Here is a 72,089-nt window from a genome sequence, read left to right on the forward strand (position 1 = left end):
GATTAATGAGATATTGCAACTGATTTTAGCATCGGATAAAAAAATCTACCACTATTGCCGCAAAAAAAAAAAAAATTCCACTCTTAGTTGCCTCCGTAACTATTTTTTTTCACTCTTAGTTGTCCTCCACAAAAAATTTCTACTCCTGATTGCTCCCACATAGGCAAAATCCCAGTTTCTTCCCTATTTTTGCCCCATTGTTATGCCAACCAAACCTTTTTTCCTCATACTTGGCTTGAATCACCATTTTCCATATAGTTCCCCTTTCTTCCCCAAATCTACTTGCCCAAAATAACATTGTTTGTCACTCTCAATCTTCTAATCCTCAAGCCTTCATTTGTTTTCGGAGTGCAAATCAAATTCCAATTCACCAAATGGTACTTCCTTTTCCTATCCTTATCATTCCATAATTTTTTTTTTCATGAGTCTCTTCAATTTGACTTCCACGGACCTTGGTATAAAGAATAAGGAAAGAAAATATATCGAAAAACTATTTAGCGAACTTTTGATCAACATCACCTTCCCCCGTTAAAAATGTATCTAGCCTTCCACGTATAGCCTTCCACGTACTTAACATCTTCTCTAGCTTCTCGACTACCTCCCCCTAAATGCTCTTGCTACAATAAGAGGCCCCTAAAGGAAGGAAGACCTAAATAGGAAGAAGGAAGAACATTATTGGTACACCCAAGAATTGTCGCCAAAATATTAAGATTAGGAACATCATCCATTTCGTATAACTTGTTCATTTGTTAATTGATATGCAAACCAATAATTGCCTCAAAACAACCTAATAGAACTCTCAAAACTCTCACATGGTATCTTGAATGGTCAAAAATTACTAAGGTATCATCTGCAAATTAGAGGTGAGAAATCAATGGCCCCTGATTATTTACTCTAAACCTTGAAAACTTCTTTAAGTCTACCGCTCCATTAAAAAGTCTACCCAATACCTCAGTCATAATGGCAAACAAGAATAGATACAAAGGATCCCCCTATCTCAAGCCCATTGGATCCTTGAAAAATCGGTCAGACTTCCATTAATCAAAATTGAGTAGGATACTGTTGTGATACACTTCATTATCCAACTTGTGGCGTCCTGCCAAACTCTAACACAAAACCCCATGCTAGATCGCAAGGCATAAGGTGACACCTCAAAATTTCGGCATGGTCTCCTCTATTTATGTTAGCATTCCAAGGCGTTTAACCTGCACCTAATAAACGACATACATAATCCTACATATATACATACAAAATATAATACAAGCGAAAGCTTATATACATCTAATGACATACGATAGATCAGAGTATGGAAGGATAAATAAAACACAGGATTATACAAAACTCTTCACTCTAACAAAAGTCCTAACGCTTAGTACAAAATCCATAATACTACCTAGACAAACTAACACCACTAGAGGGGTATAGACCCAATACTCACTAGGTAATGGACTCTGGTCATCTATCTGACCTATCAGATAGTCTTCACTCATGTTCTACACCTGCCTCGCAAAGCTCCGGATCTGAAACTAAAAAATGGAGAAGGAAAGGGTGAGTAATAATAGTTATCCAGTAGGCAAGCAAACAATTTCTGCCAAAAACATTTCCTAATATGAACAAATAAACATACTGAATCATTTTAAAATATGCAAAGATTTATAAAAAAAACTACGATTAACTAGTACATAGAGCCAGGGATAAGCAATTAAACATTTTAAAACTCACATTACATCAATCAACAATACCCACTATAACATTTTCTTTTTATACAAATCTAGTTGACCAAATGGAAACATTAAATATACATTTCATTTTATATATCAAAATAAGGCAACAGATACATAATACACAATGGTGGAGTAATAGAATTAGAGAGTTGGGATTCACGACTAGATCACTCCCAGTAGGGACATTATATTTCATAATAAAGTATTAGTTCCTGATTTTGTGGCTGGTTGCTGTTTACCACACTTGCGGGATCATTTATCCGACTCAGGCTGACCGTTTGACGTGATCGTAAGCAATAAGTCTCTTTTCAATGTGTCATAACGTTCGACTACTATAGATTGTTAGTGATCACTAACTAATCATCTTCGTCTATGCCTATCAAACGTGCATGTGATTTCCAAATATACAAATCATTCGTATACGACCACCTTTACATTATAAGTTCACTGGTAAAGATATAGATGAATAAAATAGTACACTACTCCGGATGATATGACGCACTATCCCTTCAAGTATTCACAAACTCTTTAACAGCTCACAACATAGCTATATATATATATTATATATATATATGTATTATTTTCATTTGAAAATAAAAAAAATTAATAATATAAGGTTGAGAATAGATATTTAGTTTCCTACCATACAACTATGGTCACCCAGCCTAAAATAAATAATAGAACGGAAAAGTAAACAGCGCCTCGCATTAATAGAAAGTAAATAAATATGCAACTAGTAACATTATCCCTGGATATCCGTTCACCAACCTACACACAATACGACAGTGTAAAATGCAGACATCACCCCTCGGGTGTGACTCTAACATTTTACCGTTTCATACCCTTTTTCCTGATTTTTACAATTTTCAATCTCTCAAGAAAAATATCAACTTTCTGATATTCATCAACTCAATAGAAGTTCATTGAATATTAAATCATTTTTTCAACTATGAAAGTCATTTTTATCAATAACATTGAAAAAGTACAAAACTTTGATCAAAACGGGGTTCGAACGGTGCACAGGACCCAATTGACGGAAATAACTTGGTGAAATATCCTACCCACGTATAATTTGTTATAAAATACAATTAAACATATCAAATATGCAAGTTCTGGCGTGAATTTGAAATAATCAATTGAATTCTATATTTTTGGACACACATCACAAATTTTTGGTAAAATCTTAAATGCAATTTTCACAACTTACGATTACTAATAGAAATTGAAAGTTCTTTACAATCTCTACGCGAAGGAATTGAAGTGCGTGCGCGAAAAATGGGACGATCGACATGAAAATCGAAGTGAAACGAACTTCAAGGTGACTGATTTTTGAATTTGACTCGGTGATTTCGAAGATCTCGACATCATCATCCTTTCTCCCTTTTACGACAGATAACGATTTTATCTCGAAACAGATGAAATTCGAGGTCGAAGTTACGAAACTCCTGTACATATATACGACTAATTTTTGACGATACGAGATGAAAAATGCGAGAAAACGGAAGGAACTTGAGTGGATTTTGTAGAGAATGAGGCTGCGGACGTTTCTCTCTTCTACGTCGGCGGTCAAAGACGGACCATCGCCACGAATCAGAGTTTGAAAATTTGGAAGAAAACCAATTTAAAAAAAAAAAAACTCGTTGGCTGGTTTTTGGATGACTTTGAAAGATGAATAGTGAATTTTTTTTTAAAATTTATTTATATAAATTTTTGGGATGAAATCGGTATTTTACCAATTGTTTCGTTTGACGATAACTTGACCGTCCGGGCTCCAAAAGTAACGAGTGAATACTCTATTTTGTCTAATTTTTTGTTTCGGATCTAATGGTGTGATCTATTTCTATAAATTATGTATCTAGAAAAAATTTACTTTTTTGGCCCGATGTGACCCAAATTTGTCGTTGTTTTCGTTTTTAACGATAATTCGACTTTCTGTGCTCCAAAAATGATAAATAAATAGTTCTTGTTCAATAATTTTTTTGTTATGAATCCAATGGTATGATCGAATCTTAACAATTCTTTCTTTAGCAGAAAGTCATTATTTTAGCCTTATCTGACTCGATAACCGAGGATTTTGTAACTTTTTTTTTCGGACTCGCATTTGAGCGTGCTTACAAGTTAAAGTATATTTTTCGATCATTTTAAATTCAATGGTGAGGTCAGATTCCATTAAAAATTATCAGAAAATCCTAAATTTTTACCCCTAAGTCTTACTTTCAGAATTTTTCTCAAAATTTCTCTATTTATTTTTTCTCGAGATACGAATCGAAAACTCGGGGTTTTACACAACTAATTCACTTTGGGCTAAACCCCAACATACCCATCATGTACTCCAAAAAAACCCAACATACATGATAATTTTCCAAAAAACTTACTACTTCTGTGAATTCCAGTCGAAGAATTTAACTTTAGTGAAGAAGAGTTTTCCTTAGAATTTAATGAAACTCCCACCCATTTCTCTACTTTCGAGCAACCCCCTGGCTGATTTTTGTTTTTTTTTTTTTTCATTTTTGGTCACCTCCAACCACTTAGGGTTTGGATTTTGGGAAGGTAGATTTTCTTCTAGACTCAACATTTATTCTTCCCTAGTGAGAAAGGTATTCAACATTTGTTTTTTTTCCTAGTGCAATTTGATTGTCTTTTTTTTTTTTTTTTTTTGTGGTTGGTTGATTTTTGCAATCAAAATTTTCTTTATGATTTCTTGTTAAAATAAAAATTTGACAATAATTTTAACATATTCAACCTCATCAAAGAAATTATTGAAATTACAAGTATACCCACAATACTTGCTACATTAACATTCATATGAATTTACAAAAAACGTCTTAATCAAAACACATAACATCCTTTGATAGACAAAATTCATTAAAATTGAGAGAGTAGATCCTCTGTAATTCCAATTTCCTATAGTAAAATTTCCACAGTCAAGATAGAGTAACTTTGAAAACCATTAACACCACAATCCTCTTGATTTCGTAGCATAGATCAGATTTTAAGAAGAACAATTCAAAAAAATAATAATAATAACCAAGATAAAAATAATAATAATAACCAAGATAAAGGCTTGAAACTAAACCCCAAGGGGTTGGCCTAGTGGCAAGTCGAGCCTTGATAAGCTCCTTGGGAAGGGTAGGTCAAGTGTTTGAAACCCCACGAAGTTATGAATTCCTTGGGGCCTCCCTGTAGTAAGATTGACCCTCGACTCAACTAGTTGCACATAGGCCTTTCTAAGGGGACAATGCATGTGACTGTGGGATTAGTCTCACCCGAAGGGTGAGGATACCCACCATAAGACAAAAAAAAAAGGCTTGAAAACCGAAGTATAAATGGTGTATATTTGTTATTTTGACCATGTGAAAAGATCTCAACCATTTAAATTCACTACATGCAACTACATGGAAATGGTACGCCAAATGATCCGCTCCTGAAAATTAGAGGATAGAAATCCATAGTTTTTTTTTTTCTTATGGTGGTCGGTTGGAATTTTTTAACTTGATTCTTTCTAGTTTTCAAATATTTGCTCTGCTTCCTTTTGTATTCCTGATGGTATGCTCCAGAGAATAGAACCCATTTGGAATAATATCCTTTGGAAAGGTCTGTCACTTGAGCGATCCATTCACCTCTTCTCTTGAAAAAATGCTTGTACTCCTTTGGATAATAGAAAAAGTAAGAAAGTAGATTTGATTAAACATTTTAGGTCCATCTTTGAAAATAAAAGCATTTTGGCGAATTGGATGTGGAAAGCGTATATTCAATGGATTTTTGGAGTTGTTAGACATCTCTTCTTGGAAAATTCAAAATCTGTGGTTGGAAATGGCCATTGGAGTGATCCATGGAACTCCTTTAATCTCTAATTGTGGAAGTAGAATATTGACTTTTTTTAAAAGTCATTCAGAAGCCGAGATAAGTGACTTTGCCGAGGGAAGTAATTGGAAGCTCCCGGTTGCTTATAATGAAGAGTTGAAGAAGCTTCAACTTTGATAAGAAATCAATCTATCCCAAAGGGTATTTAATTTGGAAGATTGAGTAATATAGAAACTAACTTCAAGTTGTAAGTTTTCAACAAAAAGTTGTTATTTATCATTGATTGGTGAGAGAAGGAATGTGGATTGGAAGAATGTTGTTTGGCATTGGAAGAGATTTCCTATATTTTCCTTTATGAATGAATTGTCTAGCAGAACATAAGAAGTTAACAACCATTAAAAATATTCAAAAAAATGAGTTTTCAATTAGTTTCTCATCGCAATCTTTGTTTCAAAGATTTTGGAAATAAATGACCATGCATCTTTTATTTGAATGCCCTTTTAATAGTTGGTTGCGGAGAAAGGACCTGAAAAAAAATTGGAATTAGTAAGGTGGGTGTGGGTTTGATTTTGAGTCAGATTTCCAAATTAAATTATTTTTGATATGTTATGCCTTTGCTTTTGTCCATTAATATATCATATTTAGTAGGAGCGGAACAAAATGATTTTTGAATGAACTTCTTATCAACATATGTAAACAAAAGGAAGACTTCTTACCAACATAGGTATATTATAGTGGAGTTTTACAACTCTTGTTACGAAGGCTCATGAGCACACGGAATGAAGAAACTGCATGCACATTGGTGTATCTCAATTGAAATAACTCCCAAGGACATAATCAACATAATGCAACAACCCTGTCAATATTTCTTCTTGTTCTTTGTATTTAATTTTTTAATTTAAATTTTCTTTTATATGTATTTAAATCCTGAGTCAAATTTCAACCCCTCGTACAAATCATTTACTAAGATTTCTTAAGAATTTAAATAATTCACGCAAAATGACACATAACATATGTAACAATGTATTTCATAAAAAATTTATGCCAAGTGAAAAACAAAAAAATGTAAATAGTACATGGATTTGGATCTGCCTAATAAATGGGTTTTCCAAAGGCAGTTGAGCTCTCATCTACAAATGTTAAGTGAAAACCGCGTAAATGATAGCATGGAAGTTACCGACGTTTCCATGCTGTACCCCCCGCAGCCCAGAGAGGGGACATCCCACGGCCTTTTCTTTAAGACTTATGTTGTTGTCATCCTCAAGATGACATCTTCCTCAAGTCTACACCGTCCGATGATGTATCAGAACCTTTTTCTTTTATTAGGCTGTAACTTTCCAACCATATCATTTAAATTAGAGCAGACTTCGCTAAATCCCCTCCTTGAAAGTAAAATTAACATATTTGCCACTCACCCTTCCCCCCAACTGCCTATTTAAAATCTCTCTTTCACTCAAAATATCTATGTCAAATCTCAAAAGAATGCGTGAAAATATCTCATCAAGAAAACAAAATAAATTATAAAAGGGAATTTGTGTTTGATTATCATTCAAATAAAATGTGAAAAACAAGATCTAGAATTTTATGATTCGATCAAATACATTATGTAACATGAATTATTGTTGTAATCATAAAATAAAATCACTTACCCAATCCCAAGAGGATGGCTCAATGGAATTTTTAGATCCAATAAGTAGTGAGAGTCTATAGTTTGTGAGTTCAATATCCAGTATGAACAATATTTCCTCGAGGCCACCCACGAGAGCACACCCTAACTAACTCGATGAGTGTGATATGCGGGCATTGCACGTGTCCAAGGGAGGGGCTTATATGCCCTGACTCTTTTGATACCCTTAATCGGACGTAATTTCAAACAACTCTCATCATAAATAAATAAAATCACTTACCCAGATATCCGAATAACAATTTTTAAAAGACCAACACATAGGAATGAAAGTGGCTATCACATACATAGAATGCAATCTACTAAAATTTAGTCCATTATAAAAGATTAGGAGATCACGATAGTCATAAAGTTCAAAGTTCGTAGTTCTAGCGCAACATGAAAAAGGCCATCTTCGACAACCCAAGGCGTCAAAATTTTGATTATTGCTTTTTTTTTTTTTTCGACCGGTCAAAATCTTAAAATTAATGTAGGATTAGAGAAATTTGACGATTCTAAGCCATCAAATTAGGGAACATAAAAAATTTCGACCGTCATAGGTTGTCGAAATTCGATTTTTGAATTTCGTGGGCTTTGGTTTGTCGAATTTTTCTATCAAATTTTCCAATTTTCATGAAGTGTAGGGAGTATCACAATCCCAAGTATTAAAAAAAAAAAAAAAAATTCCTTTAAAATTGTCTTAAGTTTTCTAATTACACCTCATGATATTTAAACAACAATTCAATCCGGTTTAGAAGTAAAATTTGTGTAGAGGCCAAATAAAATTTTCAATTAGTAAGAGGGCCTCCAATGTTTTTGATTAAAAACATCCACTAAGAAATTAAATATACAGTTAGTTGTAATCTAGAGTGGTGTCCCGTTCCTTTAAGAACATGCGGTGTCTACATGACACATTTTGGTTGGAGATTAAACATATGGCTCTAATAAATGATATATACACCATAGTTGATCCTGATTAGTAAATGTATTATGTTTTTCCTATTTATTTTATTTTATTTTATTTTTTATTTTATTATTATTATTACTATTATTATTATTATTATTATTATTATTATTTTTTTTTTTTTTGCCTATCATGTAATTTTTAAAGTTCAAACAACCGACCAAGAAAAAACGAAGGAGTTAAAGACTCCCAATGGCATATTGGTTATTCTTTTGAAAAACAAGGGGAAATTAAGAGATTGAGCACTATATATCAACCCCTCTCGTTGCTCCCACATCATCACTTACACACTCACACTTTGAGAAAGTTTGTAATAGTAAGTAAAAATGGTTCTAATCACAGAAGAGATCAGGGCCAAGGCTGAGATGTTTTATGGAGATGAGGAAGGTAAAGAGAAAACTCAGATCTTGCTGAAAGAAGTTGGATTACCCAATGGTCTCCTCCCTTTACAAAACATAATTGAATGTGGTTATGTTAAGGAAACTGGGTTTGTATGGCTCAAACAAAAGAAGAAAATTGAGCACAAGTTTGAAAAGATTGGGAAGTTAGTCTCTTATGGTACTGAGGTCACTGCCTATGCTGAGAAGCTTAAGATTAAGAAACTGACAGGTGTCAAGGCCAAGGAGCTCTTAGTTTGGATCGCTATTGGCGAAATTTTCGTCAATGATCCCCTCTCCCCCTCCGACAAGATTACTTTCAAGTCGGCTACTGGCGGTATTACGAGGACATTCCCAACCTCTGTGTTTCAGATTGAGATACCCAATCAAGTCAAGGAAGTCAAGGAGGTCAAGGAAGCCAAGGAAGTCAAAGAGGTCGAAGAAGTCAAGGCATGAATTTAATGGTAGTTTGTACTTGGTTAATGGTTTGATCATAGATGGTCTCATTACATTTTTATATGTTTGATCACCAGTTTTAGTTCTATAAGAATAAATCAATTTCTAGATACATGGTTGTTATCGTAATTTAATTTTCAGTTTTATGTTTGATATCTTGGTATGTTCCCATGTGAGATTACCTTGGAATAGTGATACCAACTCATTGAGGTAGAAAGGCTCATCAATGTTCACTGAATTTAATTTAGTTGGGGAAAAACCTCTTGAATGTCACCAACTAGCATTAATTAGATATACCTTTATGTTTCGTTTCCTTCACTAGTAATTTCTAACTACATAACGAAAATAATCCCTCTTGGGGGCAATATTGTCAGTTATGGAAAACTTTTGCTGTTTAATTGAATCATTTATTTATCCTCTTAAGTGGTTAATTCATAGTTCCATTATTGAATTTTTCTTTCCCTCGTACTCCATTTTGTACAAAATAGATTTTCATGTGGCCTTTGATTTCTTGATATTGTTTTATATAATACCGGTTCAAATGAGGTATATTGATATTTTTATTTTTGGGGGTATGGGGTCCGTGTACACTTTTTTAAGTGAATATATGGGTCATTTGATTCTGGACAAAGTGGAAAAGAATAATAAATTCGTTTAGTCAACTTCACATACTGGGGATAGAGCGTTGATGATGATGATGACGAGTTTTACTAGGTATGGTAAATGGGAGGTCAAAGGAAGTCTTTGATAGTTTAGGTTTATTATCTTGTCTTCGATTTATGATTATGGCTATAAATTCTAGTTTGACTCCTTAGTCCTAACTTCCTCAAGCAAGTTTGATCGTTTGTTCTGGATGAATCGTCAATGCTACCTACAATTGCAATTTGACGATTTATGTAAAATTATTGCTACCTACAATGGCATAAAATTACATACATTTATCTTTGATGGTTATCTTTTTATACTTGAGGAGTCTTGGTTGTAACAATTATTTTTCTTGTTATATATCCTATTTGAGAGTTCAACCCAAGTCCTTATTGAAACTTCTTTTTCATAAAATTTACAAAATGTCAAGTCGTGTGTATCCCTGATTAGGTATGCGATCCTTTTAGATCAACTTTTATTAGATCAATCTACACGAGCTAAATGATTATGATGCGTGTAGGGGATTTCCCTTATTTTTTGGGAAATAATGTCCACCCACTTTTCACTCGGGACTTCATATCCCTCACTCATCTAAGAGAATGTCCCCATTTGCTCAAGTATATAGATCCGTTTTCTTGTAGCTCACATGATTGTGCTTTAGTTGGGATGATCCGGCCCAACCATAGTCTCTGATTTGGTCCCATTTTCTCTCTTCCCCACAATAAATATTACAACGCTAAATTGACTCAAAGAAAGTCACTCGAAATTCACTAGTTAACGTGACATGTGCACAAAATCATAGATCTTTTTCTTTGTATACACAAGGAAAAACATTTATCGTTCCGTAAACACATCTACGTCATCTCGAGTGAATTTCAAGTGGCCTTTTTCGAGTCAATTTATCGTTAGTCTTGTATAAATAGAGATAAACAATGGTTTTCTGCCGCACCCCTTTGACATAATCCCCCTGACATGGAATGTGTTAGAACCATGGATCTTTTTCCTCGGGATATAAAACTATACATATTTATGGGGATGTGAATTTCTGTATCCCGAGGAAAAAGATATGTTATTCTAACCCATGCCACGTCAGGGAACGTATGGGGGGCGTATGTCGGAGGCGTTGTCAGAAAATCAGATTGAAGTTAACAAATAATCTCTTCGCCAAGGCTGGTAAGAGAGTGCCATAAACGCATCTACAACCATCAAACATTTCTCAGTGGAGCCGTGAACGGTAGGTGAAGCTTTTATTCCCAAAACAAGTAACTGGACTACCGGAGTAGTTGGTATTGTTTGCAGTCATTATGAGTTTCTCCTCCTAACGGCCAAAATTCCTAGTAGACCATTTTACTCTTAAGATATTTAGACATACCTCCCTCCATTTAGAAAAATAGGGTCGCCTCCCATGACTTTGACTCTGCAATTTGACCAGAACAACAAAAATTAGACCCTTCCCTCCACCCCACCCCAAATTATTTCTACTTCAAATTAATCCCTCATGCCAGCAACCACCATCATGAGCTAGACAAACACCCCTCCATTTAGAAAAATAGGATAGCCTCCCCTTGACTTTGACTAAGTGATTTGAATGGAAGAACAATATTAACCTCCCCCATCTCTCATGCCATGGAAAAATCTTTGAACCGGCTATCCCACTTCAGAATTTCGGTAGAACCCTCTCCGATGAATTACACATGGTGTTTCCAAGGATGTATCCCAAATACTAAAAAAAAAATTAAGGCCGTGAAATAAATACAAAATGCCACATGTCATGTTACGAAGACGGTTCCTCCAAAATTTTGAAGCGGTCCAGCCGCATCAAGGTTGGACTCCTCATGCCAGCTACCACGATCATTAGCTACACATACCTCCCTCCATTTAGAAAAAATAGGATTGTGTCCCCTTGACTTTGACTAAGCAATTTGACCAGAATAACAAAATTAACCCCCCACACCAAAATTATTTCTATTTCAAATCCATCTAATGCCAGCAACCACACCATCATTAGCCACAGGCCTACCACCATCAGCTTGTTTGTGTTCCAGACATACCCTCTCTCCTTTTTCTGCTATTTTAGACAGCTTACTTGAAAATGATGAGCTATTTTGAAGATCGAAAGAATGAAAGCATCAACATTGTTTATGAAGCCTTGAATCTTGTATGAAAACCCAGATCAACATTAATTGGCCAACATGCCACATGAATGAAGGTGGGAAGTCAAAAAACAAAAAAAACAAAAAACAAAGAATAAGAACCCTTGCTCAAATGAAGTAAAAAATTCTGAAATAGTTAATTGAGTCATCACGGCAGCCAGTATGTAAATTGCAAAACATAATTACGAGGGTCTTCTTTGCAGAAATTGGTTAAGTATGGCTCCAAAACCAAAACAAGTTTGTATGCGCTATGCTCTAACAAAAGGATGTATGTCAAATTCAAAATTCCGATGCATGCAGCAAGATTAGCCAACTATTCCCCAAAGTCTTAAAACCTATAGAAACTAAAAGTTCATTTTCAAATGGAGAAACACGGCTCGGATGCAGCAACATTGCAGTATATTTTGTCCAAAACTTCACAGTTTGTTCATAGATCATACATCTTCAAAGCCTGAAAAGGTTGGTTCAAAGTTTGTGAGGAAGAATATTTACAAAGCTCCGGTGAATAAAAAACACCATAAAGAGAAGTGAACTTCAGAATTTTAAATTTTAAAGAGTTGTACCTGGCCTGACCCATTTTCCATCGATCCAGTCATGATGAAGCCTCAAATTACATTGGTCAAATTCAAGTTCCTCCACTGATTCTCTGAAGTAGACCATGTACCTTGAGCCACGAAGAACTCTGGAAATCACACCAACCCACCAACAATCGTTGTGAAGAGCATCAACTTCATTGAGTACTTTGAAACTATCAACTGGAGTGTCAGGAGGTGAAGGCCTGATGTGCAAAGCATCTACCACTTCTTTCAAAAGCTCAGTCCCATCATCTGTCTTAAAGGTCTGGTACTCCACCAGGAACCAGTCCTCCCCAACTGCTTCGATAAATTTTGCAGTAAACCAAGCACCAAGGAAACCTTCTTCATCGCTGTTGACCTCTACCAATGTCCCCTTACTAAACTTCAATTGCAATTCAGATACCTTTTTGTTCTGATCCGTCTCCAACTCAGATGACGTACTCTGCAACACAAGATTTCAGAAACTAAGAAAGGAAATGAGACCAAGATATGGGCTTTCAATTGGAACAATGGAAACTATCAAACGTCAATGTTTCAAATGTTTTGCATGCACGTTTTACTGAAAATTAAATTTTCACCAATAGTTATGACTCTTTCAATATATTATGGAATAGACTGCATATTCTAAGTTATGGAATTACCGAAGATTCTAAAATGTGCTGCATTATGGTACAAACTTACAAAGATATTAACATGTATGTCAGTGTTCGAGCAGATATAAGGAGTCCAACATGGGACCTACCAGAAGCCAATAACGCAGATACATCTTGGCAAGCATTAAATATAAGTAAAAAAGGCATTTATGATAAATATAAGGAATACATGAAATTTGAAAGTATGATACACCATAGGACTATTTAGTAACTTAATGCATATAAAAAGATTCTATGAGGGAGGGAAGACTATCAAACCACTATAGTTGTGTCGTTTAACAGCTTAGTAATATATGGAAGATGGAACACACTAGCCCTTTTAGAAATCCTTTTTTTTAAGAAAAAAAATTTCAAGTGCAAAGGTGTCCATTTCAGTCAGCCTAGAAATGGAAATATTTTTATAAGAATAAATACAATCTTCATAGAAATGGACAATTTATGGAAATATTTTCTCCCAAAATCTTGCATTTTGAAACTAAAATTGATTATTTCGGTCAAAATCCATTCTTTGTATAAATATTGAGCAAAATGATAGTAATTTCCACCAAAATATATGAGAAAAGAAACTAAATTTTGATTTGGAGATATGGAAATATATCAATTTAATACATAGTTCAAGGTCACATTGTCATTTATGTCAAGATTTGTCTTAGAGCATATTGACAAGTGTATCCATGCCAATACTTCTTGACATGGTCAAAATGGAATTAGTAATGCACTTGTTGGATAAGTATAACATGTACGGATTAACATGCATGCTAAGATTATCTTCATTTGCTTACAATAAGTGTGGAGCAACAAATAAGAGGTTGTAATATTACAATACCAAATTACACCATGACTGTACCTCAAGCATCTAATATAATGAGTACGCATCATAATGTCCAAATTTAAAGAATTTTGACGAAAATTAGTTATACCCCAGTGTTTTCAAACTGATAACCTTGATTTTGCTCTTTCATGAGAGACTAAGAGTGATTGAAAGGCCCTTGTCTTCAACCTAAAGATTCTCTCCTTCAACCATCAAACCTCAAGAACAAGAACAGGTTTTGGGTGAGGTTGAAGATAATAGGTTTTCGCAAAGAAAATTCAGAGTTTTCTGCCAAGGAGCTTGAAGAGGATCAATAGGTTAAAAGAATTGATCTTATAGGTTGAAGACAATGGTTTTTTGGAAAAAAAATCAAGGGCTTGTGTCATGATATTGAAGAGGACACTTTGGCATTTTATGTTCGCCTAATGCAATATCAAAGTCAAGGGTTTTGCCACCAATTTGAAAACATGAGGTATTACAATATGCACCAAAATTGGGAGGGTTGCCTCTAAATTACCCTGTTCTAGGGTCATTGTTAAGCCTTTCAGAGTGGAATTGATGTGGCAATATAACAGCAATAAATAAATATAAAAAACAAAAAAAAAAAAAAAACCAAAAAGAGATGATGTAACATAACTACAGATAAAGTGGCTAAAGCCACGCAAATAGCGGGGAAAAAAAAAAAAGACAATGAAAACTATAGTAGTAAAATTAGCCATAATTTTTGCAAATTCTATCAATTTATGACAAAGTGAAGTTAGCTGTATTATAGTCAAATCTTACTCTTCAGAATAACAGAATAAAAGCTTGAAAACCCGAGAAAATTTTAAGGACATTTTTGTCCTCTATATATATATATATATTTCTTTGAAGGCTCTTATATGAAAAATGACTATTTTATTACGGGTTTTGAGTGAAAAACAACTTTGAGGTGTTAAGATCAAAATCAAATACCTTTGGACTTTTTTTTCATTGAAATGTTTCTTTCATACACAATAAGGAATAGTAGTATTGGACATGTGAATGCATCACATTTACGAATCTATGACATAGTTATACAAGATTTAAATGGAATATCTTGGAATTTAAGTCTAAGAATTGGGGCAACTAAAATCCTATATCAATAACTTTTCCCAACATTATGGAAAATTATCCAAGTTTTCCTAACCTGGCGATATTTTATGAAGATTTCCATTTCAAATAAAACTTTCTCGAATTAATTCCAAATAATAACTTAGCAATGTTTATAAAAAAGCCAAAGTTTAGTACCATAAATTGGATATCAAAACCACCAATTATAGGAACAAAGGGGAGAAACAAAATAAATGAAGTCATAAATGATGTTGGACACACAAAGAGTTGGGAATCTTAAAGTATGAGAGATGACCCTGATTACCACGTAAATAAGTTAATACTTGCCACTGGTTGAGATCACAAAGTTTTGCCATGCTACTCATTGAAATTGACCATACACAGACAACGGTTTTACATTGTTGTTGCCTGCTTGATCAATTTGGCAGGTGGCACAATGCCAAAATGCTTCAGCGAGTCTGGTATACTATTATCACCTACTCGTCAACACCCACTGGGGTGTGTGCCAAGCTATTGATGCTTGACAAAGTCTTTCCTCATGACCTACAAAGCTGAGTCTTGTTTAAACACCTTGCTTTGGCTACAATTTACCAATTTATCTAGGGATGAAGTGCCCCAGTAGTGTTGTTCTAGGCATCCAAAGATGTTTGGCAAAGTTAGTGGCTTTGTCAAAGAGGGCTATGTGGTGACCTTTCATGTCAACTGGCTTTGTACAAAGTTGTCATCTACATGGACCCTCGTACACATCTAATATCTTTGCATTAATTTCCTTAGCTCAAGTTATCTAAAAAGATATAGCAAAGAAAGTAGGGATAAAAGTCAGCCTTTTGTCCACAACTAACAAGTGTTACCTCAAGATAAGTATCACCCAAGGCCAGCCAACCAAGTTAGGATAAATAATTCCAAAGCTAAATTCAAGCAACATGTCCATGAAGATCCCAAAGGATTCTTTCAATGAATAAATGATTTCTAATAAATTAAGAATTAGAGAGTTACTGAAAAAAGAACTAACACTGAGAAGTCTAAGGAGGAAACTAGCCCAAATTTAAGGCAAACTTATGGAAACATTATGCATGGATATAAATAATATGTAAGAGCTGAAGGTAAGTACAGAAGAAGAGACAATGAACACTTACTCTTCTGATTCTCAAGAGCCAGTTTTTTAACTTGAGTTCAAAGTGCACTTGGCAGGTACCCCACAGAGGTGAGGACCAAGGGAAGAAAAAAGGTTGGCGAAGCAGTAGTTTGTGGCCTAAATTTCAAGGAGTGAGTAAACCAAAAACTTCATCCCACGATCATTCAATCTGTTTAATACTTCTTTCATTTGGTTTTGTTATTTTAGATTACACCATTTTTTTGCTTTCCCTTCATAACAGATTAAAAAACAGTTATCTAACAGCAACAAAGCCAAAATATATATATAATAATAAATGACAATTTACAATCCACCTTTGAAAAAAATATAATAATAACAGACAACAGAAATTGCAAGAAATGGAAGAAACAGTGCATCCCAAGCGTTCTATAATTCATGTCAAGATATTTGGTACTTCTTGCATTTGGTTTAACTGTTATAAATACCCTTTATTTCAATTTCTTTATTAAAGGTGAACAAAATTATCTAACACAAATTCAGTAAACTAAGTAAAGACATTTATAATTCAACATAAAAGAAACCAATAAAATTAAAAAATCAAACAGAGAAAAACCACTTTGCAAACTATACCTTCTGCTTCTGCTTCTTCTCCGTGAGCGGAACCCAAGAACCATCGACCCATTCCCTATGAAGCCGAAGCTCTGATTTTCCGCAATTAATCACCTCCTTTGTACGCTTGAAACATACCGAATACTTCGAATTCTTAAGAACTTTCTTTACCACTCCTTCCCACCAGCCATAGTTACGAAACGCGTCGACTTCATCGCTTAGTACGAAACTGTGATCCGCCTCCCGAGGTGGTTGAGGCCTGACATTATTTGATTCGACGAACTCTTTCAATGGCTTCGATCCCTTCTTGTTTTCCTTTAAGCTCTGGTACTCAACGTAGATCTTTTTATTCTTCAAATTTAATCGATGGATTTTCGCAGCGTACCATGCACTGTTGAAGCTCTCATCGTCCCTGCAAACCTCAACTTCCATTCCCTTGGTAAAATGCGAATTTTCCATTATTCCTGAAACCCTAGATTTTAGGGCAATATTGTGTCTGAAAACCAGAGAGAGAGACTGTGTTCTTGAACTTCTGTAACTTGGCGGGAGAATTCAGAATCCGTAACGTTCGAGATGATGATTTTAGAAACTTAAAATGCCCATCTTTAGTCTTTTAAATAACGAAAATGGGATGTTAGTCCGGTCTGAATTCTGAAATATGCTCATGCTTCATGCTTCATGTTAGAGCTGTAGATGGATCGGATCAGATCCGAAATCCAATCCTTTATATAACTTTGTGTCCAGAATACAGATTGAGGATTTGGAACGTGATAAAATCCAATCTGATATTTTGAATCAATCATGTCTCGATCTAATAGGGAATTAGGGTTCCCATTTGAAAAAATATGAGAGTACATAAATTATATCATATACTAGAGTTTGCTCAACACGACGATCCTCTTTGGGATTAAAGGGGTAGAAAAAAATAGACAATAGAATTATAAGGATATTATTGAAAAAGATGTAAAATGATAATGATAAGAATAATGATTTTCTAACACCCTTCCTATGATATACACTCCCTGATGTAACATGTGCTAGAATCATAAATCTTTTTCGTCAAGATATATAGATTCACAACTACACATACTTATGAGTATGTACAATTATGTATCCTGAGGACAAAACTATTATTATAACCCATACCACATTAGGATGTGTGTGTCAAAGGGGATGTCAAAAAATCACTGACTTTAAATATAATAAAATTAGAAAGGTATTATTGAAAATGAAGAGAAGTGGAAAGTGAAAGTTAAAGGGGGGTATTATTGAAAAGAGATAAAAGAAATATGACTATAAAATTGAACGGATTTTCTTGAAAAGAGAAGAGAGAAAAAAAAAAAGTAAATAAAATTGACATCATTCCTCGGAATTCACGAGATAAAATTAGAGGTATTATTGAAAAGAAGTAAAAGAAATATGACAATAAAGTAGAAAACATTTTCTTGAAAAGCAAAGGGAGAGAAAGGAAATAAAGTTGAAATTACATCTCTAGATTCACGAGAATATTAAATTTTAGTCTTATTTGGAAAAGAATCATTATGCTTAATTGTATTAGAAGATGGCAGGTCCAAACACTTATGTATCAAAAGGGCTTATTTGTAATTTAAAATATTAGTAAAGAGTTTTTGAATATTACATAATAATAAGAATATTTTGATAATTTTAAAATTTAACAACACTGATTCTAGGATGATGTGGTGCAACTTTCTTATTTTTGACTAAAATGACCATAATTATAAATATAAAGGTAGGGGTAATTGTGGGATCCAAAACTTGGTGAGGAATCATTTCTACTCCGCGAGTCCAATCCATTATCCATACATAGATTTTAAACTTTGGAAAGAAAATCATTACATTTTATTGTATAGATTTTGTTTAAATATAATAAATTTATTTATATTTTGTGCATTAAATAGGGTTTCATCCAATTTGGATCGATCCAATTGTTGTTGGATACCAATATTGAGATCCAATAAATACCAAACTAGAGCACCAACTAATCCTCGAGGCATATCTAGTCCTATCCCACGCACCAGGTAATTTTTGGTATAAATATGTCGGGAGATTTGTAGGGCCACGGTCTTGGCCATCTCACCAATTTTTAGGGGTTTTCATCATGAGAAATTTAGTGTTTTTTATTTTGGATTGATAAAGATTTTCATCATCACGAATCTGATAGGACCCTCATAAGCCATATCTGCATTTGAGACACGTGTCTATTTTCAAGGACAACAGACTGTATTTATGGTCTAGTCCATGGGTCATACTATATTTTATTTTTAAAATTACCTTTGATGTGATGATCAAGATCTCCAGCAAAAGCTTACCTTCTCTACCCATTTCTCATATTCTATCCCATGTATATGATATCAAGACTCATCAGTCCTTTGTTTTACAAATCCAACAGCCAATTAAAAATCCACTATTCCCTCTTCCACACCCATAACTTCTTAAAAAAGATTAACAAATCCAACATTTCCCCACCCCAACCCCCTCTAATTCTAGCAAAAAAATCTCCCCTAAAGTTAGTGGAACATCCTCTAAATCTAGAGCACCCAATTTTATCTAAACTAGAGACATGTCAAGATGTTACCCAATTCAACCAAATCCATGGCCTAATCATCACCACAGGCATGTTTCATAATGTCTTTGCAGCAAGCCGCCTCATTGTAATCAGTTCCTTCTCTTTAGACCCTCCAAACATCCCCTTAGCATATCTCTTGTTTTCACAAATTCAAAAACCTGATGTTTACTCATACAACATTGTAATTAAGGCCTCTTCGTTAACTTCAAAACCCCATAATTCTCTCTGTTTCTATAACAAAATGCTACACCAAGGTCTCAACCCCAATGAGTACACATTTTGCTTTCTACTTACTTCATGTGCCCATGGTTTGGCACTCCAAGAGGGGAAACAAATCCATTCCCATTTTATCAAACATGGGTTCGACATCGGTGTCTACGCTTGTACATCTCTCATACACATGTATAGCGAATGTGGTGACCTAAAGGAAGCTATTCGAGCATTCGATGAAATGCATCACAGAAGTGATGTCTCATGGGGTGCGATGATTGACACGTATATTAGTCATGGTCTTTTAATGGATGGGCTGAGATTGTTTGCAGAGATGAGGAGTTTAGGGGTTGAAGCTAGTAACGCAACACTGGTTAAGGTCTTGTGTGCTTGTGCTAAGGTACAAAATTTGGTTTTGGGTAGGATGGTTCATGGGTATGTTGAAGTTAGGGGCTTGGAACTCAATGTGACCCTTGGGACAAGCCTTGTTGATATGTACTCGAAGTGTGGTGCCATAGAGATAGCCATGGGTGTGTTCTCTATGATGCCAATAAAGAGTGTGGCATCGTGGAATTGTATGATAAGTGGTTTGGCAATGAATGGCCAAGGAGATTCCGCCATCAACTTGTTTGGTGAGATGCGGGCACTACGTGTGGAGCCTAATGGAGCAACTTTTGTTGGGCTCTTGCACTCTTGTAGTCATGCAGGGTTAGTGGATGATGGACTAACATACTTCTCGGATATGAGCAAAGTTTATGGGGTTGATCCAAATGTTAAGCACTATGGGTGCCTGGTTGACTTATTTGGGCGAGCAGGGCGGGTAGAGGAGGCCCTTGAGGTTATCAGAACAATGCCCATGAATCCCGACATTGTGATATGGGGAGCATTGCTCGGTTTATGCAGAACCCATGGCCTTGCAAAGCTAGGAGAGCTTGTCGGAGCACAGATCATGAAATTACAACCTCATTACATAACTGGATGCACGAGTCTTTCGGATATGTACGCCATTGCTGGAAGATGGGATGATGTGGTTCGAGTAAGAAGGATGATGTTGGACATGGATATTGTAAAGGAACCTGGGCTTAGCTCCATTTCTAATTAAATTCATTTAGAAATGACATGCAATTATTATTTCTCAGAAATAGAGTTCATGTTGCTGACCCCATGCAATATCCCGACTAGATCATTGAATTAGATGGAGTCAATATTGATTCAAATACAGAACTTACTGTCAGTTATCAAATCAATATGGTGGGTAAGGTTACATAGGAAACCAAAGAAAGAGTGTTGCAAGTTTTCATTACGGAGGCCAAAACAAAGATGGTTTTTATATGTAATGGTGATTTCTTGTTGATCCTCAGTTTGTGTAGATGCGCCACTCAACTGTATCGAACTTGGTGACAAGGAACTGTAAACTGAGCGAAACTCCTCATATTGACATCTTTCTAGTACTCAAATTCTGTCATGGATAAAGAAGTTTCACTAACCAATCTATTTACACAAGTTACAACAAACTGCAAGTGTTTTCTTTCATTCAGACCTGGGATCCATACATGAATATGGGTAGAATACTTGAATTCTAACTACTTATCAAAGACACCCAAGAGCATCAAATGAAATTCAACATCTTTCTTTTACTGTTTTACATTAGATACTTGCAATGTCGGCACATAGACATAACATCATGCATGGGAATCCTATGTGCCTAGATCAACTTTGACTGACACATAACAATGAAAAAAATAGTAATGTGGGCAGTCATGAGTTGAGCCCCTGCTCTGCTCTCCCCTCCACTGGAGTAGAATAACAATTAACGCAGGCATTGTTTTCTTGATGGACCCAATAATAGTTTTCGTTAAACCTGGATCGCCGTGGTACTTCTAATGGAACATAATAGAAACAGATGAAACACATTTAACATATTTTTGGTACAAAGTACAAAGTTCACCTTATAAATAAATAAAAATGAAAAAGAGACCACGGTGTGGTTGCTTAAGAACTTTAGAAGCCAAACTTTCAGATAAAATTACCATGTGAATAGATCTCAAGGACACAACTTCATCCGGATCTGATTGAGTTTTGGATAGTATATATTCAGGACTAATTGGTTTAATGTTGAATATATCCTGATCCAATCTAAACCTGAATCATTTGCAGTCCTTTATATCCAATTTCTTTTGTGCCCATTGTTAAATATCTCAACTTATATCAATAATTGCAATTCTCCTAACATAAAGCTTGCCTGTCTTACATTCTATTAGCGTTTATAAACAAAAGGTATACAAAATAAACACTGGGTAATCGGTTAAAACCAGTTTTCCCTCCACATGATGTGCCCAAAAGCCTTATTAAAACTGGGTGCTGATGTCGGTCGGGCTAGCCCTACTCTATTATGCTTTACAAAAGATGTATGAATGGTTGTCTTATTGACTACATGGCATGACAATTATACCCATTGTCATGGTCATATTGTAACCAAGTTTTTGGATTCTTTATGCCCTACAAGGTGATCCACCATTCCTTTAGAGGTCCCTATCTATTTGTCCCTAAGCAAATCTTGATCGTTTGGTAGATTGTTGGATTACAGCTTCCCGACAAGACCTGTAAACCAATTCCACCCACCCCTTCTAAGATTGGATTGAAGGTATATATACTATGGCCTGAAAAAGTAAATTCCTACATTTACATGTATAATAGCACAATAATGCCACACTGGTTTTGATTTTTGCCTCCCGATTCCTAGCTTCCCATTATGTTGATCAAAGAACATAGTAACTTACATATCTCTAAATACTAATGTCTAAGTTTTCATGGGAAGCTAATATCCTCGACAACCATGTTTCTTTCATAAATATTTCTTAAAAAGTGAGGTTTTTGTCTATAAAAGAAAATGGGTTTTAGTTATTTTTAAGATTGATATTTACAAAAATATCATTCAATAATAACTATAACCAAACCCATTGCTTTTATGAATCAGAAGAAGAAAAATATGATCACTTTTTAAGAGGCTTAGGATGAAAAATGATTGAGAAAGAATTCACTCAGTTATTGTTGTTGTCGTCGTCATCTTAGTGTTGTTGTCGTCGTCATCTTAGTATATATTTTTCCTTTTGTTTGGGGTGTCTTTTCGCAAAAATTAATAGTCAAACCTTTTCCTGATAAGTTTTAGTGTGAAGGTAAGGCGTAGATGATGTCAGATATGTGTTATGGCATTTTCCACACAGACTTTACCACCTCAACAAGGTGGCAACTTCTTCTAATTCATGTTGCAACTTGCAACATAAACTAATGATTGCCATGAAAGAGATTTTATATATTTCAAGATCACCATTATTTCCTTCTAATAGTAGAAAAATGGTAGGCGAGACAAAAATAATTACAATAACAAATGTAAATTGAGATAAAGAGAATACAACATAGAATTTATATGGTTTGACGAGGAGACTATATAGTACATCGATGGACGATGATGAGATTCTTCCATTAATTCCATGATAAATAAGATTAAAATATTTCAATCTCTCTCCCTCTCATCAACAAAACTTTTACCTCCCTTGTGCAAATTTTGAAACGAGCTAACTATGAATTTATGGCATGTACAAGGATGAATTGCCCCTAGGGGAAAAGTCATCCACGGCGTCATTTTTGGTGTATAATTCATTCTACCCTTATGAAACCATTTAAAAAAATAATAAAAATAAAAATACAAGACGTCATAAACATGACAGTAATATATTTTTATCCTAACATCCATGAAAACCCTATCCTAGTGATGTAAGAGCTATGTCAATTGGCCAAGATTTCAATGAAAACACTCATTTAATGTGACAAAGTGACAATAAAGTAAGACTTGAAGAATCTATGTTCTGATTTTGCTAACAATTTGTTAGTCTAAGGGAGTCATTGAGTACCCATTTGACAGTAAGTACACCACACCGTATCAATTAGCAGATTAATTTTCATTGGGATGAAAAAAACATACAAATGAATTATTTGGTTTTTTTAAGTTAAATTAATATTATTTTAAAGCACAATTAAATATATAGAGATGTAGGGTAGGAGGGATCCTTTAATGGGGTCAGAATGCACCTCAAGTCTCGCTAATTAGGCTGATGAAGGGGACTGGCAAGTGAAAAAGAAGAAAAGATTTCTTTCTTTATTTTAATTCTCTTTTGAGTCGTGCTGGGGTGACACAAACGGAGACACAGGAGTGACACAATGAGATAGTGTTGTGAACATTACTGTAGATGCTTTTCCACAAGATACGAGTAAAAACATCTACAGTTATGTACGCACCACCACTCGATTTGTGTCACCTTTGTGTCTCTGTTTATGTCATTCCAGCATTTTCCTTCTCTTTTTAGGCTGCCTACACCCATTGAAGCTAGTTTTATTTTTATTGGGAAAGCAGCCCTAAATTTAAGGGTTCAACAACATTTTTTTTATACTTAAGCGTGGTAGAATGTGAGATTAAAGTGCACTAAATCTTCTACCTCCACATGTTACTAACATTAATATAATCCTTAATCTCAAAGTTAATTAAGTTCTTAATCTCAATGTGTTTTTTATGAAAAACTCTAGCTTGACTAAGGCTTTTGGGTGCATCACGCGGAAGGAAAATCCGTGATCTAACCATAGTCAGGCTAACCGCCCTACTCTCTCTCTCTATTTTTTTTTTTTATACTAGTAATCTCAACCATAATCAACAATTCTCCAAATAATTTGTAATTTATACACGAATTCCCCGAATAATATAATAATCGATCAAATGGTCTTCCAATTCAACTCCTTGAAAAAAAAGATCATAACTTTTGACTTTTGTGAATTACTCATGATTTATATGGTTTTTAAATTAAAAATGTTACGCAAAAAGGGATAAAAATACATGAACTCTTATATATATAATTTTCTTTCTATCACAATCTCAAGTGGTATTAGGGTAGTGTGTTATTTATTTTGTCCTCACACTTTACAGCTTCATCCCTAGATGATTGTCTACCATTACTAATTTATGCCCCTTATTACCAACTAGGAGGATAGTTTAATTTGTCTCTTCTTTCTCATCTTTTTGTAGTAAAAAAATCCTACTGAGCTAAAGTTAGAGTTTATGTGCCAATTTATAAAATTATGTTAATAGGTGTGATTATCTCTAAGAAAAACTCTCTTACCTTTCAAATTTTACTATGTGGACAACATTTAAAGTTGCACATGACAAAAGGATAAATAGATTGACATATATGATGTTAAAAGGACATGATGACTCACTATGTGAAAAAGGAGGTAACTTCGACACTAAGATTTGTCAAATTTACTTGGGAGTCGTCACTATTCAAAGAGTTTGAATATGAATGGACATCACAAAAATATTTTAAATTTCTATTTTATTGTCTTGTAATGACTTACATATCTAAAAGATAAGAGGAAAAAATTTACCCAAAAAACTAATGTAAGAAGATTCGATTGAGGGAAAAAGAAGGTGTTACGCACCTCGTCTCTCCCATCCAAAGATAGTTACCTATATTGGCTCATGTTGAGATTAGAAAAATCTTTTTTGGGTTTTAAAAATAGAGGGAATTGTAAAAAGAATTTAGGAAAAATCGGCTATAGTCTAATTTTAGAAAACTAAGAAATAAAATTAATGAACAAGCAAAAATAGAAAATGTAGTGTGTTGAAATTTTTTTTGAGCCTAAGATTTTGGTAAAAATCCACATGAATTTCACCATCTTAGATCCTAGAGCTCTTTTAGAAGGTTATGCGTTCACTTGGAAACATTTTTTATTGGTTTAACTTTTAGGAAGCATCCATGATTTGGCCACCACTATAAGAGGACTAGTGACCATTATGCATGTTTTTGTGCTCTTTTAATATTGATTTTGTTGGCCAAATGAATTTAGATATGAACCGACAGAGATCTACACCTCTGTTTATAGCTTTTTAAGAGTATGATGTGTGCAAATGTGTATACATGGATGGTTTTACAAAGAGAAGATTATGTTTATAAGGTTTTACTCTCTAACTCTTAAACCATTGAAAATAAGAATAAATTACAACTAAGAAATTAGAATTGCATAACAAAGGAAATGACCTAAACTATTTTATCATAAACTAAATGCTCTTAAGGAGCTTATTGAGGGCATATAGTGGGATTACCTCTCAATGTGGAATTACTCTCTACTCCCAAGCCTCAAACTAAAGAAAAAAAAAAATTTACATTGATAAAAATAAGGAAAGTTTAAAAGTTAAGTTGTTCGAATGTAAAGATGAGGGATGAGGTAGAAGTGGGGATAAAATGGGATTATTAATAAAGGAAAGCTAAAATTTAAACCTACCCCCCACATTAGTTTCTTCTTCTTCTTTCTTTTTCTTCATCTTGATTTAGGCTTCTTGAGTGGGTGAGATGAGATTTGGGCAGAGTTTTGGGAGGTTAAAGGGCTTTGAAGAGAGTGTTGGACAAAATTTGCAATCACATGAGCTCTTTCTATTTACATTGGATGGGTCTCATATTTATAGGATTTTTTAAAACTCTTAAGAATAGTTTGATCTTAAATCCTAGACTTCTTATTATTCACAAGAAAACCCTATAGAATGACACATAATACCCCTCATCACCTAGGCCTTGACGGTCTTTAACACCTCTATGGGTCTGACCAATCTTGATGATCAAAGGATAGATTGGTAAAAACTCACTAGTTTTTAGAAAATTTTAAATGATGGATAGAAATGTCTTAAGACCTTGACTTTGAATCAAACATAAGAGAATTATGCTAGATGACATGTAATTAGGTATTAGGTTTTTAGACTTTCTAGACATTCTACATAGCTAGGCTTCTAACAACCTAAGGCTAAAAGAGTCTTTGCACAATAATTCTAGAGCATTTATAAGGTTGGGCAAACTTGTCATAAAGCATGGAATTTGGTTAAATTACCTTAAATCAAAGGAATTCTAATAGGATTAATGGGTACAAGTGTAGCTAATCCTCTCTTAGGCTAAACAAGGTTGGGTTAGGATAGTAATTACATTCATGTGGAGATCAATCTTGACCAAGAATCTTTGTTAGAAGATCTTGAAAAATTACTTAATAATCAAGGTGAGGGAATTATTAGAGAATTAATGCAAAGATAAAAGAGTAAAATGATGAGGTTTCTTGAGGGAAAAGTCATTAAGGAAGGTGATTAGGAAGTCATTTCCCTTAAAAAAAATCCAAGCACACATGGGTTTGTAACTACCCAATAGACTTGGCCTAAATTGAGTTTTGGCTTGGGCAAAATTAAGCCTGACCGAAACTAAGATTCATACTATGCAAATATTAACCCTAGTTGAAAAGCTAAAAAAATGGTATAGCCGAAGGTAAGGTTCGGACATACCAAAAACTCCCTTTGACGTAGATGAGATTATTCCAAGCTTAAATATGACCTGGTTAAAGGTAAGGTTCGGCCAAGCTTACAATTTCCTCTGAAAATAACCTGCGAGTCATGTGACTACTTGATTGATGGCCTTGAAGTCTTATGAAATATACCTTGTGTCAAACTCATTTTTGAAAGATTTTTAATGCTCTCGAACTTGACTTAAGCAAAAATGGGATGTCTACAATACTCTAATTAAACTTATAATAATATTTCAATCCCCACCTTCTCCAAATATAAAATAAGTATAACAATAACAATAAGAAAAAGAAATTAAAAGAAAGGTAGTTTAAATATACTCTTAAGAATCTTGAAGAAAATCAAAATTTTAAATTATTTTATTGATCCCTGGATATAAGTACAATATGTACTAGGAAACTTTTTTTTTTGTCCTTCTCTCTCAGTTGTATGTTTGAAGGAATGCCTAAAATTTCATTTGAGACAAGAAAAGCCCTAAACCCAAAAACACTAGCCTTGAGCCCCTTTCGACGAATGGTTGATATATGAGAGAATATACCTTGGGATTCTCAATAAATGGATCTCAAGAAAAGTATCCTAATCACTACTTCACTAGAAAAAATTTATTGATCTCATGGAAAGATGTGATTTTCTTCACATCCCAGCTGTATGAAACTTAGTTTGAGGTTAGAAATGTTATTAACTGTAAAGTTAAGATAAACTCTTGATGCACTACTAAATTGTGCTAAATCTAGGGCACATCCTTAAGTGCATTCAAACTCATTTGATAATAACCTATCAATGGTGCCAACCTGTGCACACAAAACCCCATCATCGAAACTATGATGTTGGTCTAAAGGTGGAAATAACAGTGTGCAGCCAACAAATTAAAAAAAAAAAAAAAAAACTATTGGTCACCTTTGCTGACTCGAAAATCATAATAACTATGAAATTTATATTAATAAGTAAGCAAATAAATTTACATTCATAATTAATAAAAATGAAAAAAGAGGTGGAAAATGTAGAAAACGTGGAAAAAAATAAAGTTAAAAAATAAACAAACAAAAGGTGTAAAAAAAAAAAGTCAGCGATGTTGTGCAAAGTAAATTTGCTAGTTGTACTTCACCACCCAAAGTATACGATTCTGAACCCCGAGATTTCATTTAAATATTCCCCCATCTTTCCCAAATATTCTCTCAGCCTCTCTCTCTCTCCCCCATGTTAAATATCCACATCACCAACATCAATCTCTTCAAAGTTCGAAGTTCAAACCCAAATCTCTCTCTCTCTCTCTCTCTCACACACACACACACACAAAGAAAAAGTTATGGTGGTGCCCTCTCTTACCCCAATTGGTGCCGAAACAATCAGAACCATTGGTGTTCCGATCATTGATCTATCATGCAAGAGGTCCCATGTATCAGAGCTTATTGTAAAAGCCTGTGAAGAATATGGTTTCTTCAAGGTTATTAATCATGGTATCTCTAAGGAGATAATTGCAAAAATGGAGAAAGTTGGTCTTGATTTCTTTGTCAAATCAGCTTCTGAGAAACAAAAAGCTGGTCCTCCTAATCCTCTTGGTTATGGAATCAAGAACATTGGTTTCAATGGAGATAAGGGTGAAGTTGAGTATCTTCTCCTTCACACCAATCCTCAATCCATTTCTCACATATCCAAATCTATTTCCAAAGAACCAATAAAATTCAGGTAAGATCACAGTTTATTAAATTCTTATATATACTTCATTTTCATGTTCTCTCTATTTCTCCCTTAGACACACATTATATTGATATATTCTTTTCTATGTTTTTGCAACTAATTTGGTTAAATTAAATTAATGTAGTGGTTTTTTACAATGTACTTTATACTTTCTAGATTGTTAGAGGTACAATAATGAAAAAATACTTTATAAATTGTTAGAGGTACAATAATGATGACTATAAAATATAAATTTAGTGTTGGTTGGAGGGTTGTGTCTATAGGTTGAAAACTATACATTATATCTCTTATTGTTGGATCATAGGTTATGGAATGTATGGCGACATTTTTAATTTTGGAATAAGTATGTAACTATGGACTTACTTCCTCTCTCTCTCTCTCTCTCTCTCTCTCTCTATCTATACATATATATATATATATATATGTATAAAGGCTTCAGTGCAGTTCTTCGTAATCAAGATTTTAGATTTGATTTAAAATAATGTTGTAAACTTGTTTTGCTTGAAAGTCTTCCTCTCTCAATGAAACCCATTTTTAATTCCTTCTATAATTGTCCATTGTTCCAAGTTAATAACGAATTCAACATGAGACATTAAGGCTGGCTGTCAAACCTTTTTTATCCAGATTTGGGCAAACAATAAAAGGTCATCCTTATCAAATCTAAATAGATGATGAAGGTATCAGCTGTTTGGTTACCTCTTGATGTCCATTTATTTTTCTTTTTAAGAAATAAAGTTGGGATTAAATTCATTTACATGAACTAGCAATTCCAAACCTAAAATAAATTTCTATCTAAACAATTGAAAATTTGTTATACATGTAAACTAAAATTAGATGTTATACAGCTAACAAGGTATCCAAAACAATCTCCTAAATTTTTCATTAAAATTTATTTGTTAACAAAAAAAATAATATTTAAACTCTTGTTTTAGTTGATATTATTGCAAAAATAGTGCAACAACAAAGCCTTACCCCCAAAGATTCAAGGTTGGTTAGAAAAATCATATGTTAACCTATTCATTTTATCCAGAGCCAAGTCTTTTATTATTGAAAATGAATTTGTTTCCGATTTTCTTATCTTTCTCTATATTTTCAAATCTTCTTCTCGTTATTTTAATTTCTTTAATTTGAATTAGGATTAGAATCGATCTTCGTTAAACTTGCTCAAACCATCTCAATTTATTGTATTTATACCTTGTGAGTGTATATGTTTTTTTTTTTTTTTTCATTTTCTTTATTAATTTTAGTTAGAATTAGAATGACTTACATAAACCATTAAAGCATTTTCTTCACTTTCCAGTTGTATTAGATAATTTTTATTTATTTTTAATTTTTAATTTTTGTTTTCAATTTTAGTCCTATTACATGCCCCTTTATGATTAATATTTTAAAGGAAAATTGTCCCCCACCCCCATCGTCCAATCAATTAATAAAAATAATAAATATAAACAGAATGTGGGCCCGTGGGGTTGATTCTCATCATGCCAAAAATGAAAACTAAAAAATACGAGACAAAATTTTTGTATGTCGCACTGCTGCTGGACAGCAAAAAGATGCCTCGTAGCAATCAATGTTGTCCTCCTTTTGATTCACACTAGTGGGCCACATGAGTTGACAATTAGACGGCGTTGATGCTGGGAGGCCCACTTTTGCTGGCTCAAGCATATCATGATGAGTTGCTACCAACTAACCTACTTCTTGCTGGCACAGCTGCGCTGTGAATGATTACGTACAAGCAGTTAGACATCTTGCATGTGAGATACTAGATCTGATAGCAGAGTCTTTGTGGGCCCACGACAAGTCTGTCTTCAGTAACTTAATCAGGGACGTTGAAACTGACTCACTCATCAGGCTCAATTACTATCCTTCTTTCAAGGACTGGGATACATCTACATCACTTCTTGATGATCGTCACAAACATCAAAACGACAGGAGAATTGGATTTGGTGAGCATTCTGACCCTCAGATGTTGACAGTCTTGCAATCCAACGATGTAGGAGGCTTGGAGATTTTGCTGAAGAATGGGGTGTGGGTCCCAATCACTCCTGATCCTACGACCATGTGTGTTAATGTGGGGGACGCGTTGCAGGTTAGTATTTTATGACCATGACCACTCGACCTATCACCTACCTAAGGTGGTGGTTGTGTTTGTGTGTACAAGTAATTAAAGATTAAATGGGTCCCACACTCCTACTCCCTCCCATGCGTAGGCATTCAATTTGATGCTCATTTTGTTGGGACCATATCCGGTGGGTCATTGTCGTGGGGGGGCTCATCTGATTTTTAAACGGAAAAATACTAAAGTGACTTCTTACAACACTGCTACACCGAGCTGATGAGGAGTTGTGCACAGAATCATAGATGTTTTTCCTTAAGATAAGAGTGAAAACATAAATATGGTGGAATGCATGTCAATTTAATGTCGAATGCAGTGTTGTAAGAAGTTTTAACTATGGATATAAAAAGGTCATGGGGCTTAACTCAAGTGTCATGACACATCCGTGAGTGGTGAAAAATATACACTCAAATAGAAAGTCTTTCCAACATTACGCTTTTTAAACCAATGGCTCCTAATGATTTTATTTATTTTGTTTCTTAAAAAGGGTTGGTTTTTGTTTTTTGGTAATTGGGTATAATTGAGAGAGAATAACATTAGAAAGTGGTAAAACCATTTTCCGTGGGGTGGCGTGGGACAAACTTCTTCTCACTCCCAAGGAGAAAATCACTTTAATTTAGAATATGGATTTTCCAAAAAATGTAAAACATACACGTAATTGTTTTTTCTAGGAATAATCTTTCTCTTGTTCCTAGCTAGATGGTGAAGTAATCTTATAAACAAGTTTGAAAGGAATATTATGTTTTATTTGAAGAGTAAAGTGTGGCCCTTCAAAGAATTTATATGTATCATGCCTTTTGATTAATACAATTTTGTTACCACCTGAGTGGTGAAGTAGTGGTTCAATGACTTGAGTGTATTTCCCAAGGTTGTGGGATTGAATCTCCCGATCCATGACATTACCCAATATGCTAACTTGTTTATGGTGGCAGGATGTATTTGTAGGAGTTAATCCCACTTTTAAAGGCAGTGGGGATATCTTGTCGCATAAAAACAATTGATACAAACTTATTGAATGAGTACTACTACAATTGGTCCCACTTCTAAAGTGGGTGGGTATACCCTGTCGCATAAAAAAACAAATTAGTATAATCTTATTAAGTGAAATACAAATATAATTGAAATGTATGGTGCATACACTTTTTTCTACATTAATTTTTATATCTAATCTGAAGGTCTTGACAAATGGGAGGCTTGCAAGTGTGAGACACAGAGTATTGGCCAACTCCTTCAAATCTAGGATGTCAATCGTATACTTTGGGGCTCCACCACTCCATGCATGGATCTCTCCTCTTCCAGAAATGGTCACAACTCAACACCCATGTCTCTATAGGCCATTCACTTGGGGCGAATACAAGAAAGCCATGTATTCTCTACGATTAGGTGATAGTCGACTTGATCTCTTCAAGATACGAACAAAGAACGACCTCATCGACTGAAGAATTTGAAACATGAATAGAAACACCAAAAAGATTGCAATAAATTACTTACAAGATTAAGGTTGATTCTAGTGCATCCATGGGGAATTTTCGTAACAGTCCTTCCCCAATTTTCTTTCAAGGATGCTTGATTGAATGAGGGAACCATTGGGTTCAAAGTTGCCTTAATGATTTGAGATGAAAGGAATTTATTTTAGAATATTCTTCATGTAATACTTTTGTAATATTGTAACTCAAGATTAAAAGAATTCTTTTAAAGTTTTGCATGGCGAAGTTTGAGAAGATTTGGACTTACATGAAGCTGAAAGCAAAAAACATAGGGTGAAAGCTTAGAAGAATTGCCCATTTAAATGTAAGTTATTCTATACTTCCTATTCTTACCCCATTGCTTGTACTCTCAATATGGGGAAAAAAGAAGGATAAATTCGATGTTAGGGTCCATCGAATTTGTTTGGATTTAGATAAATTTGATATCCCTTGACGTTGAATTTACTCATTTTTTCATGTTCTGTCTCAGGCAGTAACCACATGGATATCATGTTTAACAATCCAATCGTAGAGGCCGATATCCTCATTCTAGCCATATGAAAATTTGACTTGAAATAACTGTTCAATAGAATAGTTTAGATTTTCCAACTTATAATACATGATTGTTTTTAGTGAAATAGGTTGTAACAAGTACGATTTACCTTAATCAAGCTAACCAACCTAGAGAAGGAGATCTATCGGAGTTGTTAACCAACCTAGAGGAGATATATCGGAGTTGTTCAAGCAACCAATCAACCGTTAGAATAATAGACCCCCAGCTATTTTGCTAGTTCTTGTTTCTTGTGCATTTTGATATCATTCCTATATGTGCAATTAACCTATTCCAACAATTGGTATATGGAGGACAGGTGAGTCATGTCACAATCTCATTGGCTTGTTGGACACTTACTGTCCCAGCTGTTATGGTTTGTGGACCTGTACTATTCACCAAGAAGTTCTATTAATCATTCAATATTTTTTCGTTAGCCTCCCTTTTCAGAAGGTGCGGGTTCTTTGGCCAAATTTTTTCAAAAGTATTTTAGTAATATCACTAGTATTATGTAAAACCTTAGTTACATTTTTTGAAAAATATATATATTTATCTTTATTACGTGAAAGAGTGTAATCTGTAACAGAGAGTTTTCTCGTCATAGTGGGATCGGTGTGCATCCATGGACGTACCTCTATTTTTTAGGGAACCATGTAAACCTCTATGTTTGTTTGTGATTGCATCTTAGTTGATTTTCCTCTTTATTGTTTTTAGATCAGTTCGTTTCTCTACAACAACGACGTTGGAGCCGAGAAGAATCCTTGTTTAGTCACCACTCTCCCCCCTCTCCTTAAGAAGATCCTCCACAAAATGGTGGACTTAGGCCATCTCCAGTCCTTACCCAAAGTAAGTCTCAAAGTTAAAATTTGAGTAAAATTGTCACTTTTGATGCTCCACTCCTTGAACCAATCGTATACCAAACACACTTTTACTCAAACTCAAATCAAGGGAGGGTTTGACAAAAACTCAAATCCCAACAATCATCTATTACATAAGAAAATTATCTTTCAAACTAATTTAGTATGTTTCAAATATTACTAATGGTCGTCGGGTCCATACGGATTACCACATTGACAATCGAACACTAAAGCCTTCTATATTTCATGGAAAAATTCATATGAAAAAAAAAAATTAGACTTCATCCAAGATGTTGAAAATGGATGGCTACCGAATTTCCAACTTTAAACTTAAAATTGAACTATGAAAATTAACTTTTTTTTCTTAATTATTTTTCAAGAGTTTCTAAACAAAAAAAGAAAAGAGGTCTATAGCAACGGATATTTCCGCTGCTATATGGCAGGAAATCTGCCACTATAGATTATTACGATGTAAAAAGAATCTACTTGTGTCTCAATCGTCGCTATAAATCTCTTGCGGCGGATTTATCATTGACTATAGCCGCCACTACAAAGTATATGTATGTTCTTGTTCGAACTATTGAAGCGGAAATATCTCCCCACTACTTATTTCCATCGTTACAGGGTAAATGTTTGTTTGTTGCTGTTTGAACTACAGGAACGAACCTTTTTTCTAGCCAGACTTGATTTTTTTTTTTTATTCAAATTTTAATTTCTAATTTCCCTTTTTAAAATTCAAAAGAACGTAATAGGTGATTATTATGATCATCCGAATTGTGCCTATTTTTTGGCATCCATTTGATTTTTTATTTTATGTCCCATTTCCTATTACATTTGCATAAATGGAAGATTATGCATCTTATAAAAATATTTGAGGTCTTCTCTTGATCTCAATACCTTCAAGTTTGTTGAGTCATGACTATTAGACTTTCTCATACAAGTGCAAATAGTCTATGCGAAGAATTTACTTGAACATATAACCCAAGATCAGTTAAGAGAGAAATTTGAATACCATAGAGATATCAAAAGAGTAGTATTGTCATTTACAAGGCTTGGACAAGAGAAGAACAGATTTGGTTTTGTACACTATGTCGAAAGGTCAATTGTTATGAAATAGGTTGCCATTCCCAAGTTAAGGATCTTGTTTTTTATTTTTCTTTGATCCCTTAATGAAAAATAGGCGTTGTAAGTGGTACATGAAATTGATTGAGTTTTATTATTACTGACAGGTCAAGCTCTTAAGTATTCCCTTGCAAAGCCTCGGAATGATACAAAAGCTGATGGACTAAATTCATAGAATTCGACTTTGCTTCCAAGCCAAAAAAACTAACCATAACATTAGAAACTCATGTCGAAGGGTCACCACAAACATTACGAACCGGATGAGCATCATCCAAGGGATCTTACAAATAATATTACCTTGAATGTTAGTATAATAAAATATATATAAAAAAAATTATAATAAATATAAGGAAATATCAAATGATACAAATCAAAGTTTGAGAAAATATAGTAAGAAATTTATCTAAAAAAATATTCCACGTAATAGAGAATTTATGTCAATGGGTCCGTTGCTACAACATTCACCAGTTATTGCTATCAACATTGCCATGCTCTGTTGTATGTTTTTAGCATGTGTTTATGTCCTTTCAACACGTTCTACTTTCATGTTAGTACGTGATTCTGCTCTTTCAGCGTATGTTGTTGCCTCGATCGTATCCCTTCGCGCATCAATGGCTTCCCTCACCAGATGTGTAGGAAATCTTTTATTTTGTATTGTTGGCCTTGTTCTTGGTTTCACGCATTTAATATTTCCATTCAGAGGTGAAAATTAGTAAAATAAATTCAAATTTCAGAAATATTGATTCTGCATGTTGGTATTGCCGAAAAATATCAAATAGTAGATTAGTACCTTACTGACATCATTTTCCTAAAATTGGACATGCCACTTCCATTCTATCTGCTTGACATTCATCTGACAGTTTCTTTTAGCTGCATTCAGGTTACCTTTAAAAGAAATATACAAATAGCCAAAAGTACGTCAACGTCTATAAATCAAACTTAAAAACAATTAGTGAGTTCCATTGAATTGTTTTACTGAACGACCCCACTTGACGTTTCCACTTTTCTTGCACTACAATAACAACGTAAAAATATATAAATACTAGGGAATATATCCACGAAATAAATAATAGATTGATAACAAAACATACTAAAAAAAAATTATGAGAAAAAATGATCAATCTATTAGAGAATAAGATGCATCATATTATGATGATGCAGAAGAAAAAAGGTTGTAGTTGAGAACAATATATTTAGCAATATCAATCAAGATTTTACATATTGAATGCTATAGATAATCAATACTCATATTGTGTTACTTTCTATATTTTAATTGATGTAATTGTTATAGATATCCTATTCAAGTTCTTGTATTAATCAATCTAAGCATTTTAAAGTCTGCCACCATCAATCATTGTGATCCTCATCACAAATTGACCACCAATCACATCACCTTTATCATATTTTATATCCAAACGCTTTTGCACATGTTATGTCATAGGCATGTCATCAAACAACATTTATCATCAGTTTTCATCTGGGGTAACTACCAGAACATGAAGAAAAAGAAGTGTTTACCTGATTTTTTATAGTCTATTGAGAGTTATTTTTCCTAAACTCCAATATTCACTATTGTTGTGTTGCACTAGCTACTCCAACATACATAACCTTCTATTATGTCTTACATATGTATTTATGCATTTGCATAATATTCTAGCTTAAACTTAAGAGTATAAATGGACAATTATTGAGGATTACATTTAATTCGATTGATGGTAATTTAATGACCACAATTACAATGATATAAGACATGAACTTAAATAGATGAATAAGATTATGTCAACGGATCCAAAATAATTTTGGATTAGGCACTCATGTTCTATGTTTTTAGTTGAAAAGAAAGGAATAAAAACTTTTTAAATACACCAATCACTCGTACTACACACATCTTTTTTTTCAAGTAGGAAATTAAACTAAAGAAGATTCCAACTAAATTTAATAGTCAAGATTCACCCAAACAAAAGATTAAAAGTGTTTTCTCTATAAATGCCTACTATTCACACTGATCTCATTTTAACTTGCGATAAATAAGGTATAATTAAACCTCAGCCCTATTTCTCATAACAACACTAGCATAGAAATAATGACCTTTCCTTAATGAATTAATATTTAGATATGCAAATCAACAAATTTCTATATAGAAAACTATATTCTATGAAAGAAATTTTATGAAAATTCTGATAGAGTTGGAAAATTTTATGATAGCAATTATATTATTGAGTATATATTAAATTTATGTCATCTAACTAGAAGAGGTCATACCCGATCAAATTAACTAATTTTGAACGTGAAATCTTATATCCAGCACTGGCTAGAGCATCGACCCTCAATGATGTTTCAATGACTTTAAATGATTTAGTCCTACAATAAGTAAGCAACTATTTTTAGTCTTTAACTGATTATGAAATTTTTCATGAAAATAGAAAGCTAAAATAGTAAATGAGGATATCGAGATAATGAATTCTAACTACGATGGTTCGTGTTTTAAAGAAAGCAAGGGTATTTTTGTGCAAGAAACTTGAATATTACTGACCTACAAGAGGAAAAATAAATAGTAAAGGTACCAGAAAATTACTTTGTTTGCTGCTGTAGGATTTGCATGAACTACTGATGTGGTTACTGCTGTAATCCAGAAATGCTATTTTGTGACCCCAATTGCTGTTTATGAAAATTTGAAATATTATTTCACAAATCACATTGTTCTATGTCTTTAACATTGTTTTGTTATCCAAGTAATTGGCTTTGTTATATGTTTGTTGCAGTTGATTGTTACCCCAATAGTGACTATTGTTGCTTAGGTATTGTTGTTTGTTGTTTGTGCAAATATTGTTGAAACTGTTGTTGCTTGAGAAATGACGCCAACTGTTAAACGAAAGGTTGTTGGTTCCATTGAGAGGTGTGAGATTTAATGCGTCTTGTAATATTTCACATTTTATACCAAACTTATATGATGCCCAAAAGAGGAAAACAACATTATTATTATATGCAAGATACAAGAATAATAAGAAAACAAATGGAATTATTCATAGAAACCTTCAAATTTGAATTCAATGTAACTTAACTTACTGATTTTATATGTGTGCACTCGAGAGAAAGAATGGTTTAATCGTTATTTTATACTTGCGAGTCCTTAATCCATACAAGTATTGGAAAATGAAACAAAATATGAGTAAAAACACATCAGTAGAATCTAACAAAGGTCAGGGGTTCATAAGGGAATAAAAAATATAGATTTGAGAAAAAAATGGTGAGATAAATGGCATACATTTCATTTACATGGGATGAGATTATATCTAATATCTATGTAATTTTATATTGTTTTGTCTTTGAACAAATGCTTATAAAAGAAATTGTAAATTTATGTTTTTATTGAGTCCTTAATAGTTGATTACTTGAAAGACTTGTGATCCTTAATGAGCTCATAATCTATATCAACTAGTAGTTGATTTGTTGGATGCCCAAAAAGATTAGTTGGGTCTTGTAGACCAACAACCATTGTATTATTAAATCAAACAAATAAATACTTTTATCCACCAATCTGTATATTGCAGTACATAATGATCTCAAAATTCACTAAAAACTTATTTAATTCAAAACTAAAAAGAATACTTGATTGAGTGTTTTAAGTACTTGGCTAAGATTTTTATCTTATTTTATTGATGTGGGGATGGGGATTAAAATTATCAGATCACCGACTTAGGCGAAAAAAAAAAAAAAAAAAGAATACTTAATGGAGGTTTATAAAAGACTAATTAACAATCATAAAGAAATAGGCACTAAATGAAGAATATCTTAGCATTTAGAGCCAATATTTGAAAAAAAAAAATTTGTAATTAAAATGATTTGATAAATAGAGTTTATTTGAGTATTCAATTTTTTTTTTCATATAAGAGATTTTATAGAAATTTTTCTACATGCCACCCATTTGAGTGATGATCTAATTTAGTTGACAGGTTTTTTATGTTTATTGATTGTGTTTTTAACCTCTAATTGAAGTTGATAAGAATCTTCATAGGTTGAAAAAAGATTCTAATATTTTGAATTTTCCAAGATCACTAGAGTTGCAACCTCTCTATCTCATTTCCTCTTTGTAAAAAATTGAAAATCTCCATGTTATGTTTATTATGCCTTGTGTAGACACCTAAATTTGACCGGGCCCTCGACGCAAAATGTCTCAAAATCGCAAAAATTGGAATGGGCCTCGAGGTCCAAATCTACAAAAATACAACGTATTTTGTCATCCTATTTTCAATAAACGGCCCAAGGCCTCTCACGTGGCCCACGGATCAAATCCCTTACCACCCTTCTACACTCCTCAACTCAATCCAACATAAACCCAAACCCATTCTTATTCTACCCATTATCCAAGCCTATTCAACTCAACCCAAATCCATTCTTATTCAACCAACAACCTAAGCCCAACCAAACACCCTACCCAAGCCCAAATCATTCAACTCAAACCCAACTCAACCCAATCCAACATCACAACCAATCACCACAATCATCAAGGTGTGACACATGTCATCACCCCATCTCACCTCCCCCATCTCCAACCTATCCCATCACCTTTTCTCTAAATATCATCTACCCACACTTACAACCTACACTCCCCCTAACCTATTATATCCATTCCTTCAAATCAAACATCTCCAACCTACACCTCTCCCTAACCTATCCTATCCATTCTCTCAAATCAAACACTTATAACCTACACCTCTCCCTAACCTATCCTATCCATTCTCTCAAATCAAACACTTATAACCTACACGTCCCCCTAATCTACCATCATCCTTCCCTACAAAATCCATCTCTACAATCTAAACCTACACTCATCCTCTCAAATCAAACATTCATCCTTTCCCATCAACTCATCTCAACCCTTCATTTCCACCCACTTTGACACATGTCATCATCTCCCTCACCCTCCCAAAATATTATCAACCACCCCCTTAAATCCTCCATTCTCTCAAATCAAATACCATTTAATCACAACCACCATCTTAGACTCACCTCACCAAACATTCCACCCAAATGGGTTGGGTAGGATCCAAACCATTTGGGTCAAAACTCACCCATTTAACCTTCTTACACAAATACCCTTCAATCCCCATCAAATTACACCTACTTCTCTCTCAAACTCATAACTATTCTATCATTTTTCTTCATTTCACCCAATTTTACCCCTCAAAATAACTCTCAAATTCTATAAAAACCCCATCATTCTCAACTCCTGATCCCTAATGAAAATTTGATAAAAAAATCCTCTAAAAAAAGATAACTCTATTCTCACTACTCTCAACTCTCAACTCACCTTACCATACTCAACCCTTCACTCTCAATTCTCTAAAATTTCCAACTCAACTCAAATCTCTGCACTCTCAAGTAAGTCAAGATCAAGACAAGGACTCATCCTTTGAAGATCAACTCAAGAATAAGGTAGGAAATGGACTAAAAGAGGAGAAAAACTCTCCCTCTCCCATTTTTCTCCCTTTAATTTCCCTCCTCTACTCACTCCCTTCTCTACACATTTGCACACACCATGATGATTTAAATTACCAAAGGGCCCCTTCTTCATAAGGGAGCCTTCAATGATTTGAATCAATATCGAAAGCCCTTCACACTTGAGGGCACACATCGAATGTTTTTCAATTTCATTTTCTTTTTATTTCAAAAGGCCGAATCCAAGGTTACCACATTACGTGGATGGACTAGGGTGCCTAACACCTTCCCTACTCCATAAATGAACCCCCTTACCTTTGAATCAAATGTTGGACCATGCACCTTATCCTACGAGAGTCATAAAAAAAATGTCAAAATGACATGTTCTTTTAAAGAAATACAACTTCGGGTGACCATTCACACCCATCTCCAAAAATGAATGATGGCGATTCCAAAACACCCCAAAGTGGAGGGATGTTTCAAAATGATGAAAATCCCATGTGCCACACCTTGTATTCTATTAATAAAAAGGATTGTACACCAATTAACAGATTCTACAAGTCCAATGGTTTTATTATGTGGGTCCATTAAGCTACTTAAAGTGTTTATAGGTATCTAGTGATAAGTGAAGTTCCAAAATCTACTATACCTATTTACTGTAATAAGGGGCATATTGTAGTAGGAAACCACATGATTGGTTTTTTCCATAATTATTGCAAACAACTACATGATTGATCCTTGTCCTACTATGTACGTATTGTGACGTATTGTGACCCAAATCCTCAATCTAGACCCTATATGATCTTTGTATGGTCAACTATAATAGAATAATAACTCGATTAACTTTCTACTCGATACATTTTCAGATTGATGCAACTAAGTTGATTCAACAAGTTGGTTCCACTAATCAAAGTCATTTCAACACTTAATATCATACTAAAACCTTGGTCTCTTTAGTAATTACTAGGCTAGAATTGGTAAATTGATTAAATGTCCTATTAATAACAATATAATATATAACCAATTAAAAAGAGAAACTAAATTTCAAAAATATTTATGATAATTTGAAGATCAAAGAATTATTGTTGTATCGATTTCACATTATTATTGTTCTCTGTCTACATATTGATTCGAATAGAGAATACCACCATTTTTTTTTACAGATAACCACAATAGTGGATTACCAATATACTTTCCCCATTTTAAAAAATATTAATGAGGTACGTCATTTATTTTTACAACAAATTTGACGTAATAAAGACTAATGACCTTTGTTGAATCATCAACAAGCACACAACTGTAATGTTTAATAGAATCCAAGTATTTTGTCATAAAATGTTTCAATCGTCTAGTACAAGGGTATTTAGTCTAGATTATGGATCATATAGTCTTGGGAGTCATATAAAAATCCAAGTCTTCTTCCACGTGCAATTGCACCATGTGTCACACTAACTAATAGTCTGGTCACGCTAAAGAAAAACATTAAGGTTGTCATTTGTGATTTACAACGTATTTATAAAAAAAATGTAGGGATTCATAGTGTTAATGAATTATAAGGGATTGAGTTTTAAACCAAACACCTAGAAGTATATGGTCTACATTTTTTATTTTATATATCATTTTGTAGTATCTCATTACTTTTTTTCCAGATTAACAAAAAGGAATTTTACAAAGAGCTAAAAAATGTTACATGATAAAGAATGTAACTAAAAGTCTTAATAGAAAAGGAAAAGTAGAACACAAAACAAAGACAAGATGAATAAAAACTCATTCTACTTGAAAACCAAGTCCCAAAAGTAACTGTCGTTGTTTTTTTATCTCTGGATATCTAGTGTCATAAAGTGGCCTTGATTGTCAGTACAATACATTCTAATATAGATTCTTTATCTTGGAAGATACGAGCATTTCACTCTTTCCAATGGCACCAAGAAGTTGCATTTAGAGGCAACTTCCAAAATAATTCTGCAGAAGGGAAAAAAGTATTAGGAAGCTACTCAACTAGACTACCAAAGATGTTGATGCACATAACACAATAATTACTAGGTGCAACTACTTGCATATTTGGGATGTTATATTTAATTTTAAGATTAATTTTATTCCACAATATTCCAAAACATTAAAGTAGTTAATATCAAAGAAAAATTTCATCCTCAATAAAATAAAAGAATTAAAAATAGCTATTTCCTAAGATATAATAAAATAGTACGAACATATGACTTAGAGAACATACTTCAACAATGAAAATTCACAAATGTAAATCCATAATGTGGAGTCAGAAATGGAGAAAAGAAATGACAAGGAGGATCAAACTGATTTGTTAGGTGTTTTTTATGGTATTTACTTTGACAGATTAAGGAGAAATATTGTTTCTTTTTTTTTTCCATTTTTTTTTCTTATGGGTAGTAGGAATATTATTCTGTGAGGACTCTCAATTGAAATTAAGACATATCAAAACTAGAAATACTTCTTTCAAATTTTATTTTATGACAGTTAAAAATTATCTTGAGATACAAAATGTACTCTCATGTTTTTCTTAATGAGACACAAAAGCCTTAGAATTATACCTATCACATCACACCATACTTTCCATGTACAAATAACAGAAACACTATCAAACAAGTCTATTTATGATTAAAGTGAAACTTAATTCTATTAAATTCTACCCTAGTGGTGGATTTTAAACTATAAATCTAAATCAGATTTCTACACTCTAGTCCTCTCAACTATCATCACTAGATTTTATTGTTTTAAATTTAGCTCATAACTTAGTTTTTCACCTTTCGTTATGTTATCAATAGATTCAGATGAAATTAAATGAAATTTAGTTGTCATAATGTTGTGCAAGTTTCCCTAATTTTCATATATCCTTCAACTCAAAAATCAAAATTCGATAAGAAACTCTTAAACAATTAATCAATAAAACTAATCGAAGGAAAAATTTTATCAAGAGGGAAGCTTACCAGAAAATCTATCCAATCAATTTCTACTTTCGGCAAACCTCTTTTTTGTAAATAACAAAACTTATTGAAGGAAAAAATTTATGTTTAGAAATTATTATCTAAAGATGAAAGAAATCCTATAATAGTAAGAAAAATAAATATCGTTGTATAGATCTCTTTCTTGTTAATAGCATCCTATCAATTCATCTATTTCTCTAATCTAAAAAATCAAGAAATTTCTTACCTTACAACTTTTATCTTTTCGTCTTTACAAAGAGATAAAGAAATAGAGACATAGAGATCAACAAAATCTCTTGTAGAGACTGAAAATTAAGTTGATATGGTTATTGAAAAAAGCTTTCACATAAGAATTTAAATCAACTAAATTGTAGAAAATTGTAGAATTTCTTTATGGAAGGGAGATAGAGCTTCAATGAAGGTTTGCCATGTTGAAACTCGATTAAGAATTTGAAATTAGGGTTTGCAGCTTTAATTGGAAAAAATCGTTATAAGAGAGAAACTAGAAGAGATCTTTGTTGTTATCGCCTCCGTTAAACTTCAAATAATTAGATATTTCGATTTGTGATTTTAAAATCAAAGATTTAGAGGTGGCGTGATAGGATCCTTGGATCCTACGCTGTCCATTTTCTTCGAGGGAAATCATTCTTCCAATTCTATTCTAAATTCTGAATTTTATTCGATAAAAAATAAAGATCTACATTTTGATATTTAAAGACAAAAACTTTCTAATATCCTAGGACTCCTAACAACTTACTAATTACTGCATTCGACTATAATTAAAAATAAGCAAAGACTCATAAACTAACTTAATGACATTAAAAATAATTAATAGAAAAATAAAATGAGAGAGATTGGATCATAGAACAAGTTCTAATACTCCCCCCCCCCCTAGAAACACGAATTGTACTTAAGTTGGAAAATCTGAAAAAACTCACGTAACATCTTCTTTTGGTAGTTTTGTCCAGTGCACTAACACCCTTGTAACAGCTTGATTATTTTTCTTGAAAACACCACGATCTAGAATGGCCAACGGTTTTCAATCGAAATTGTCACTATCTTCTATTAGTGGTAATTGAGTAACAACATGAACATGAGTACCCAATTTCTTTTTAAACAAGAAACATGAAAAATGGGATGAATACGACAACCTTCGAGGAGGTGTAACTTGTAGGCTACCAAATCGATGCGAGACAAAATTTGGAAAGGCTCATAAAAATGAGGTGATAGCTTAACAGTAGTTCTTAGTTGAATCGATAATTGTCGATATGGTTGAAGTCGAAGAAAAACCTAATCACAAACCTCAAAAGAACTCATGTGCAGTGTTTATCAACAAAAACACTTCATTCTAGATTGAGCAACCGCTAAATTATCATGAAAAAGTCAATTGACCACGTCTCGATCCTGCAAAGCCATGTCTACTAAATGAACATTGGTAGACCCCCGGAAGATAAGAAGCAACCTACAAAAAAGGATAACCATAGAGAGCTTGAAATAGGGACATCTTAATTATAAAATTGTACGAAGTATTATTTCACCATTCTACCCAAGGTAGCCAATTAACCCACTAAGGTTGCTAGCTAATAGAACACCGAAGGTAAGTCTCCAACATATGATTGACAACTTCCATTTGCCCATTAGTTTGAGGATCGTAAGTCGAATTCCAACATATTGTTCTGTTTTGTAATTCAAAACAAGTCTTCCAAAACTTACAAGTGAAAACTAGGTCTCTATCACTCACAATCGAGCATGGTATACCATGGAAATAGGCAATATCCTAAACAAAAACTTGAGCAACCGTAGAAGGTCAAGACAGATGAAAAAACGCACTAAAGTGGGCATACTTAAAGAGTCAATCAATCACTACCATGATAAAAGTCTTGTTGGCCAATTGAGGAAGGCCATCAATAAAATCCATAGAGATATCTTTCCAAATACCATTCGGAATGGGCAACAGTTCAAGGAGACCCGGAAAAGCCAATGTTTTGGTCTTGTTACGTTCGCAGACATCACATTCAGCTACAAAAATCTTAATCTAGTAAAAATTATGGGAAATCCATTTATAAGTATGCAAAAATCTTGAATGACCACCAATCGATGACCTATGAAATTAGACAAAATTCGTGAACACCATAATAAAGAAGGTGGGACTACAATCCTTCCTCGATAACGTAAAATCCTACTTGTAAGAGTATAATGTTGGTCTAAAACAGAAGAAGGAGCAAGTCGAGAAATGATTGTAGTTATGATAGGATCGTCATCACACTCTTTTTCAATATCATTATTGATATCGAAAATTGGAGAAGAAATAGCAAAGTGTTCAACTTCTTCAACCTATCTTGATAAGGCATCCACTGCAGCATTATCAATCCCTTTGTGGTATAAAATCTTATAATCATACCCAAGGAGCTTGGTTACTTATTTTTGTTTCTCAAAAGAAGAAATTCTTTGCTCTAAGAAATATTTAAGGCTACGATGAATAATGATAATTTTGAATTGTCATCCCAAGAGATAAGACCTCCATTTGTTAACCGCAAAAACAATGGCCAACATATTTTACCAAAAAATTAAGATTCTTACCAGATAAACCTTTGCTCACAAAGGTCAATGGTCTTCCCTCTTATGGAAGAAGGCCAAAAATTCCCTTATCTGAAGCATCACATTCCAAACTAAATTCTTTTGTGAAGTCTAGAAAATAAAGTATAGAAGTAGAAACCATAGCTAGTTTCAAATTCTTAAAGACAAGCTCAACATCGCTGATCAAAAAGAAATATCTTTTTTAAGCATGTTCATTAACGGAGAGGCAAGACGACTATAACCCTTAATGAATTTACAATAATACCTTGTCAACCCAAGGAATCTTCGTAAAACTTTAATATTTTTTGATTTTGTCCACTCAACCATACAACTAATTTATTTTATTTAGGTCAACAGTAACTCCATTGGCTGAAATGATGTGGTTCAAATAACCAGCAGAACTCTGTAGACACCCCATTTTTGCATGTGCCTAATTCTACAATTCGTTATCTGATCGCCGTGAATTCTTAATGATGTCCGCAAAGAACTTGAAGACTTTTGTGAGTACTGTCCCAATTCTTCCATTTCTACTCCTTTCATCTCCCCTACTCACCACAACTCGACATTAAAATTTATACATACTTAGGATTGCTACACATTACATTTGTTTTAGCAAACACGTACGCTTAAGTTCGTCACACGGTTCGATAACTTAGAGATCTCGCTATGCGAGGAAAATTGAATTTAAGACTTAGAAATAATCACGTTGGGACTAAAATAAATCTCACGTCAAAATTTGTAAAAATCTGCAAAAATCACCAAAATGACGAAAATACCCCTCATGAATTTCGGACCTTCGAAAAATCTCGAAAGCACCTCATTGCACTCATAATATGATTTCGAGTCTAATGGGACCCAAATCGATGTAAATAGAAAAATTTAAGAAAAATCTCAAAAATGACCGAAATGCCCCTCAACGTCCAAATTTGACATAGAGACCTTGATCCATAGGAAAATATGATAAAAAATCAAAATCAAATTAAAATTAAATCGAAATCAAATTAAAAATCTAATTTAATGAAAATCAAATTAAAAATCTAATCTAATGAAAATCAAACTGTAGACATGAGAATATTCACTTTTGAATCTCAATGCTACGTGGTTTGGAGTCGCCACCATTCTTTTTTGTAAATAGGTGTGAATGGGCACCCGAATCAATTATTTTGAAAATCATTTTTATGGCATTGTAGTGACTCTCAATCATGGAAAAGGTATGGTATACCTAAGATCTAAGTAAGGGGATTCGGTTAGAAAATGGGGAAGGTGTTAAACACCCCATTCTCTCCACCTATGGTGTTTACCTTTAGATTTGACCATTTTTTAAAAGAATAATATAACAAGTAAGGTACATAGAATGCATGAAGTGGGTGGGTGCACATGGTGTGTATGTACCTCTTTAGAAGAGGATTTGATGTTAGTGTTGACATAAGAAATATCTTATGGAAGAAGACATTCTATGGAGTCAACACACTTTTGCATGAGTTGAAATGTTGGTTTAGGATTTTAGAGAAATTCCATGGATGGAGTACCCTTGGATCCATAACCTTAATGCATGTTTGTTTAGCTAGAAACTTAGTGTTTTAACCTCATCAAGAGAGTTACACATTTCTTCATCATAGCCAAACATGTGTGAGGTGTGTGCATAGTGTATATTATGATGCATGATATGAGAATGGGTTAAAAAGGACTTCAACCTCCATCCTTTCGACCAAACCGCCTCAAGCATTCCATGCCCAAGGTTGAGGTTAAATCTACTCGGGATGAAGGAGGGTTCTCCATTACATCCTAAGGGTTTCTAAAAAAAAAAGGGAGGGTTAGAGGAAGAAAATGCAAGTTAAAAGAAAATAAATAAACAACTACTATCCCACCTTGTCCTCTTGGAAGTCTTGAATGAACTTGAGCTTGAGAGGTGAACTTGAGAGTTGAAGAATGTAGTTGAGGATGGGTTGAGAGAGTTGAAGGTTGAGAGATGGGGGCTTGAGAGCATGAGTTGTTCATGAAAAATGAGGGTATTTATAGAGTTTTTGGAGAAATTTTGGGGATAAAGTGGTCCAACCCTAAAAATAAAAAAAATGGACATGAGCTTTAGGTTGTTTCTTTTTGGATTTTCCATTTGTATGAGGGTAAAGATGACATTTGTGAAAAAATCCTAAAAGCATTCTTTGATCTTTGGTTTTTTGATAAATAGAGGTGAGAAAACAAAAGTACTTTTGGGAGGATGAATAAGGGAGTGACATGTGTAAAGGTCGAGTGGTAGGTAAAAAGTAGATCTTGGTTCATTTGTAAATAACAAATAAAGCAAGGGTAGAAGTATAATTTTTTAAATGGACCAATGGGAGAACAAAAGTACTTTTGGGAGGGTGAATAGGAGCATGACATGTGTAAAAGTGAATTGGTAGGTGAAAAGTAGATCTTGGTTCATTTGTAAATAACAAATAAAACAATGGTGGAAGTATAATTTTGAAATGGACCAATAGGAGAACTCCATGTATGTACTTGAAGATTCTCACCTTTTGAGGGCATAATGGGAAGTTCTCTTACCTTTATGGATTATTTCCAAAGACTAAATAACCTTTTTAATTTGACTAGACTTTTTGATAAGGGCATTCTTGAGTTTTCACAAAAGAAAAGTTGACTCTCCAATTAGATGATGCATTGGGTATTGGGGGCTTATGAGGATCAACATGTGTCATCTTGTGAAGGGGTATGAGAGAATGGGTTTGGTATTGGGCTTAGAGAATGGATTTTTTTTGGGGCTTAGGTTGGGCTAGAAAATGGATTTAGGTTATGGGTTTAGAATGGCCTTGGGTTTTGGGCTTAGGTTGGGCTAGGAAATGGATTTAGGTTATGGGTTTAGAATGGTATTGGATTTTGGGCTTAGGTTGAAAGGAGGCTTTGTCTTGGACTTAGGTTGGATTAGGAAATGGACCTTGGTTGTGGTATAGGTGATGGAGCGGTGAATGAAAATGGTTACGAGTTAGGGATAAGGTTGAGCATGCAAACTATATGACATGATGTATATATGTATGTATGTGTAAACACCCCATTTTTGCATCCGCCTGACTTGGTGATCCGTCACCCGGTTGTTGTGGATTCCTAATGATGAGCGCAAAGAATTCGAAAGTTTGTGAGAAGTCTCCTTCCAATTCCTTCTACCTTCTAATTTTATTCTATTCTTTCTCTTTGCCACGCGACATAGAATTACGCACGCTTAAGATCGCTACACCATACACTCAACTTAGCAAGCACGTACACTTAGGCTCGCTACACATTTGGACAACTTAGAGACCTCGCTACGCTAGGAAAACATGACCTCGAGACTTAGAAATAATCACGTTGCAATTGAAAGAAACTTCAAGCCAAAATTCACTCAAATGGATAAAAATCAAAATGACGAAAATACCCCTCATGAATTTCTGACCTCCGAAAAGTCTCGAAAGTACTTTCATTGTACTCAGAATAGGATTTCGAGTCTAACGGTACCCAAATCGATGAAATTGAAAAATTTATGAAAAAATTGAAAAATGGCCAAAATGCCCCTCGACCTCCAAACCCAACTTAGAAATCTCGATCCTTAGGAAAATATAATAAAAATTAAAATTAATTCAAAATTAAACAATTAAAATCTGATTCACAATTTAAACAATTAATTTGAAAACTTTAAACCGAAATTTAATCAACCCATTAACGTTTAAATAAAAATCCAAGCAATTGATAATACTTAAATCAAACTCTAATTGGCCAATCAACATGTAAATTAAAAGCGATCAACCAACCAAAGATAAAATCGACTAATCGACATTCAAATCAACTAATCAACTTGAAATTAAAATCCAAATCAACAATTCAAATTTAAACAATTAAAAAGTAAAACTCAAATTAAAAATTAAACAATTAAGATCAAATATTTAAAATTAAACAATTAAAATTTAAATCAACATTCAATCCAGAAGTTAATTAACCTATCAAGTTAAAGTCAAACCAAAATTAAAATTATAACTTAATCCATCAACCAAAATTAAAAATCAAAATGCAATCAAAGATTAGCCACCAATGCACCACGTGTTGCGAAGTATGGGATCATGATCCCTTTCCTTCTAAACTCAAAAAGAGAGATATTCTCTCTATTGGTTCGGTCAAAGAAAGAAGTAGATAAAAGAAAAAAGAAAAGAAACAAATAAACAAAAATGGAAAGAAAATAACTAAAACAAAGAAAGTGAAAGAATAGAAAAAAAAGTAAGAGTGTTATAAAAGGGAGAGAGATTTCTCTCTTGGGAGGGCTGATCTTTGGTCAATTTCTTCTCTCTTACAACTCACACGATGGCCAGTAAAAAAGAAAGAAAAAATTCAGAAAAGCAAAAAAGGAAAAAACAGCCAAGGAGGTCTGACGTTTTGGACAGCCAAGGGGGCTCTCTTGACCTTCTCTCTCACAAACAACAAAGAGGAAGAAGACTTTCCTCCCCAACGTGAAAGGTAGAAAAGAGAGAAGGACTCACCTCTCCATTAGAATCACAGCAGCCACCATCTCCTCCAAAAACTTCATCACAGCACCTATCGTGCCATCTTCTTCTCCATTTTGACAGCTACCTTGACTGCCATTGATGTTGTCTTCATCCCCAACTGAACATAGCCTTCCTTATATCACCTCACACAGCCATTGAAATCAGCCCCCATACCTTCACATTCTATTCTTCGTTTTATCCCTTCTTCAACCCCAAACGGCCTCCACCTGCAGCCTTCATTACAACACCCAAGCCCCCTCTTGAATGCCTCTATTTCAGCCCCATTAACAGCCCCAACGGCAGCCCCAAACACCCTCTCTCTCAGCCCTCTTCTTCTTCGTCATAACAGCCTCCATTAATAGCCCCCACACGTCCTCTAGCAGCCTCCATTAACGCCTCCTTATAGAAACCCCACACGTCTTCCAGCAGCTCTTATTGACCAACACTCTCTCTCAGTCAACACTCCTTTGACGACCTTCTCATCACTACCATCCATTAACAGCCCCATTTCAGTCCAAACTCTGTCCCAAAAACCTGCCCCATGCAGCCATGAAGCAATCCCAAAAATCACCTCGTCCCAGCCATTGAAGCATCCACAGAGATCACCTAGTAGCAGCCCATCACAGCACCATTCTACCTCTTCTTTCCTCATGTGTTGGCAGCCCTCTCTCTCACCCCATTATATTCACGGGATTTGTAGCTTATTCATTCTCACAAGCTCTTGATGGACTAAACGTGAAGGAATACTCACAACAGCCATCCCTTTCTTAAGCAGCAATTTCGTCTTTCAATTCTCGCAAGTGGTAAGTGTATTTATTCATTTTTTTTCTCTTCTTTTCTCCTTCTCCTTGGATCGTCATTTCATGTGTGGGTTTTCTTCATGAGTGTTAATTTGAACGTTTGCGGAAACCAACTCACTGATTTGTGCGTGTTAGAAGTTTAAAAAAAAAAAAATTTATAATATGCAAGTGAGTCCACTCGCTAAATTGTTGAGCACATAGGGATTTAAAATTGATTTTTCATATATGTAAGTGAGTTCACTCGCTGAGTTTTGTGCACATAGGGATTCAAAATTGATTTTTTAATATGGGTGTGAGTCAACTCACTGAGTTTCGTGCATATGGGAGGTTTTAAAGTTGGATTTTTATTCGCTTGCCATGTGGGTCAATTCACTGATTTGTGTGAGTATGGGAATTTCTAAGTTGGATTTTTAATGAAGTTGCAACTGAGTCGACTCACTGCCTTTTCGTATACATGGAAATTTAAAATCATTTTCTTATAAAATGGGCATGAGTTAACTCACTGATTTGTGTGCTCATATGGGTTTAAAATCGATTTTCTTTTTAATAATGGGTATCGAGTTAACTCGCTGACTTATGTGCATTAGGAGTTTAGGATTAACATTTTTTATTAACTTGCCATGCTAGTTAACTCACTAATTTGTGTGCTCATATGGGTAAAATCGATTTTCCTTTTAATATTTTCACGTGAGTTAACTCACTGATTTCTATATACATTGGAATTCCAATGTATTGTGAAAACTTATTTTACTGTTCAAAATGTTGTTGATGAGTCGACTCGCCGATTTATGTTCACGTGACAAAAATGGATTCTTGAAGATTCACAACTTACTAATCTTGGGGATTTATGGATTTTTCTTTGATTTGGTGATTTTTCTAAGATCATGATTTTCTATTTTTGGAAAGTTAATATTTGTAAATTGCGAATTTGGGAAACCCAATTTTGATCATTTTCTAATTTGGAAAACCCCTTTTTCAAATTTCTAATTTTGATCTCTCAATTTAGGAAATTTCTAATTTCTAATTTAGAAATTTCGTGAATTCCCAAATTAGAAGTTTCATATTATCAGTTTTCTACGTTAGAAAGTTTTCACAAATTCCTATTTTAGTTTAATCAGAAAATCATTGTATATTTGGATTTGTGATGGAAATGTTGCCACGTGGACCTTAGAGCATAGATCGGGATCAAGGCTTTTTCAAATATTTCCATTTAGTGCAAAATTAGAGAATTATGTGATATTTGGGGAATATTGGCCTTGAGATTCGTTTAGCACATGTGATATAATTTGATGATGATTGGACCATAATCTTGACTTTAGTCTCTACCTGTTGACCGTAGAATAGCTTGGATCGTAGTAGAGACCGATCATCTCGATCGGGCGGGTTCGGTGCCTAACACCTTCCGAAACCCGTAATCTGACCCCTTACCTATTTCTCTGATTCATAGACCGATCCGATCAATTTCGGAGTCATTTATGCTTCCTAGACCTAAACTAGGTGGCGATTCCTTATTCCCTAAAAGTCCCCAATTTACCAATCGGACCCCTATCCACAATTTGGTGGAAAATGGGTCGAGGCGATTTCAGTGGCGACTCCGCTGTGGACTTTAGGGTCAAACTTGACCCGATCCAAGACTATCCTTAGGTTGACCTTTTGCTCGAGTCAACCCAGTTGACTCAATGAGACTCTCGGATTAGGTTAGATTTTGTCCTTTTTTCATTGGGTTGTGATTGGATGTAATTGATTATTGTATTCGTTGTGATTCGTTTGATGATGGGATGTATGTGGCTTGTATGGTTGGATATTCTCGAAAACGCCCCGGGCGCACTTTGTCCCTTTGCACACACTCACGAGCATGCATATTCATGTTTGCATCACGACATGTCCGTATAAATCCCGTAGTCGGATCCAAGCTAACCCTGTCTTTCGAGACACGGGGGATGACAGTGAATGCTACAACTTCAGTACAGTACATTCGGGTATATCAAACTGGAGCACCACGTACTGCTTGACCAAGTGAAACTGGGATAGTATATCGGTGTTCCGAGCTGAAGTAACCTAAGCTTTGTCCCAACCTAGCCTCAATCATATAGTGAGCTTAGAACCTTGAACTTAAGTGCGGTCCTATTAGGCCACGACTCGAATCGATCATGAGTGCTCCCGGGTTGCTCCCTTTAATCTAACCAAAATGTAAGTGGGCGGATCGATCCACACCGTTCAAATTAAACCCGCAATATCAATCCGACCCAATTGATAAAATGCATCAATCAATTTGAACCAATTAAATCAGTTAGCCCAATTGGCAAATGGATCTAACCGAACAACATCAAGCCGGTTTGACCAATTGATTTTTTTAGGTTTAAAGATTCAATCTAACTCATACCAAAGATATGCAATCAGGAGGTTAAACTAACTAGTTTGACCCAAGGTTCAACCCCAACTAGGGGTAGACCCGTAATTAACTTCTTTCACCCTTGTGGTCTTTATAGGCTTATAATGCATTTGGACTTAATGTTTACAACCGGACTTGGGCTAAATCATGTCAAATTTCTTTTTATCATGTGGTTAAGAATCCAACCTTTCGAGTCAATAGTTGATCCTGATCTACTTCTAATTAGGTAATAATTGCTCCTAAGCGTTCTAAACCAACCGTGCCACTTTGGGTCCGTGAAAAGAGTCGTCTCACCAGAGTACCTTTGTCAAGCCCAAATAGTCAACACTCTCCACAAAAAGAAACAAGTACAATGGATGAAGCAACACTCCGTCAGATTTTGGACTCCTTTCAAGCGCAGATTATTGCTTCTGTCCAGATACAAATTGAGGTCCTGAAAATTGAAAAGAAAAAAGATAAAGTTGTAGAACCTCAAGCCGTGTTTGACCTGGTTGAAGATTTTGAAGATGATCAAGTGCCCTTTGACCCTGTATTAGCTCATCGAATAACTCAAGTAGAAACTACATTGAAGAATATCAAGGATCCTGATGATCTCGTCCTTGGATTAGGGGCAATGACATTATTTCCTACAGTCCATCTGCCAGAAAAATTCACAATGCCAGATATGGATAAATTTGATGGGACTGGCTGCCCTAGGACTCATTTGAAAATATATGTCAGCATCATGCAGTCTCAAGGTTTGAGTGAAGAACAGATGGCCCAACTTTTTCAGAGAACCTTACAGGTCCTGCCTTACGCTGGTTAATGTCACTGGACTCGTCTCGAGTAAGAACATGGCATGAATTGATGAAAGAGTTCATTGGTCGATACTCCTTTAACACGGACATTGAACTCACAAGAAGAGATCTAGAAATGACTAAGCAGAAGCCTGGGGAAACCTTCACAGAATTCATTGCTCGATGGAGAGCTAAAGCCGCTTAGTTATGGGACCGACCTCAAGAAAAAGAGCAAGTTGAGATCATCCTCAGGAATCTTACTCCCAATTACGCCAAGTACTTGATGCCTCAATACTTGCCTACCTTTCAATCTCTCCTTGAAGTCGGAAACCAAGTTGAGGATGCCTATTCTTCGGGACTCTTTGGCAACTCGTCTGAGTCAAAACCCAAACACTTCAAACCTAGTATAAATTCCTTGCAAGTGGCCCACACCTCTTCTGCTCTAGCTCCTCAAGTCACTCAATCCTCACAAGCCAAGCCCAGGAGACAATTCTCCAATTCAGGATGTCCCTTAGTGTTGCCTATCAAAAATTAATGAAAAGGGGACTGTTGACACCGTTACAACCCAAGCCGTTGCCTAATCCTCTCCCTCCAAACTTAGACAATAGGCAATTCTATGAATTCCATCAAATGCCCGGCCATGTTCTTGATAGGTGCATTACCCTTCGCCATGCTATCCAAGACCTTGTCGAACAAGGAAAAGTTACCATACCCGCTCCTACCGTGTCTAATGTCAAAACTAACCCTTTGCCTACCTTTCAAAATCAACCCCCTCCTACTCTGAATCTAATATCCATGTCCAAACCCAATTCAGTTGACCCAACTTCTTTTATCTGCTTGATTGGTCTTGATAGTGCATCTTTATCGTGCCAGAATAGGTCCATCTACCCTGAGACAGTGACAGAATTGAAAAGCAAAGAAAGTATTGAAGCAATGGGTCATCCAACATCAAACAAGCTTAAATCAGAACATGAAGGTATGGAAAAAACGGACGAGCCTGAATCATCCCTTGTGAAGATATCCAAAGTGGCATAGACCCCAGCGTTGTGCCTTTTCATTCAGAGTCATATCCCTTTTTGAATTTTTGCTTAAGTGTCAGTTACGTCAGTCTTTAAATTCAATTGATCAGTTCTATTGTGTTAGGATTTATTAATCTTTAACTTTTAGTCAAATTGGTAGGTCTATGTCTTTTTATTCCAATAAAGTAAAGAAGCTTTTTATTATCATGAGTATAATAATAATGTGAACATAAAATATAACATGAAGAATGGCTCAAAGCTCACTAATTGAACTTGATAAATATTGGAATAGAAGAGTACACTCAAGAAGTGCATACTGGTACTACATTATCCTCAAAAGAACATGAGATTCAGCAGTGTTTTCGCATGGTCTCATGAGGATGTGTTAAATGCGAATACCATTTTACCTTTCATCAGAACGGATTACACCAAAATGGACCAGGACTTACAGTCAAGAGTGAACTTCAAAGTCAAAGGTTATCAAGAATGATGTAGTTGAAATCATCAACAAAGGTGCCAAAATTCGCAAGAAATGATCCATCATAAAGGACAAAAGATTTTTTCGGAGTCCTAGAAAAATTGAACAGTCGAATGCAGAAAACTCAGTCATATTCAATTTTACAAAAGAAAATTGAAGGTGGTTTATTCTCAAAAGAAGATCTCATTCAACAAAGCAATCAAGATACCAGGTTCTTAGAATCCTGACCAGATTAAGTAACTTTCACTAAAGGAGACCTTTTTTTGGCCGAACTATTTGCTTATCTTACCAAGAAAAATATAACTTTCTCTAGCCCCTCGCAGCCTTTGAAAATAAAAATAAAAATTTTCAATAGCCTTTTTCTTTCTAAAAAGGTGAATTGGTAGGTGAAAAGTAGATCTTGGTTCATTTGTAAATAACAAATAAAGCAAGGGTGGAAGTATAATTTTGAAATGGACCAATGGGAGAGCTCCATGTATGTACTTGAAAATTCCCACCTTTTGAGGGCATAATGGGAAGTTCTCTTACCTTTATGGATTATTACCAAAGACCAAATAACCTTTTTGATTTGACAAGACTTTTTGAGAAGGGCATTCTTGAGTTTTCACAAAAGAAAATTTGACTCTCCAATTAGATGATACATTGGGTATTGGGGGCTTATGAGGGATCAACATGTGTCATCTTGTGAAGGGGTATGAGAGAATGGATTTGGAGTAGGTTTGGTATTGGGCTTAGAGAATGGATTTTGTCTTAGGCTTAGGTTGGGCTAGAAAATGGATTTAGGTTATGGGTTTAGAATGGCCTTGGGTTTTGGGCTTAGGTTGGGCTAGGAAATGGATTTAGGTTATGGGTTTAGAATGACATTGGGTTTTGGGCTTAGATTGAAAGGTAGGCTTTGTCTTGGGCTTAGGTTGGATTAGGAAATGGACCTTAGTTGTGGTATAGGTGATGGAGCGGTGAATGGAAAATGGTTACAGGTTAGGGACAAGGTTGAGCATGCAAACTATATGAAATGATGTATGTATGTATGTATGCATGAATAATGATGCCAAGTGGCAACGTTGGTCTGTCAAAAGAGCTTGAGTTCTAAATCGGAATCAACTCGAGGAAATTTGGATCTTTCTAACGGGTTCGTGCAAATTGGGGTGTTTACACAAACAATTAAAATTAAAAAATTAAACTCAAACTAAAAATTAAACAATTAAAATTTGATCAAAATCAAATTTAAGTTCAAATTAAAAATTACTCAACCAATGAAAATGCAAAATCAAATTAAAAATTAAAAATCAATCAACCAATAAAACCAAAATCAAAATTTTAACTTTAATTAATCAACCATGCAAAACAAAATTAAAATCCAATCAATTAAATTCTAATCAACTAATCAAATCGAAATTCAAAATCTAATTAAAAATCAAATAAAAAAAATCATCAACCGATAAAATTCAAAATCCAATCGACAAAATCAAATCACAAACTCATTAATAAGGGACAACCAACGAGGTGAGTATCGTGAGATCGCTACTCCCATTCTCTCAAAAGGAAAAAAAGAAAGCGTAAAAAACGTGTAAGAAAGAAAAAGGAAATAAAATCTTTTTTTAAAATAGAAACATGATTTCTATAAAAGGGAAAACAATACCAACATCTAGAGGAGGATGGTCTTCTTCTCTTCGCATAAACCTTCTCTGATCTCTCTCTGCCCTTCTCCCTCTCCCTCTCCACGTCTTCTTCTCATAGCTCTCTCCTCTCCAACAAAAATTCAGCACCTTCCTCTTCAGCCTTCCTCTCTCTCTGCTACAATTTCTCATTGATACACCATTAGAGCATCTCCTTAACTCTCCACTGCAACTCCCCTTACCGTACCTCCTCTCCCTCACGTCTCTGCTGCCTTCTATTTCTCTACTCACTGCTGCAACAACCTTCACATCCCTTATGCCTTTTCTACAGTACACTCATCTCTCTCAGCCCTCATCTTCAACAATGCCTATCCTGCACTTCTCTCTCTCAACCTTCATTTTCAACAATGCCCATTCGACTAAATACTTATCTTCCTCTTCTCCAAGTGGTGTCTCTATATCCCCTTGGACAGTAAGTAGCTAGAAGCAAAAAAAAAAGTGAAAGAAACGAAGCAGACTTACCTGGGCAGCAGTCATATTCCCTTCCTCTTAAACACCTTCACACGGTTGTCACCATGATCTTTCTCTTCTCTTAATGCCCCTACATAGCCATTACCATGATTTTTCTTTCCTTGTCTTGAACCGGCCAATAGCAGTCATCATCTCGTCATTTTCTTATCCTCTCCGATGTCTCCTGATATTTTGAGTTTTTTGTCTGAAGGAATTACAACAACCCCGATTTTGTCGTCAAGGTAAATTGGTTAGAGTTATATTATTTATTTTTATTATTTTTTCTTCTCTTTCTCCTCATGTTTTGTTCTTTGTTCTTGTTCATTCATTTTTTTATCGTTGTATTAGTTTGTTTTAATTATATTAATCATGTGGTTTAGGGGTAAGTTTATTTTTGTTCTTGAATTCTTTCTCATTAGTTTTTCTCATATTAATGGGATTAAGAATTATATGATTTTTTTTATGAAATTCATAATCACCATACTTAATTTGATTTTTTTTTTGTGTTTATTTAAATTATTTTGACGATTGGAATAACTCGAATTATTTTGATAAGTTTCATGTTTAGGAATGTATAATTATTCAAATTGTAGGATTGCGATAAGTGATATTTGTGCAATGATTTAAAAATGATGCCATGCAATAATTTATTTGTTAAATAGATAAATATTCAAAATGACTCTTTTGAAAATTTAGAAATTGGCATGTCTCTATCTCTTGTTAATTTTGAAATTTTATCTATTTGAGTAATTTATTGATTTAAAAATTTCATAATCATGATTTGGTAATTCAAAAATTCATAAATTGCACGTATTTTGAGAATTTTCTATTAAAATTTGTGATATTCTAAATTAAAAATTTTCATGTTCATATTTTCTATTTTCTATATTGAAATTTTCGAGTCATATTTTTTATTGTGGAAAATTCATATTTGAAATTTTTTAATATGGAAATTACATGATTTTTTATTTTGGGAAAACATATATTCATAAATTTCTAATTTAGAAATTTCATATTTTAGTAATTTTCCAATTTAGAAAATTTTACATTTTCCTATTTGAAAATTTCATGTGCATGGAAATTCAACATTCTCTAATTTTGGAATCTGTATTTTCGGAAACCTTCTATTTTGGAGAATTCATTTTTATAAACTTTTAATTTGGGAATTTGTTATATATTCTTCAAATTCTAATTTAGGAAACTTCAGATTTTTAATTTAGAAACTTCATAAGTCCCAATTTAACAATTTTCTATTTTCTTATTTAAAGGATTTTCATGAGTTTCTATTTTGGACGATTTGGGAAATATTTGCATGTGAATTTTTTTTTTATTGACTTTAGATCATGGGGCTCAAATTAAGGTTTTTTCATATCTTTCCACTTTGCGCGAAATTAGAGAAATCATGTAATAATTGGAAAATCTTAGTCATAAGATTTGTTTGGTAAATCCGATATAAATTGATGATGATGATTGGACCATAGCTATGACCATAGTCTTCTCCGTTGACCATAGGTTAGTCTTGGATCATAGTAGAAACTGATCGTTTTGATTGGGTAAGTTCGATACCTAACACCTTCCTAAATCCATAAACTATCATTTTACTCATCTCTTTGATCCATGGATCGATCTATATCTATTTAAAGTTATTTTTGATTCCTAGACCTAAACTAGATAGCGACTCTCTATTCCCTAAAAATCCCTAATTTACCAATTGGACCCTTTGTGGCGTCCCGCCAAACGCTAACACAAAATCCCATGTCAGATCTCGAGGTACTAGGTGACACCTCAAAATTTCAGCATGATCTCCTCTGTTTTATATTAGCATTCCAAGACGTTCAACCTGCACCTGATAAACGGCATACAATCCTGCATATATACATACAAAATATAATAACTAGCGGAAACCTACATATATCTAATAACGTATGATATATCAGAGTCCAGAAGAAGGAATTAATATACAAGATTATACAAAACTCCTCGCTCTAACAAAAGTCCTAACGCTCAGGACAAAATCCATAAGACTACTTGGATGAATGGACACCACTAGGGGGATATAACCCCAATACTCACCAGGTAATGGACTCTGGTCGTCTATCTGACCTACCAGATAGTCCTCACTCCTGTTCTACACCTGCCTCACCAAGTTCCAGATCTGAAACTAAAAAAATAGGAAAGAACGGGTGAGTAACAATGGTTACCCAGTAAGGAAACAAACAATTTTTGTCAATAACACCACCTAACATGAACGAATAAGCATATTGAATCATTTTAACAATACAAAGTTTTACAAAAGAAACTACGATAAACTGGTACATATAGATAGGGATGAGCAATTAAATATTTTAAAACTGACATTACATCAATCAACAGTACTTACTATAGTATTTTATTTATATACGAATCTAATTGATCAAATAGAAACATTAAACATGCATTTCATTTTATATATCAAAATAAGGTAACATATACATAATAAACAATGGTGGAGTATTGAAATTAGAGAGTTGGGATTCACGATTGGATCGCTCCCAGTCGGGACATGATGTTTTATTTTCTTTACTAGCTTTTAATTCCTAATTTTGTGGTCGGTCGTTGCACTTACCACACTTTGTTGACCATTTATCCAGCTTAGGCTGATCGTTTGACGTGACCGTAAGCAATGGGTCTCTTTTCGATGTGTCAGAACGTTCGACTATTATAAATTGTTAGTGATCACTAACTAATCATCTTCGTCTATGCCTATCAGGCGTGCATGTGATTCCCAAATATATAAACCATTCGTATACGACCACATTTACATTACAAGTTCACTAGTAAAGATAGAGAGGAATAAACCCGAATTCCAGTTGTGACTCCACTCTCATATGCGTCCCATACCACGTATGAGCTTTGTGGTCCCTACCGTACATCATAGGATAGTACACCACTTCAGATGATATGACGCACTATCCCTTCAGGCATTCATAGACTCTTTAACAACTCATAAAATATATATATATATATATATATATATATATATATATATATATATATATATATATATTATTTTCATTTGAAAATAAAAGAGAAATTAACAATACAAGATTGAGAATGGATATCCAGTTTCCTACTATGTAAGTGTAGCCACCCGGCCTAAAATAAATAACAGAACGAAAAAGTAAACAACGCCTCACGCTAACAGAAAGTAAATAAACATGCAAATAATAACATTATCTATGGATATCCGTTCACCAACCTATACACAACACAACAATGTAAAATGTAGACATCACACCTCGGGTGTGACTTTGACATTTTACCGTTTCATACCCTTTCTGATATTCATCACCTCAATTTGAATTCATTGAATATTAAATCATTTTTCCAACTATGAAATTTATTTTTATCAATAACATTGAAAAAGTACCAAAACTTATATCAAAACGGGATCAGAGCGATGCACAAGACCTAACTGACGGAAATAACCTAGTGAGGTATCCTACCCACGTATATTTTATTATAAAATACAGTTAAACATATTAAACATGCAAGTTCTGACGTAAATTTGAAATAACAAAAAGAATTCTATATTTTTGAAAATCCCACAAATTTTTAATAAAATTTTAAATGCAATTTTCACAATCTACGATTACTAATAGAAATTGAGAATTCCTTACAATCTCTGTGCGAAAGGATTAAAGTACGTGACGGAAATCAAGGTGATCAGCATGAAAATCGAGATGTTTTGAACTTCGAGATGACTGATTTTCGAATCTAACCCGGTGATTTCGAAGATCTCGACGCCGTCATCTTTTCTTCATTCTGCAACGAAGGATGATTTGATCCCGAAATGGATGAAATCCGATATCAAAGTATTGAAACCCCCGTATATATAGATATAGGGGGCGTTCAATGGCCAACTTTTTAGCAAAACATTTTTCAAAACATGAGTTAGAGGTTTTGGAATGGGCTGATTTTTGGTGAGGATGATCTCTACGGTGAGGAGATCATCATCACCAAAAATCAGCCCATTCCAAAACTTCTAACCCCATCAAAAACAGTTTACAAAAAATGGACAGTCCACGATTTTTCAGCTTGTAAACATGGCTTAGAAGTTTTGGAATGGGCTGATTTTTGGTGAGGATGATCTCCTCACCGTAGAGATCATTCTCACCAAAAATCAGCCCATTCCAAAACCACTAACTCATGTTTTGAAAAAAAATTTACCAAAAAGTTTGCCATTGAACGCTACCAAAAAAAAAATTTTGACGATACGGGGTGAAAAAGAATGTGAAACAAAAAGATCTTAGGTGGGTTTCGTAGATTTCGAGGCTGTGGACCTTTTTCCCTTCTGCGACGAAAGTTGACGGCGACCTGATCGCAATGGATCTAAGTTTGAAAGTTAAAGAAAAAAATAAATTTTTTTTAAAAAACGCCTTGACCAAATCAAACGGTACTTCATTTAAGGAAGCCATCTTTGACCGAATCAATTCTCATATTACCCAGTTTAATATATCCTTTTTCAACCCTTTTACAGCCTGTCAAAAAAGAAAAAATCATGTCTTTTTAATTTCTTAGCCTGATTACCTAACCTAAGGGAGGGAAGATTCGAACTACGTTTTGGTCTGATCCCAAAATTTTGGGGTATGTAGGCAACCTGAAAAGTTACTTCAGGCCCGACCACATCAAAATAAAAAAAATAGATTCCTCGACAAAGAAAAAATCTAAAAAAAAATTCAAAAGAAAAATAAATATCTTCAAAATAGGGAAGAAAATTCAAGGCAAAATAAAGAAATGCCACACAAGGGGCATTCGAGTTTTTGAGCCTCAAAATTCCTTTCTTTTTATACCCAATCCTAAGCTTACCTATAAAAGTCCTCCTAAATATCGTGCGAAAAGTCAAGGAAGATAACAAAGCATGATCAGACAGCAATTCCATAAATTCAGAAAGGAAAAACAAAGCCTGCTAGGTTGAAAATCCGAAAATGGTGACTTAGGCAAAAATTAAGGCAAGCTTGCAACGTTGAAAATCCGAAATGACAATCTTGACAACAATCAGAGCAAAGAAAAAAGAACGCTCGCTAGATTGAAAACCTGAAAAGACGATCTAGGCAAAAGTTAGAGTAACAAAGCAAAAAAGAAGAAAATCTAAGAGTAGTCCGAGCTGAACATCAGAAGTCTGAATAATCAAGTTTAACACTTAGCTTAAACCAGGCACAGACTCAGAAGTCACTAGTATCTTGTCTACGATCGATTTGAAAATTTTTACTTCCCCAAGTGAACCAAGGGAGATAATGGTAAATTCTATGATGAGTCTCAAAATGAAATATATATATTTTTTTTTAGCCTGACTCAAAATCTTCTATAAAATTATCAAAATTAAAAGTTGAATCTTTATTGCGCTTGTGGTAATCAAATATTTCAAACATTCATACAAGGGGCATTTTCTTTTTCTTCTAAATATGTAGTTTCCCCCTTATACTAGGGACATCTTTTTTTATAATGTATTCAATTATCTCTAATGCCATATTTATTATCAAACCAAGGGTATTTCATTTTTGAGCAATGTTAATCCTAAAAGATAATGGGAACCCCAAACTTAAGGCTACCCTTTTGATAACAATTTTTCGAAAAATCCTTGAAGTTCAAAAGAAATAAAAACTTAGATTTTAAATTCATAAAACTTTTGGATAAAACCTTGAGGTTCAAACAAAAGCATTCTGGATCTCACATTTGGTTGTGCATAGAGATTAACTCATAACCCTTTCACCTAGAATAGGAGATAGGGCATTCATTCTTTCCCAGATCTTTTCACTCCCAGATTCAATAACTCTTTTCCAGATTCATTTTCAATCGTTATTTCCCAGATTTATTCCTTCATTTTCAGTTTTACTCAACCAGTTACCACCGAGGGTTTCTCAAAATTATGCTCAGATGCCGTCGAGGGCCTTCTCGGAATTATGTTCAGATGCCACCGAGGGCTTTCTCGAAACTATGCTCAGATGCCTTAGATGCCACCGAGGGCCTTCTCGAAATTATACTCAAATGCCGCCGAGGGCTTTCTCGAAACTATGCTCAAATGTCACCGAGGGCTTTCTCAGAATTATGCTCAGATGCCGTCAAGGGCTTTCTCAGAATTATGCTCAGTTACCGCCGAGGGTTTCTCGAAATTATGCTCAGATGCTGTCGAGGGCCTTCTCGGAATTGTACTCAGATGCCGCCGAGGGCTTTTTCGGAGCTAGCCGTCGAAGGCTTTCTCGAAATTATGCTCAAATGCTGTGGAGGGCTTTCTCGGAATTATGCTTAGTTACCGCCGAGGATTTTTCAGAATTATGCTCAGTTACTGTCGAGGGTTTTCTCAGAATTACGCTCAGTAACCGCCAAGGATTTTCTCGGAATTATGTTCAATTACCACTGAGGGTTTTTTCGGAATTATGCTCAGTTATCATCGAAGGTTTTCTCGGAATTATGCTCAATTTATGCTTAAATTATGCTCAAATTATGCTCAGTTATGCTCAGTTTATGCTCAGATTATGCTCAGTTTATGCTCAGTTTATGCTCAGATTATGCTCAATTTATATTCACTTTATGCTCAAATTTTACTTAGTTCCAACTTAAACTCTTGGAAATTTATCTTAGATTTTAAGTCCACACACTTGCACAGTTGTTACATTAGTCAAGGAGAATTTTCTAAAATTCAAGGATCTAACAATGTTAGTGAGAGCTCTCGCTCAAGGACCTGACAATCTTTTAGTTCGGGGAGAGTTTTACGCTCAAGGATCTAAACATCCCGTCAAATTGCTAAATCAAGCTGCAAAATTAACTGTCATTAGCTTTGGCATTCGGATATCGCACTATCTACGAAAATAGATTTGCTATCTAGTTTGCTTCAACCCTCTACCAAAGAGGGGCATCTGTAGACACCACATTTTCGCATTTGCCTGATTAATCAACTCGTCAACCCGATCGTAATGGTTCACACTGATAGATGTTTATTCCAATGCTTTATTTGTTACTACATATGTTTCAAAAATTCGGATGAGGTATCTCAAACTGACAAAACTATAGAAATCACGCTACGTTAGGAAAATATAACGCCAAAAGCTTAGAAATCATCATTTTTCAAACAAAAAAAAATTTATGATAAAAATTAGTAAAAAATGATCAAATTACCAAAATACTCCTAATCTCAAAACATCCCTAGATCATACATTATGCTTAGGAAAACTCATTCAAACACATAAAATAACAAATCGAAACCAAATAAACCATTTCGTCAATTTTCACAAAATTTGATAAAATTACGAAAATGCCCCTCATAAAGTTCACTACCATTTTACACAAAAATTTTCATAAATGACACAAACCAATATTCCCATTGAATTCCTTACGAAAAACCGATTCCAAAATATCCTGGAACATTGAAAAACGACTTAAAACACAAAAAGTCCTCTCCGAGGGCAAAACAGTAATTTTATAATTTTAATAATTAAAAATTTCGAAATTAATAAATAAAACATTAAATAATGTAAAGTGAAACATTAATAAAATTAATTTAAAATTTTGAACCAAAAAATCGATCAATCAGGCTTTTAGACAAAATTATTGATGGTTGCCAAGATATTTATTCAAAGACCCATCCATCTGGAGGCCCAAAGAATTAAAGATATAATAAAAGGAGGTTCTCCAAAAATTAAAGTCAATCAAGTAATACTAAAGTCAATCTTAAAGTCAATCAAGTAAGACTAAAGTCAAGATCTTAAAGTCAATCAAGTAAGACTAAAGTCAAGATGTTAAAAGTCAACCAAGAAAGACTAAAATCAAAACCTTAATCTAAACTAATCAAGTCAATCTCATAAGACTAAAGTAAAAACCCTAATTAAAATCCTAATCAAATCAATCTCATAAGACTAAAGTCAAAACCCTAATTAAAATCCTAATAAGACTAAGTCAATCTCATAAGATCAAAGTTTTTAAAATCCTAAGGGAAACCTAATTAAACACTAACTCTACCCAAAAAAGTTTATAAATAGGAGTCTCCACACCCTATTTTCGTATCCAAGAGAAAATCCTAAGAAAAAGAGGTCAAAAAGCTTCCCTAGCCTCCCAAAAATCCTAATTTTGAAGCCCCTACTCCTTATCTAACACCCATACTTTGATTTTAGCTCGAAAAACACCTAGAAGCCCTTAAAAAATAATCAGAAATCCATAAACAAATCCGAAGAAGCTAGATCTAAGAAAGAGATACCTCGCCTCGGAGATCAGAAATCAGATCCGAAGATAGAACGAAGCTAGGAGCATTGTATAAGGAATTACTCTATCAGATCTGAGGGAATAGAATCGTTGCGTTCGAAGGTAAAATTCTTTTATTTTTTTATCTAGGTCTTTTTGTTAGCAATGTAGTTTTATTTGGGATAAGTAGAGACAGACATTGGCCGGGCGGGGTTGGTGCCTAACACCTTCTAACCCCGTAATGTGATCTCTGGACTCAGTATTTTTAGTAGATTTGTCGTTTTTATCCGTTTTGAGTCTATATTCGGTTCCTAGACCGTAATAACTAGGTGGCGACTCCTAAACCTCAAAGGTCAAAAGCATATCCGCGCACCCTGTGGATCAAAGGCGTTTTCAGGGTCCCAACGTGCAAATTCATGCAACTCCCAGAACTACATCACAATCATTAATAAGCAATAAGAAATAATTGATCTCAAAAGTGTAACCCTAAATATTAAGGACAACTCCTTTACATAGTCCAATGTTCTTTAAGGTGCCCCATTGGCAATGGGAATAGAGATTGGAGTAGACTTATAAGTAAGACAAACACATTAACGAGCCAAAGAAGGATGCAGAAAGTTGTAGGTTGACCCAGAATCTACCAATATAGTAACCAGTAGTTTTTTTAGTAGTCCAGTAAGATGCATCGTTAGTGGTTGGTTAGTGCCGACCATAGCATACAAAGAAATTTCAAGGTCCGAATCATCATGTTCGCCTATTGTTGTCATATCCTCGATAGTGTCACCCTTCAATGGATAACAATTGGTCACGTTTGTAAACATGATTTAGAGAGAACTTTTCATCACAATTGAAACTCAATCCTTTAGTGTACGTTCACGTTGCCCAATCCATGTTAGTCGTTTAGTTGCCAGCATGGTGGGTTAGGAAGTGGGCAACACATCTGTAGACGATCCTAACGATTGCGGCTTGAAAGTAGTAAAGTAGATGAAAAGACAATGACCAACAAACTCTCGTACAGATGTAATATCCTCCTCTTGGTGCATCACAAGCTCGAAGGCATCCATCAATAATTTTTGGTGCAACATCTGAATGTCGAGTTTAATATCAAGGCATAATCCTGATATGAAAATACTTACGAGGTGAGATTCGTGTATGGGTGGGTTGATGAGGTTAGAAAGTCACTCAAATTCAATAATAAATTCTTGAACGGTGCCAGTTTGTGAGATTTTATAAAGAGATCCTCCTCGGTCGATGTGTTTCCGATCGTTAAGATGAGCACATAAACATCGTGAAAATTCTTACCAACCCACCAGACCTATGGAGCGACGCAACCATCGAAACCAAGAAGAAGCATCACCCGATAAGTGAAGACCAGGCAAATCAACCATCTAATTATCATGGATGCCATGAAGATGTTGATTTGTTCCAAACGATCTAACCATCCAATAGGGTCGATGCCCTCAAAGTTTGAAAAATCAATCTAAATCGTTCGGCCATTAAACAATGGATTTTACACTATGACATCCACTATGAAGTTATTTTGACAACTACCCACTGATTTGCGAGCACCTTGCACGGTTGTTCACGAGCACCCCTGAACTATTGGTTGAGGATGCATGTGATGGCCTTGTTCTACATGTTTCAAATTGGGTAGGAGTGACCGTAATTGCTCCGACAGTCGTTGGAATTGAAGAGTAAGGTCTTGAACTTCAATGGTGAGTTTGCAAGTTTGGGTTACAAGAGATCTACTAGATCGCTAACCTCCTTTGCAGATACCATGATTAACACCAAAATCAAAGTCTCTGATACTAGATGATAGGATCCTTGGATCCTACATTGCCAATTTTCTTTGAGGGAAATTGTTCGTCTAATTCTATTCTAAATTTTGAATTTTATTCGATAAAAAATAAATATCTACATTCTGATATTTAAAGACAAAGACTTCCTAATAACCTAAGACTCTTAACGACTTACCAATTATCGTATTTGGCTATCATTATAAATAAGCAAAGAGTCTTAAACTAACTTAATGAATCTAAAAACAATTAATAAAAAAATAAAACAAGAGAGATTGGATCGTAGAAGGATTCCTAACATGGCGTCATGAGAGAGACTTCGAGTGAAGTTCAAAGAGAGAGAGATTTGTTACTTACATGTTTTGGATGATTCGAAGATGGAGATCTAATTTTTCGAACAGATCTACTTCAAAGATCCAAAAACTCATAAATGGAGATCAACTACTTCGAGAGGAGGAGAGCTAAATATATATAATAAAAAAAACATTTAGTTCAGATTTGGAGAACTTGAGATGGATTTTTTTTTCGGGCACACAATTTTTGTAGAGGCCGATAGAGTGATCCATTGCTATACTTTGTTTTCGTTGTAGTGACACTCAATAAGATTTGAAATCTTACTAAGTTAGTAAGGTTAGCCTGATTTTTTTTCAGTTTACCACCATAGTGGTTCATATCAAATGAAGCTTTTACTCAAACTTTTACTTAAATCTTAGAGTAAAAATTTGAGTCATGGCTGGAGATGCCCTTACATTGGACAAGTTAGCCTGATTGCCAAATTCCCAGTCCATAATAAAAGAAGTCTTGAATCAAATGGTTAGAAATAACAAATCAAGATCAATCAATTAACGAACTATCTTGTCATGAAAGCCTGCCCTTGCGCATGGTTCAGCTGCGTATATATATAAGCCCATGGTTCTATCTTGGTTTGGGATTGTGTTTTTGGAACTTATTAAAAGCATCCCTTTTAGAGACTGGCTCATTGACAACCTAGTCTCCTTATCCTGGAATAATAATCGAGTAGCTCGTGATGAGTCAGGAATAACCTCTATCTAGTACAAATTGAGTCTAATTATAACATATAATTACACCTTTAAATTGAATCAGACCATAATAAACTATTTAACCAAAATCTATTATCTAGATTGGGCCGTTGCAAGATTTGTTTTGGACTGGGCCTCCAAAAAGATGGTTGCCTTCAAAGTGTTGAACATATTGGACCAACCAATCACACTAGAGGGCCCACTAAACCAAATTTGAAGAGTCGCTCCACATCTCCTTTACATATTTGGTCACCCTCCTATGATCCCTAGCCATCCATTTGTGACTTTTTTTAGCATGGTTTTGGGGTGGGCTTTACAATATATATATATATATATATATATATATATATATATATATATATATATATCCATTTTTGTATTTCTTTTGGTGGATAATGTCTCCATTTTTCTAATTTATGACTAAAAATATATCTCTTGGAGCATTTCTCAGAAAAATATTTAATGATAAAAATATACAAAAATTTATTAATATAATTATCAAAATGTTCAAAGAAGTTGTTTATTCACCAAATGCACCACAATTTTTCTAGATCCCAAGGAAACACTTGTTGTACGCTAAACACGCTTCCATCAAGTGGCCAATTTTACAATTGCAATTTTTATAGATGTGATTCAGTGATAAGTACTTCCACAAAAAGCAGTTTTGCCAATTGTAGTACTACACTTCCAAACGAGTCTTAACAAGCTAGCAAAAGCTAAACCCCAAAATTAAAATGGGAAATAACTTAAAAGGTGGCCTAAAGGCTTTACAACTAGCAAAATAGTGATAAATAAATTAAATTTCACATAAAGGTGAGAGCCAGATGTATTTGTCAAAGAAGACGTAAGTACCCCTTCTTCCCCTTTACGACTTGTTCTAAGTCACACTTTCTTAGGCTACTAACCCACTACCATTTAATCAATAAGCTTCTCCCTCCCTTAGGACTATATATTATTATAACTAATTAATAAGGGGTCAATCTTTGCTTTTGTTCGCAGAAATTGAACCCCATTCTCTTAACATACAAACCTCAGCATTATAAACTTGAATAATATTTTCAAAGGCTCCAAATGCACTTAAAACAAACTTTTTTCATTTTTATATTGATTTAGTTTGTTTTCCTACACCCTTTTTGTATTGAAGTAATTCCTACAGTCGCATAGTTTGGCCTCACGTAAGTTTTCCAATGTGCAAAGAGTAAGTCAATGAGGCCACCCTATTTTGAACACACAATCAAAAGAAGTAAATCCCTAATGCTAATTTTCCATCGCACCATCTATTCTCTATGATCGATGTCTTGTCTTTTTGTTTGGACTTGGGCTTCAAGAGGGAAAAAAAAATATTGAAGGAGATCTCTTTGAAATAGAGTGGGCTCTACTAGGCCCATGCAGGGGTTTTGAGTTGTATGTGTTTTCTTTTGGGGAAAGTCATCTAGTTAGGATTTTTGTTTTTTGTTTTTTAGAAGTAGAAACACTTTCTATTTTCTCATTTTTCTAGAGATCTCTAAGGCTATAATTTTGAAGAATGTAGTGTGATTAGATCTTAATCTGATCCATAAACAAACACACATTGCCGAACCATATAAATAATCTTTATGTTTTGTGTGTGATTTTGTTCTCTTTACTGCTTTGTTTTTTCACACCAATGGCTAGGGGTAATACACTTAAATAATCATCAAAGTCTTAAATACTTAAAAATATTGTTTAAAACAGCCCAAACTTTCCCTCCAAACGCGTTTCAATGGCTAGGACACGCTATGATACTAGATATGTCCAATCAAAAGACTCAATGAACATCATCAAACAATCAAGTTAGGCATATATTTGAAGAAAATACCTAACAAAACCACATCTATCCATGTGGTTTCTATGGTACTCACCTTCAGTTTCTTAGAACAGCTATTGTGATCACCAAGGCACTACCACATCAGTCGTCGTATCTTCCAAACCCAAACCCTAATTCAATAACGTGGGACTTCATGAAGTCACAACATATGGTTTTTCCTTTAATGGAATCCTAACATGAGGAATGACAGATCTTGTTACGGGAAGGGAAGATGAACTAAACATTTGTAGTAATGGCTTTAGTTATTATAAGAGAGACACAAGAAACCTTCACCTTCACAAAAATAACATGCGGATCTGAGGCTTTAAAGGTTAAAATGTTAGACAATTTGACTGTCTTTTGCTTGCAAGAAATTGAAACCATATCTTTTAATACTAAAATGACGAAGAACAGTGATACATATGTATATATAGGGGGTTGTTTGGCTGACAATCTTAGGATGACAAAATGCTGACAAATTTTTTGTCCTATGTGGCTTAAAAGTTTCAAATTGAGGGTGATTTTTAGTGACGATGATCTCTATGGTGAGGGGATCATCCTTACCAAAAATCAGCCCAATCTGAAAAGTCTAACCCCATCAAAATTATTTTAGAATTGTGAACCATCGAGTTTTTATTGAAAATTTGCAAATCACTTTTGATGGACATAGAAGTTTCAAATTAGGCTGATTTTTTGTGAGGATGATCTCCTCGCCATAGAGATCATTCTCACAAAAAATCAGTTCAATCTGAAACTTTTAAGTCACATAGGACAAAAAATTTATTAGCGTTATGTCATCCTAAGATTGTCCGTCGAACACCCCCCATATATATATATACATAGGGAGCGGTTCAGCAACCCTAAAGTTTGCCAAACATTTTTTAAAACATGGGTTAGAAGTTTTGGAATGACTGATTTTTTGTGAGGATGATCTCTATGATAAGGAGATCATCCTCACCAAAAATCAGTCTATCCCAAAACTTCTAATCCCATCAAAAGTGATTTACAAAAATTGGACGGTCCATGATTCTTCAATTTGTAAAATAGGATTAGAAATTTCAAAATGAACTGATTTTTGGAGAGGATGATCTCCTCATCATAGAGATCACCGCTCCCATATATATAAAGTGCATCAAATTATGATTTTTCTCTCGTGAAAAAAACACATGATCCCAACCCTTTAAATGCAAAATCCAATGGTTAAAATTTATCCTCGGGATAACTATCTCTAAGATTTGTGTTATCAAGATACTCTTAAATCTCAACCATTGGATTTTGTATTTAAAGGGTTGGCATCATGTGTTTTTTTCATAAGCTATTCTCAGGAGTCAACGGATCCCAATTATAGTCACAAAACACGTTGGTTTTAAAATATAAAAAATGAGACTTGCATCCTTGTCAATTAAAACGGTAAAAAAATATGACTTTTTCATTTCTCACAAAAATTACCATTTTTTTGTGGTTTTTTTTTTTTTCGAACTTTTTCCCATTTTCTTCACATACACAAAAAAAATGAACTTCTCTTTTTTTCTTTTT

The 72,089-nt window shown here is 34.3% G+C and overlaps 3 protein-coding genes and 1 pseudogene across 3 annotated transcripts; 3 read left to right on the forward strand and 1 right to left on the reverse strand.

Annotated features, from left to right (window-relative positions):
- Positions 1–8,481: 8,481 nt before the first annotated feature.
- Positions 8,482–8,988, forward strand: LOC147396189 (uncharacterized). The gene has a single exon (XM_086450071.1). It carries the CDS (start codon positions 8,482–8,484, stop codon positions 8,986–8,988), a length of 507 nt encoding a protein of 168 aa, XP_086306197.1.
- A 2,911-nt stretch (positions 8,989–11,899) lies between these two features.
- LOC147396190 (protein AGENET DOMAIN (AGD)-CONTAINING P1-like) lies at positions 11,900–17,531 on the reverse strand. The gene is made up of 3 exons (XM_086449168.1): positions 16,644–17,531; positions 12,350–12,803; positions 11,900–12,237 (listed from the first exon to the last, which is right to left on the reverse strand). The coding sequence occupies exons 1-3, from the start codon at positions 17,079–17,081 to the stop codon at positions 12,221–12,223; spliced, it is 909 nt and encodes a 302-aa protein (XP_086305294.1). The 5' UTR covers positions 17,082–17,531; the 3' UTR covers positions 11,900–12,220.
- A 1,727-nt stretch (positions 17,532–19,258) lies between these two features.
- LOC147396191 (pentatricopeptide repeat-containing protein At2g20540 pseudogene) lies at positions 19,259–20,521 on the forward strand (annotated as a pseudogene).
- Positions 20,522–28,109: 7,588 nt separating this feature from the next.
- On the forward strand, positions 28,110–32,056 carry LOC147396192 (gibberellin 2-beta-dioxygenase 2-like). The gene is made up of 3 exons (XM_086451363.1): positions 28,110–28,489; positions 30,212–30,590; positions 31,793–32,056. Exons 1-3 carry the CDS (start codon positions 28,110–28,112, stop codon positions 32,054–32,056), a joined length of 1,023 nt encoding a protein of 340 aa, XP_086307489.1.
- The last annotated feature ends 40,033 nt before the right edge of the window (positions 32,057–72,089 follow it).

Source organism: Akebia trifoliata, chromosome 8, assembly GCF_017979445.1.
Source record: "Akebia trifoliata isolate Shusen 1 chromosome 8, ASM1797944v1, whole genome shotgun sequence".
Lineage (NCBI taxonomy): Eukaryota > Viridiplantae > Streptophyta > Magnoliopsida > Ranunculales > Lardizabalaceae > Akebia > Akebia trifoliata.

Coding starts and splice junctions, on each gene's coding strand:
- LOC147396190 (XM_086449168.1), bottom strand. CDS start 17,081: ATGGAAAATTCGCATTTTACCAAGGGAATGGAAGTTGAGGTTTGCAGG. Junction 12,804..16,643: donor AGAAGAAGCAGAAGCAGAAG/GTATAGTTTGCA, acceptor CTTGTGTTGCAG/AGTACGTCATCTGAGTTGGA.
- LOC147396189 (XM_086450071.1), top strand. CDS start 8,482: ATGGTTCTAATCACAGAAGAGATCAGGGCCAAGGCTGAGATGTTTTAT.
- LOC147396192 (XM_086451363.1), top strand. CDS start 28,110: ATGGTGGTGCCCTCTCTTACCCCAATTGGTGCCGAAACAATCAGAACC. Junction 28,490..30,211: donor AAAGAACCAATAAAATTCAG/GTAAGATCACAG, acceptor TTGCTGGCACAG/CTGCGCTGTGAATGATTACG. Junction 30,591..31,792: donor ATGTGGGGGACGCGTTGCAG/GTTAGTATTTTA, acceptor TCTAATCTGAAG/GTCTTGACAAATGGGAGGCT.